This window comes from Bidens hawaiensis, unplaced genomic scaffold (assembly GCF_021521415.1).
Source record: "Bidens hawaiensis isolate Kalapana, Puna unplaced genomic scaffold, B.hawaiensis_p1.1 tig00031487_1, whole genome shotgun sequence".
NCBI lineage: Eukaryota > Viridiplantae > Streptophyta > Magnoliopsida > Asterales > Asteraceae > Bidens > Bidens hawaiensis.
This window is the reverse complement of record NW_027505214.1, coordinates 1-57,575: the sequence shown is the minus strand read 5'-3', so window position 1 is coordinate 57,575 and position 57,575 is coordinate 1. Positions and strand designations below refer to the sequence as shown.

Sequence of the window (57,575 nt, the reverse complement as noted above, 5' to 3'; positions counted from 1 at the left end):
GGGCCTATAGGCAACTATGGGAGGGTCCCTCAAATTTTGGAGGGCCTACTCCCAACCACGGGGAGCGTCCCTCTAATGTTGGAGGGGCAACACTAGATTGGCAAGCCGTTATCGACCTTCATTTGAAAATCAGGGATCATCAAACATTGAATTAGGTACCCAGTCAAATGTTAACAACAATTGGGTATCCTCATTGTTTGACTACACTCCTTCTAGTAATATGATTCCTGCAATATACGCAAACTAGCTGGGACCTTTCCAGAATTACGATTATACCGGTCCTAGTGTACAACAACCACGTTACCAACATTTAACTCCCATTCAAATGAGCTTGGACCTACATTTGAGTCAACCCGAAGGCTCCAATCCACCAATTGATAATGAACCCGAAGATGCAGAACCAAGACGTGTACAACTAACAAGACATCCAAGACCAGCTGGGACCTTTCCAAAATAATTCGGTGGCTGTCTAATCCATGAACATCATTTACACCATGAACACCATTTAAACCATGAACACCATTAACACCAATTTGCACAAACCCATTACCGCCATTAATTTATTGAGGAAGGTTAGCCAAATACAATTCCCAGTATGCAATCGCGTTACTTGCATGCATGATATCAACACGGCATAAAACTATCTTCTCTCTATTTACGTCCATACGCGCCCTAAAGCCTTCAATCAACGCCTCCGCCAGCAAAATTCTCTGTTCTTGAAGATTCGCCATATATGTGACACCCGGTAATTTCCCAATCCCATAAACCAAGTAATCAACCTAATTATTAGGTGATTGTAAATTTTATGCGCGCCATGTTATGATCAGCGCGGGCATAGGTTATATACGCCATGCGCTGATGCGATGCGCGCCATGTTATGATCAGCGCGGGCATAGGTTATATGCGCCATGCGCTGATGCGATGCGCGCCATGTTATGATCAGCGCGGGCATAGGTTATATGCGCCATGCGCTGATGCGATGCGCGCCATGTTAGGATCAGCGCGGGTATATGTTATGTGCGCCACGCGCACAGGTTTTGTTGTGTTTTCATGACAACTTAATTTTATGTCGTTTGTCTAATGGGTTGCATACCTCTTCAATGATCAATAAGTAAAACTATGTTCAAACAATATCCTAATTTCCTAATTAAGACCCAAATCATTTATGCGCGCGCGGAAAAAGGGAACTAACCTCCCCGCATGGCGGGAACATTGAGAGCTAGTTTGTGTGAAGCTCCAAGATGGAATTGACTTCAACATAACTGATCACTATGTTGAAATACCAAGACCTCATGGAGAATCTACAAATGAAACTCAACGTCCCTGACTACGAGAAGGTTACGCATCTACCCGCATCAAACAAAAAGGAGTTATGTGCGACACCTGCGGGAAGAATCCTCGCGGGACACCTTAAAACTAAACCCTTTACGCATGAACGTCTGCACAGAAACCAACCACCTTCTCGCTTAAATCCAAAAGTTCACCCTGTTAATAAACTCTGAGAACGCTGGTTCCAGCAGAGCCAGATGGACTCGCAGGATTCCTTATAAGGACGCCTGCGCAGTGATACGCGCAGGATTCGTTACAAGGACGCTTGCGCGAAGACCAACTGGAGCCGCCGGACCCACAACGTTCAAAGAAATGGCCTTCACGCAGAAGGCTATACGCGCAAGGCTACACGCACAAAACACTTAGTCTATTCTTCAGATGTAAGGGGATTACCCCCGCCCAGAAAGAACCAGTTGCGTGTTTCAGAGATTTATTTTACCTTTTGACTGCACACTGACAACAGTACCAGGAAAAGTATACTGTAACACGAAATGTCAGCTGTCAGCCGCACCTACTCTCACCAACCACAGTCCTGCATGTACTGTCAAATCCATCAGAATCTTTATAACCATTCCCTAGGACCATCACCCCCATCCCTAAATAAATAATAATAATAAACCCCATACCTTGTCATCATTACACCCAATATAAATAAGATTTCAATCCCCTAAATCAAGGGATTGTGTTCCCTTGAATTTGCCTATAAATAAGTATCAATTCATGAATAAAAATATCACACAAACACACTTCAAACTCCTCTCTTAAACCTGTAATTCTGCACTAACCATCTCCCAAGCATCCGTTTCCAGTTCCATCGCTAGGTAAGCCGAAACTTTAGTCTTGAGATTTACTTTTCTGACCAACCCTTATATTCTTCGATTTCTTGATCTTAATATACATATTTCCTGTTATTTAAACATATTCTAGACTTCCAATTTCGAGGCTAACATCAGGAAACCCGAATCTCGTTTAATCTCCCTCTAAACCATCGCTTAACAAGAATCACAGGTGAGTCTCACAGCCCCTATTTTCACTGTTTTTAAACTGTTTTCGGGGCGAGGGACACGTGTTTAAATTATGTTTTATCATGGTATATTTACAAGCAATGCAAACGATTATCTGTTCATGGTGTTTATCTTGGTTTTCAATGTAAGTGCGCAAGTTTTAGACAGTGATCACTCGTCAGTGGAACTCTAAGGGTAGGGACTGCTGTGTTTGATCAACCCACTCGTAGGGGTCGCACCTCTTTGCATAGACGAGTGCCTAGTATGGTCATGGGGTAGTACTACTGGTAAAGCCCGCTCGTAGGGGTCGCACCTCTTTGCACGGACGAGCGCCTAGTTTTCCGAGCACAACGTCCGCGCGTAACCCGCGGGACGGTATTGTTTTAGCTCGTAGTGGCAGCGCCACTTTGCATGGACGAGCCCGGTTTTTCAGAAATGTCCGCGCGTAACCCGCGGTTATCAAGCATATGTTTTAACGATGTTATCAGAAATATGTTTCAATATGGTTTTATCAAGGATATGATGCAATACGATTTATCAAGTCACCAAAACTTGTGAACACACTCAGTTTATACTGATTCAAATGTTTTTACGTGTCTTTCAGGTGATAATTAGTAGCGCAAGGAGTCACACATAGAGCACTTCACGCAGAACATCTATAAAAATGGTTTTTGGAAGATTTTAGTTCTATCCCTTCCACACGCGTGGTTGTTCCCGCCGTGTAAGGGGATATGGCGCGGAAATCTTCGACGTTTTTCATATGTGGATGTTTTTATATGTAATTCTAAACAATGTAATGTATTTTGTACTAGACATTTGATGCGCAATGGAAAATTTATTTGAATGTTTGCAATGACCCGTGCTTGATTATCAATTCCCACTCGCGCGCGCCCGGCTGGTTCCGCCGTTTAGGGCCGGGTGTGACAGATTGGTATCAGAGCACTGGTTATAGCGAACTAGGAAAGAAGTTTTAACCTAGACTATAACCGTAGGGGAATCGCATGAAATAATTTGCAAAGAAAATATTTTCAAAAGAAAAACCACACACACACTTAGGAACACGGGTCACACAATGTCTAGTGAACACTAAGGATAAGAACATTATGTGCTCAGGGTACATGCGCTAAGTTTGATATATTTTCGTTCTCTTTTAAGAAAAACGAGAATGCCTCCAACCAGAGCCAAGGGAATTACCATGACACCCGAGGAACTCGCAGAAATAATCGCACAGGCGATCGCAACGCATGAGGCCAGCAAGGCCGAATCAAGTCAGAGTCGTTAAGAGACCGAAACCCCAGAACCCGAATCAGGAGCTTTGGACAAAGGATGCTCCTATAAGACATTTATGGCCTGTAAGCCTTGGCCATTCAAGGGCACAGAAGGGGCCATTGGGCTCTACAACTGGATCGACAAAATGGAGACGGTTCTCTCCATTAGCGGGTGTAGTGAAAATCAAAAGGTCCTTTACGCGACCTGCATGTTTCAAGAAGCGGCCTCGTCTTGGTGGAAGCTTCAAGTGAAAACATTGGGACGAGAAGTTGCTCTCCACAAGACCTGGGAGGAGCTGAAGGAAATGATGATGAAAAAGTTCTGCTCTCGCGCCGAAATTCAGAGTCTACAGCAGGAATTTTGGAACCACACCATGATAGGAACTGATATCGACGCCTACAACAACCGATTCAACGAACTTTGCCAGATGGTGCCGGATATGGCGAACACGGAGGAGAAAAAGATCGAGAGGTATATCTTTGGGTTACCCCATGTTATCAGAGTTCCGCTCAATGCCGCAGCGCCTCCAACCTTTGATGAGGCAGTGGCGCGGGCCATCACTCTTACAAGAGATACGGTCCGTGCGGGCATGTTGACCTCGCGCGGGAACGAGCAGCGAACCCCTGACCCCAAGAGAAAATGGAACTCTCACCACCGAGGGTCCAACTCCAAGCAACCACCATTCAAGAAACAGGAGAGCGTAAGGGCTTACGCGATACAAGCCTTGGAGCCACCACGAAGAGGGTACAATGGGCCTCGCCCATGGTGCAGCAGATGCAAGTATCACCACGAGGGTGAATGCGCAAGCATCGTATGCGCCAAATGTAGCAGACCAGGGCACAAGGCGATAAACTGCCAGAAGGAAGCTGGAGCAAACGACAACTGCTACGCATGCGGGAAGCCAGGACATTTCAGTCGGGATTGCCCGCAAAAGAGAAACCAAGCTCGCGGGAGAGCCTTTGTGATCAGCGCGGGCGAAGCAAAAGAAGAACCGAATGTGGTAACCGGTACGTTTCTACTTAACGACCATTTTGCATCTGTCTTATTTGATACTGGCGCTGACCTAAGTTTCATATCCACTGAGTTTAAAAACTCCCTACGCCTAGCAACCAGTAGGCTAGACACGCCTTATACTATATAACTAGCCAATGGTAGGCAGATACGCGCGAACGAGAGGACTGAGCAATGTGTATTGGTCATGGGAGGTTACGGATTCAATATTAACTTATTGCCAATAGACTTGGGAAGCTTTGACATTGTGGTAGGCATGGATTGGTTAGTCGAGAACCACGCGGAAGTTATTTGCCATGAGAAGCAGGTTCAAATCCCACTGTTGAGCAGAGAAACCTTAGTAATTCAAGGGGAAAGAAGTGGAGTTGCGACAAAACTCATTTCGTGTCTAAAGGCGCGCAAGTGCCTGAGGAAAGGATGCTACGCCTTCCTGGCGCACGTAGTAGAGAAGAAAGGAGATGAGCGAAAGATTGAAGACTTACCAGTGGTGCGCAAATTCCCGGAAGTTTTCCCTGAAGATTTGCCTGGATTACCGCCACCGCGACAAGTCGAGTTTCGAATCGACTTGGTTCCAGGAGCTGCACCAGTAGCTCGAGCACCCTATCGACTAGCTCCATCCTAGATGCAAGAGCTATCCAATCAGTTGCAGGAACTATTGGATAAGGGTTTCATACGCCCAAGCTTTTCACCCTGGGGAGCTCCAGTACTATTTGTAAAGAAGAAGGATGGTTCATTTAGAATGTGTATTGACTACAGGGAACTGAACAAGCTGACAGTCAAGAATCGGTACCCCTTACCGAGGATTGACGACTTATTTGATCAGTTGCAGGGATCCAGTTATTACTCGAAGATAGATCTACGGTCAGGTTACCACCAACTTAGGGTCCATGAGGAAGACGTGCCGAAGACAGCCTTCCGAACTAGATACGGCCATTATGAGTTCTTAGTGATGCCTTTCGGGCTAACTAATGCGCCGGCGGCATTCATGGATCTGATGAACCGTGTGTGCAAACCATACTTGGATAAGTTCGTGATTGTATTTATAGATGATATTCTGATTTACTCCCGAACCAGAGCTGAGCATGAACAACATCTGAGATTAATTTTGGAAATGCTGAAGAAAGAAAAGTTGTATGCAAAGTTTTCTAAATGTGAGTTTTGGATTAGAGAGGTTCACTTTCTCGGTCACGTTGTAAACGAGAAAGGAATACACGTCGATCCTTCCAAGGTCAAAGCCATCGAGAATTGGGAAGCGCCAAAAACGCCAACTGAGGTGAGGCAATTCCTAGGACTAGCTGGCTACTATCGACGTTTCATTGAGAACTTCTCCAAGATAGCTTTACCTCTGACTGCGCTAACTCAGAAAGATAAGAAGTTTGATTGGGGCGAAAACCAGGAAGCAGCGTTTCAAATGTTAAAGCAAAAGTTATGTAGTGCGCCAATTTTGTCGCTACCCGAGGGGACGGACGACATGGTCGTCTACTGCGACGCTTCACATCAAGGACTCGGATGTGTCCTTATGCAGAGAAACAAAGTCATAGCGTACGCCTCTCGTCAACTCAAGGCCAATGAAAGGAATTATACAACGCGTGATCTGGAACTTGGAGCAGTTGTTTTCGCGCTAAATTTGGCGCCATTATCTTTATGGTACAAAGTGTTTGATTTTTACGGATCACAAGAGCCTTCAACATATATTTGATCAAAAGGATTTAAACATGAGGCAACGAAGATGGGTAGAATTATTGAATGATTATGATTGCGAAATAAAGTATCATCCTGGAAAGGCGAATGTGGTAGCAGACGCTTTAAGTAGGAAAGAGCAAGCAAAGACGCTACGAGTTAAGGCTCTAAGATTGACCATTCGCGCAGACCTCACTACCCGCATCCGAGAAGCTCAACAAGAAGCCTTGAAATCAGAGTTTGTCAAGAACGAATCCCTTGGGGGTATGATTAAGAGTTTGGAGCTCAAAGAGAACGATTCTCGATATTTTGCTAATCGCATATGGGTCCCTCTCAAGGGAGGATTGCGCAAGCAAGTGTTAAGCAAAGCTCACAAAACGCGGTATTCCGTACATCCTGGCGCAGACAAGATGTACCAAGATGTTAAAGCGCTGTATTGGTGGCCCAATCTTAAGGGCGACATCGCGACGTATGTCAGTAAGTGCCTGACGTGTTCGAAGGTAAAGGCTGAATACCAGAAACCGTCGGGGTTGCTTCAACAGCCAGAAATTCCCATGTGGAAGTGGGAACAAATCTCCATGGACTTCATTACCAAACTGCCAAGGACACCTGGGGGTTACAACACGATTTGGGTTATTGTAGACCGGCTAACTAAGTCAGCACACTTCCTGCCGATCAAGGAAACCGATAAGATGGAAAAGTTAGCCCGATTGTATATTCGAGAAGTAGTTTCAAAACACGGAGTTCCGGTATCCATCATTTCTGATAGAGATAGTCGTTTCACCTCAAGATTTTGGAGATCGATACAAGGGGCTTTAGGTACTCGTCTTGACATGAGTACGGCTTATCATCCCCAAACGGATGGACAAAGCGAGCGAACCATTCAGACATTAGAAGATATGTTGCGCGCGTGCGCAATCGATTTCGGGGGTAGCTGGGATACTCATCTCCCATTGGTTGAATTTTCATACAATAACAGTTATCACACAAGCCTCAAGGCTGCGCCATTTGAAGCCTTGTATGGACGCAAGTGTAGGTCCCCACTGTGTTGGGCTGAAGTGGGTGACAAGCAAATGACTGGTCCAGAATTGATCCAAGAAACGACGGACAAAATTTTCCAGATACGGGATCGCCTTAAGGCAGCGCGCGACAGACAGAAAAGCTATGCAGATGTGAGAAGAAAACCGTTGGAATTTCAAGTAGGGGATAGAGTACTTTTGAAAGTCTCTCCATGGAAGGGAGTCCCCCGTTTCGGCAAGCGAGGAAAGTTAAATCCGCGATACATCGGACCATTTGAGATCCTGGAAAGGATCGGTCCAGTTGCTTATAAACTCCATTTACCCGCTGAACTTAGTGGAGTTCACGACACGTTTCATGTGTCCAACCTCAAGAAGTGCTTATCTGATGAAACGTTAATTTTACCATTGAACGAGGTTCATATCGACAAACAGCTACACTTCGTGGAAGAGCCTATAGCAGTAACCGATTGGAAAGAACAAAAGTTGCGAAGAAGCCGAATCAAGTTAGTAAAGGTTCAATGGAACTCAAAGCGTGGACCTGAATTCACTTGGGAAAGAGAAGACCAAATGCGCAAAAAGTACCCATACCTCTTCCAAAGAATAGTTCCTACCAGCGACACCTCCTAATTTCGGGACGAAATTCTCCTAACAGGGGGAGAATGTGACACCCGGTAATTTCCCAATCCCATAAACCAAGTAATCAACCTAATTATTAGGTGATTGTGAATTTTCTGCGCGCCATGTTATGATCAGCGCGGGCATAGGTTATATGCGCCATGCGCTGATGCGATGCGCGCCATGTTATGATCAGCGCGGGCATAGGTTATATGCGCCATGCGCTGATGCGATGCGCGCCATGTTATGATCAGCGCGGGCATAGGTTATATGCGCCATGCGCTGATGCGATGCGCGCCATGTTAGGATCAGCGCGGGTATATGTTATGTGCGCCATGCGCACAGGTTTTGTTGTGTTTTCATGACAACTTAATTTTATGTCGTTTGTCTAATGGGTTGCATACCTCTTCAATGATCAATAAGTAAAACTATGTTCAAACAATATCCTAATTTCCTAATTAAGACCCAAATCATTTATGCGCGCGCGGAAAAAGGGAACTAACCTCCCCGCATGGCGGGAACATTGAGAGCTAGTTTGTGTGAAGCTCCAAGATGGAATTGACTTCAACATAACTGATCACTATGTTGAAATACCAAGACCTCATGGAGAATCTACAAATGAAACTCAACGTCCCTGACTACGAGAAGGTTACGCATCTACCCGCATCAAACAAAAAGGAGTTATGTGCGACACCTGCGGGAAGAATCCTCGCGGGACACCTTAAAACTAAACCCTTTACGCATGAACGTCTGCACAGAAACCAACCACCTTCTCGCTTAAATCCAAAAGTTCACCCTGTTAATAAACTCTGAGAACGCTGGTTCCAGCAGAGCCAGATGGACTCGCAGGATTCCTTATAAGGACGCCTGCGCAGTGATACGCGCAGGATTCGTTACAAGGACGCTTGCGCGAAGACCAACTGGAGCCGCCGGACCCACAACGTTCAAAGAAATGGCCTTCACGCAGAAGGCTATACGCGCAAGGCTACACGCACAAAACACTTAGTCTATTCTTCAGATGTAAGGGGATTACCCCCGCCCAGAAAGAACCAGTTGCGTGTTTCAGAGATTTATTTTACCTTTTGACTGCACACTGACAACAGTACTAGGAAAAGTATACTGTAACACGAAATGTCAGCTGTCAGCCGCACCTACTCTCACCAACCACAGTCCTGCATGTACTGTCAAATCCATCAGAATCTTTATAACCATTCCCTAGGACCATCACCCCCATCCCTAAATAAATAATAATAATAAACCCCATACCTTGTCATCATTACACCCAATATAAATAAGATTTCAATCCCCTAAATCAAGGGATTGTGTTCCCTTGAATTTGCCTATAAATAAGTATCAATTCATGAATAAAAATATCACACAAACACACTTCAAACTCCTCTCTTAAACCTGTAATTCTGCACTAACCATCTCCCAAGCATCCGTTTCCAGTTCCATCGCTAGGTAAGCCGAAACTTTAGTCTTGAGATTTACTTTTCTGACCAACCCTTATATTCTTCGATTTCTTGATCTTAATATACATATTTCCTGTTATTTAAACATATTCTAGACTTCCAATTTCGAGGCTAACATCAGGAAACCCGAATCTCGTTTAATCTCCCTCTAAACCATCGCTTAACAAGAATCACAGGTGAGTCTCACAGCCCCTATTTTCACTGTTTTTAAACTGTTTTCGGGGCGAGGGACACGTGTTTTAATTATGTTTTATCATGGTATATTTACAAGCAATGCAAACGATTATCTGTTCATGGTGTTTATCTTGGTTTTCAATGTAAGTGCGCAAGTTTTAGACAGTGATCACTCGTCAGTGGAACTCTAAGGGTAGGGACTGCTGTGTTTGATCAACTCACTCGTAGGGGTCGCACCTCTTTGCATAGACGAGTGCCTAGTATGGTCATGGGGTAGTACTACTGGTAAAGCCCGCTCGTAGGGGTCGCACCTCTTTGCACGGACGAGCGCCTAGTTTTCCGAGCACAACGTCCGTGCGTAACCCGCGGGACGGTATTGTTTTAGCTCGTAGTGGCAGCGCCACTTTGCATGGACGAGCCCGGTTTTTCAGAAATGTCCGCGCGTAACCCGCGGGACGGTTTTATCAAGCATATGTTTTAACGATGTTATCAGAAATATGTTTCAATATGGTTTTATCAAGGATATGATGCAATACGATTTATCAAGTCACCAAAACTTGTGAACTCACTCAGTTTATACTGATTCAAATGTTTTTACGTGTCTTTCAGGTGATAATTAGTAGCGCAAGGAGTCACACATAGAGCACTTCACGCAGAACATCTATAAAAATGGTTTTTGGAAGATTTTAGTTCTATCCCTTCCACACGCGTGGTTGTTCCCGCCGTGTAAGGGGATATGGCGCGGAAATCTTCGACGTTTTTCATATGTGGATGTTTTTATATGTAATTCTAAACAATGTAATGTATTTTGTACTAGACATTTCATGCGCAATGGAAAATTTATTTGAATGTTTGCAATGACCCGTGCTTGATTATCAATTCCCACTCGCGCGCGCCCGGCTGTTTCCGCCATTTAGGGCCGGGTGTGACAATATATAATCTTGGAGTGAATTTCGGATGTAACAGTAGTTCAATGTGCGTGTAATGTATTATCTTAGTGATTTAACAAGAGGGTTTGACAGTACGGATTAGGGTTTTCAGGTGATATTGATGAACTTGAACCTTCAAAACATGCATGCAGATAAAGAAAACTCAATGGCGAAGAGGCGAAAACAAAGACAGAGAATAATAAGGGAAGAATTAAAGGTTTGTTATGCAAAATATTGATGGCTGTTTGATTTGGTTGCAGATGAATGTGATCAAGAAGAAGAAGATGCAACGAACTTACAAAATTCACTTTATTATTATAGTCTTTTGGGGGAATTATAGAAAGTGAACCTTTGAAACAAACATTTACGATTTTACCCCTGACTATGTGTAGTGGAGGATTACAAAATTAAAGGATTTTCGACACGTGACGCCACATTATCAGAGTGGCGATTTTTATTTCAGGGTGTAGTGGTGTTCAAGCCATTTTTCGTCCCCTTTTTAATTTTTTATTATTATTTTCAAACATATAACGACGACAAAGGTATGCCCCCCTCCCCCCACCACTCATCGCCCAAAAATCACTGAGGGCGGTGTTAGTGTCGAAATCAGCCAAAAAAACACCTTTTATTGCCCTATTACGTATAGCCAAAAACAAGGGGTCTTCTAACCTTTTTAAACTTTATACAACAAAATATGATTACATAGATAAATTGTACTATTATTCAATAATAATGTAACTATTGAATAGAATAGAATAGAATGATGATACAGGAACATAGGGTTAGAAACATTTAGTCATTTACTCCTTTTATTATTATTATTATTAAAAACTGTTTAGTTTATCAAATCCCGAATCTTTTGATTATAAACTGTTCGGTTTTTAACTTATAAATTAGTAATTTCAAGGTTACAAATTATAAGTTTGAATGTTAAATTTACCTAATAAATTTATTATTTTCCGTCCTGTGTTACACGGACCACTATCCTATTGGTAATAATATTATTCCAATCCGTCTCTTAACTTTTGAAAATAATTTAAAAAAAGTTAAAAAGTAGAGGGTGCCTATATGCACCACATATAAACATGTAATCCAATATTCCAATTCACCCTCACTCAAAATTCAAATTCACAAATTCAACCGTTGAACTCAATTAGGGTTTATACAATAATAATAATAATACTCTCTCGATCTGCTTCCACGATCTCGTTCAATTAACCGTTAATTACAGTTCTTCAGCTCAAATTCAACACATTTTAAGGTTTAATTTCACGAAATCATGAGGCGCCATGGCTGGCAACGTCCGCTTCATCCTCTACAGGTAGTGTTTTGATATTAATATTAATATTAATGTTAATGTTAATGTTAATGTTAATGTTAATGTTAATTTAAGAGATTAAGCTGATTGTGTTTACAGGTGGTTGGAATGTCGATCTACGGTTTTCTGGTTGCGGCTTTTTATAGCTTCGTAGGGTTGTTTGTTGGCTCGAGAACTGCGGTGATTGTTGTTAACTCGGTGTTCTCGTTTACGGTATGAGTATTCATGGGTAATTGATTGTGTTATGTGGTGTGCACCTGTGGATGGTTAGGTTTAGGTCGGTTTTGGGCAAACGAGCCGAGCTGCACATGAGCTCGGATCGATAAAGACTAGAATCAAGCCGAGCTTTTTTGAGCTTCTTTTAGTTATCGAGCCCGAGCTTGAGTAGTTGAGCCTTGTATGGGAAGCTTGTTTAGGGTCGTTGAGCCTTAATGAGCATTGTGTATTTTTAAGTTTACTTTTACCTGTTTTAGACTTCTATGTATTAATTTCACGCTGAACAGCCGAGCTTGAGCAGAGCTTTACGATATGAGTATTGATGGTTAATTGGTTGTGTTATGTGGTGTGCGTGGTTTGGATTGGGTCGGTTTTGGCTAAAACTATGGTGCTCGTGAGCTACTTGAGCTCGGATCAATAAAATGATCAAATCAAGCAGAGCTTTTTCGAACTTGAGCCGAGCTGAAAAATAAGCTCGTTTAGATATCGAGTTCGAGCTCGAGCTCGAGGCTTGTATGGGAAGCTCGTTTAGGGTCGTTGAGTCTTAATGAGCATTGTGTGTTTTTAAGTTTACTTTTACCTGTTTTGGACTTCTATGTATGAATTTCACACTGCACAGCCGAGCTTGAGCTGAGCTTTGGCTTGTTTAAGGTGCTACATGAGCTTGAGCCAAGCATAGGATCTTTTAAGGTTTTGTTGAAAGTATATAACAATAATTATAAATGTGTATACGAGCCGGGCCTGAGCTTGAAAAACAACTCTTGAGCCGAGCTGAAGCTTTAAAAAAATAGCTGGAAACGAGCTGAGCTCGGGCTCTCGTAAGTCAAAACGAGCCGAGCTCAAGCCTAGTGGGCTTGGCTTGGTTCGTTTACACCCCTAGCTAAAACCGAACATAAAACCAAAACTTCAGTTTTTGAATTTTTGAAAATCATTCTATTTAGATTTTTTTGGTTAGGGTACTAATAAATTTGGGCTTTATACATATTTATTAAATTCTTATAAATTATTAAAAAAAAGCAAATTTATAAGTTCGATTCTGTCATTTTTACATGCAAAACTAAAACCGAGCTGTACGTTTAGTTTTACAAAAACATAAAAACAAACCGTCTGTTTTTGTTTCAGTTCTTTTTTTTTTGGTTTCATGCTGCACACCCCTATTAATCACCATGATTCTAACTTCTAAGAGATGTGATTGTTTGTCTTCCAAGTATGATCACTAAAACGTTGTTTTTGAGTTTCAGGCCCTAGCAGTTATGTTTCTGTTTGTAAGGTGCACTGCAATTGATCCAACTGATAAAACATACTCCAAAAGGAAGAAGAAGTCTAAAAACATGTCAAATCAGATTAATTATGGTTTTCTTTTGGGTCACATTATTATGAGGTTTTTCACAAAGATTGAACGCAAGATACTTAGGAAGTTTATAAGGCGAAAGTACCTTGATCCTTTGAGTACCACAGCTCAAATGGAACCTCTGCTTCCATTTCCACTTGTAGTCAAGGATGACTCGGTTTCACCTGGCCCTTTTCAGGATGACATTTCATTTTGCCTCCTTTGCGATTCTCAGGTTAACCTCTTGCCAAATTTCCAAGTCTTAAGTAGGATTGTTAAATGGGTTGTGTTCGTTGGTTGGCAGGTCAAATCTGACACGAAACCCAAACACAACATGAACCAGAAAATCGTGTCAGTGCATGACAGTGACGACACGAGTTTTCGCGGGTTGACAAGAACACAACCCGTATTACCTGAAATTCTATTTAATTTTTTTTTTGCATAGTAGTAATTACAATTTACAAACAATACAAATGTATATAAAACAATTAACTTTAAACTATAAAATTAATGCTATTTTTTCTTTCTTCTAAACTCAGACATAAACTGTCTGATTAGTTGATGTAATTACAAATGACACATCTTAATAAATAAGTATATATTAAACGGGTTACACTGGCCAATTTGATACCTTACAGGTCGACCGAACACGACCCATTTAGCTAAATGTGTTCACGGGTTTGACCCAAAACTGACCCAAATATGTTTGTTTTCACAGGTTAAAAAGCATAGTAAGCACTGCAGGACTTGCAATCGGTGTGTGGAAGGGTTTGATCACCACTGCAGGGCAAGTAAATTTTGGCATATATATATTTTAATTTTCTTCATTTCAAAATCCTGTGTGTCTAACATACCGCGGCAACGGTTTCTGGTTTCAGTGGTTAAATAATTGTGTTGGGAAAAAGAACTATAGGACCTTCATTCTTCTCCTAATCTCTGTGTTATTAATGGTTAGTAATTTGCTACTTTTACTATTTCTGTTTTTTTGGTGACTAATTATTGTGTTGACTGGTCAACTTTTACAACCAGCTTATTATGGAAGGAGGGACTGCAATTGCCATTTTTGTTAGGTGCTTTACAGATGCACATGGATTAAACAGGGATCTTACAACAAGACTCCATTTTCATTTTCCAAGAGGAATTCTTGCAGCTATATGTGTAAGTCTTTCTTAGTTTCTTGGCCAAAAAGCATAAAATATAAATAATATTTATGAGAATTCTGTTTATCACTGCTTGATTGTGATATGTGATACGCATGTAATAGGTTTTGCTAGTTTTACTGACGGCTTATGGTTCAGCGGCTTTAGGACAACTTTTCTTCTTTCATGTTGTTCTCATCCGCAAGGTATGTATACTATTAGTTGTGGTATATGCCTTCAGATCTAAGGGGTGTGTGGAAAGTGATCATGTGACATGGAATAAATTTTGGGGTGCAAACAAGCTGCGTTGAGGTGGAGTTTTACTAGGCTTGAGCTCGTTTAATTTACTAGAGCTCGAGCTTGAGCTTGGCTCGTTTCGTGTCCTGTTTGTAAAGCTCAAGCTTGGCTCGTGAGTAGCCTTTTAAGCTCGGGCTCGACTCGTTTATTTTATATTATTTAATCTAGATACATTTAAATTATTTTTATATAAATTTCTAATTATTTAGTTATTTTTATTGTTATTTTTTACATAATAATAATAATAATAATAATAATAATAATAATAATAATAATTTTGCAAATATATATTTAATATCTTATATAAAAATGATATAGATAATAGGCTCACTAGCCGGATTGAACTCGATAGGTGAAGCCCGAGCTCAAGCTCGTTTAAGCTTGTTTCGATTCGAGCTTTTGGCTAGTTGATTTCAATTAGCTAATGAGCGGCTTGGCTTGTTTACATCCCTAGGAATAACTAGAATAAGTTATGAGCTGTGCTTATGTTGATAATTAGATGATCTATTGTTTAAGGATCAGCTACATTATACCCAAAAACTAGAAAACTACACAATATACAATACTAAGCATTGCCCTATGAGTAATTGTTTTACACTTCCAACAATTAATAATCAAATATGATGGATGATATTTTAGGGAATGAGAACTTATGATTACATAATGGCAATGAAAGATGAAAATGAGTTGTTGGTACAAGAAATGTCAGACGAAGATGATTCAGATTTTTCGTCAGACGAGAGCGTAGAGTTGGATTCCCCTGAAAAAACAAGATTCAGAATATGTAGAGACAGAAGCCCAGAGGTATGAAGTATTAAGACAAAAACTTTATATTTTTATTATTTTTATCAGTTCATCACATTTTTTTTTTTATTTGCTTTAACCTGCACTGTTTTAAAAATGTTTTTTATTTGTTTTTACATTAGCATGCATAACCTTACAGGCCAATTTTTCGAAAAGATAAAAATAAAAAAATTTCATGTAAAATCAAAATTAAAACTTGGATCTATCAAACTTCTTTTAAGGGATTTTGACCATTGTGTAAAACTGATGATGTGGCACGTCAAGTTCACACAATTGAAGAAGTCAACATCAGTAAAACTTGCATACTATTTAGTGATAATCGTCCTCGTTTTGCATGTGAGACACAAATCACAACAGTAATAACCGGATGTCAATGATATTTTCAGAGCCAACAAGTGCTTTCGGTTCGGATCGATAAAGAACCACAATCAGCTAAAAAGGCCGAGGGAAAAGGTTTTCGTGCTAGCATAAATCCATGGAAACTTATAAAAATGAGCCGCGAAAAGGCTCAGTTAGCTGCTGATAAATCCCGCGAAAGGTTCATGAGACAACAAACAGTTAATGAAATCAATGATACAATCAAACCACTACCACTCGAGACAAAAATCGGGCCATCATTAACGACATCAAACATAGATAACAACAACAATGGTGTTGGTGTTACTCCACTTGTAACACGCAGGCTTTCGAGTCCTAGAAGACGGTTATCTGTTTCTCCATCACCAAAACAAATGTACAAGAGTAACTTTGATCTCAAGTTGACTGAGGTTTCTAAGGAACTTGAGACGTATATTTCGAGGCAGGTTTTGTGTTCGGTTATGAAAACGGGCGAAAACGAGTCGTCCTCGTCTCCAAGATAGTTGGTTTTATGTTCTCAATCTTTGAGAAAGATGTGTATTTGGGTGTTATGTATGTTGATTCTAATGTGGTTATTCATTCATACATATAAAAGTGTATTTAATATTTATTAATGTCATTATTTGTTCACACATGTAAGGGGCTGTTTGGTAAGTATTGAATGACTAAAAGGTCTAAATAATTAAGAGTCTGAATGATTAAGAGTCTCTGACCCCAGAACCCATAAGTGTTGTTTGGTTGAACATCTGAATGACTGTGTAGAATGACTATTCTACCCCTCTAAATTATTTTGTTCACAATGAACTACCAAGAATGAACTACGACGATACTTTGTTTTTTTCATTAAAACCCAACATATATATATATTTATATATATAAACACACACGTAAAAATGAAAACATGTACACAAGTTTCATATACAAAAATTCATAGTGCCAAAATATAAATGTCTAAAAATGAAAATAATATGCAATATCTAAACCCACGTCTTCATTCTTGCAGCCCAAACAGTGTCTTGTCTTCATACTTGCAGTATAAACCGACGTCTTCACCCAAACCGTAGAAATTACCTAACAAAATACAGTCACATTAATAAGATAAGGCTTAAAAAACATATACAAATGTAACTATGTACGGTTGACATACCTCTTCTTTTTTTTTCTCTATTTAGTTGATGTATAATAATTACAAAGTATATCTCCAATTTTGAGATAAGATTTACAAATATTATGATAATTCTAAACAATATTTAACATATAATATAACTCTATTATAAACCAATCATCTAGCTTCACCACAACACACCACATTTCATACAACACATGTTCTTGAGAGTGAAATATGTAAGCACCCATACTGCACACGTGACGTCTTTAAGTCAGCACTTTTTTTCAAGTTTCACGGTACCACCACGTATCTTCTAATTTGCAAAGATAAAGTAGATAGAAAACTCTCTAAACCAATAAGTAATGTTTTGTTTCATTGATTAATGCCCATGCATGTGTCTATATACTATTTTTTATTCATTTATGAAAAATGATTTGATTTCTAACTTATTTAAACCAGTTATATATAGACATCACTAGCATCCAAACAATAATAGTACAAATACAAATTAAAGTCAACTCAATCGTTGACCATTTATAACATGTGTTATTGATGTTGCCTTGTGTTAACACCGCGAACAGATAAACCGTGCAAAAACTTGGTAAATCCAAGAAAATTGAGCTTTCCATCACTGCTTCGTATCCGGTCCTTTAGTATTGAGTGACCCGAATCACCCACGTTCATTTCCTACACATGTTATCAGGTTTGCAACCCGTCTCCCACATTTTAAACTTATCAGTCGCAATAAGGGCTTTACAACAAAAAGCAGCCGTTGCTTTCTCCCGCATGCAATAATAAAAATTCAGTATTCCCAAAATGTCCTTTGTTTTATAAATGTTATCAATTAATCTTGTTTCAAGCTTACTTTTCCATGTGCCAAACGGTCCATAAATGTTATGAAACCGTCCAATTCGGCACTCGATTCCAAAATCTTTCGTGTAATGCTTGCACAATTCCTCGGTTGCTAGTTTCTCCAAACCGTAAGCATGTTGTGGCTAAAATACAATTTCAAAATAATAAAACAATTACAATTAGGTGCAAACAACCGTCCTCGAGATCAGCCTGCCATAAGCTTAATAAACTAGACCAAGCTTCACCTATCGAGCTCGAGTTGGCTTGCAGGCCTAATCAAGCCGATTATTTACATATGGGTGAGCTAAAATGGTAACGGGTCAAGTGGTTTCATAAAATCTCCTACGTCATTTTATATAATTATATAGGTGGCAATCATGGCCCATTCTTCAAAGAATGGGTTGATTTGGACAAACAAATTTGTATATGGGCTCATTTGGGTCAACTCATATTAAACAACAGGGTCAACTTGGGTCTACTCAAACAAGACAACAGGTCAAAACGGGCCATTATTATAGAACTTGTTAACTTTAAAAAGAATATAGCAGGTGAACCTATTTTGATACATTTTCCAAAATGACTCATTTCAACCAGAGACCAAAAGTCAGAACCCGTATTGACCCGAAACAAATTGTTACTTTTTTAAGCGTCCCGTTTTACCCTAAATTCATTTTGTTCCTGTATTGACCAGCCTGTTTTGAGCATTCGACCGACCAGCCGGTTTTAACTTAAACTCAATTTGTTCCCGTATTGACCCAGACCATTTTGAGCATTTAACCGACCCGCCAGGGTTTCATAATCACCTTTGCGAACTGCAAAACTTCTTCCGCGACATGTTAAACCAATTCATCACGGAATGGTGTTTTCAGACCAGACCAGTTACAGGAACCTGAAAAACATTAATCCATACTAAAGTTATGATACTTCTATTCGTATAATGAGACTAACATACTTTATATACACTCATAATAATATTACCTTATTTCTCAGCATTTGTCTTTCGCCTTTCAGTCAATGGATGTCATGCCCAAAACATTTTTGCAGAAAAATATCACCATAAAATATGCCCACCTGCCACTATGAGAGCTAAAAGGTAAAAAGAATACATATGTAGGGGTGCAAACGAGCTGGGCTGCTCGCGAGCTACTCAAGCTCGGATCGATATAAGAATAATAAACAGATATATCATAAGCACGCTTATAATTATATGTTTAAGCATAAACATATATAAACATAAGATTATATATATGCTTATTCTTACCTTATAAGCATATATAAGATTATATATGTTTATGCTTATATATAAGCATAAGCATAATGCTTATATATATGTTTATGCTTATGTTTATATACACTTATGCTTAAGAATATATAATCTTATATATGCTTATGAAACACTCGAGAAAGTAAGGATGACTCATGAAAGGTGGCATCAGTACAAGTAAAGTATCGGTGAAGGGTTGGGCTATAGCACCGATACCCCTTTTGAACCCGTGAGTAACCAAGAAAGACACAACGAATAGCTCGGAGATCAAGTTTAGTGACTCTCGAACGATGATCATGAACATAGGCCACACAACCAAAAACTCTAGGTGTGAGAGGAAATGGAGTGCCGTTGAAAATTAGTATAGAAAACGGTGTTTTACCATGAAGGACGGGTTTGGGCATGCGGTTAATCAGATATGTGGCAGTGAGAACGACATGAAGCGATAAGGAACACTGGATTGGAACATAATTGTGCGAGCGACATCCAATAGGTGACAATGTTTGCTTTCGGACACACCATTTTGTTGGGATGTATACGCTTTTAAGTATGAAGATGTTGTGGGTATTTAAGTATGAAGAAAAGTCGGTGGAAAAATATTTTTTGGCATTATCAGATTGTAAAGTTTTAATCGTGGTGTTAAACTGGTTTTGAACATAAGCATTAAATTCACAAAAGGTTGAAAACACCTCACTACGAGATTTCAACAAATAAACCCAAGTAGCACGAGCATAGTCATCAATAAAGGTAACCCAACGTAGATTTTGTATGCCAAGGACCCCATACATCTGAATGCAAAAGTTCAAAACAAAAACTAACTCGATTAGACACTCTAGAGGGTAGGGACGCCTGGTGTGTTTACCAAGTTGACACGACTCACAATGAAAATTAAAAGACGAAAGTGGTAAATCTGGTCTTGTTTGCCTCAGAACCGTTGTAGAGGGATGACCTAACCGACAGTGGTCGTCCTTGACTCTTGAATCACAAGCATTCGTTGTAAGACGTGACGGGAAGGTCAAACGGTAGAGGCCTCCTGATTCAAAACCTATGCCAATCAGACAGTTCGTTCCTAGTTTTTGAAATATACAGTGAGTATGTAAAATTTAGCGGAGCAAATGTTTTGTTTAGTAAGTTTGCTTACAGAACAAAGGCTATCATGAAATTTAGGAACAAAGAGAATAGAGGAGAGGCTTAAGTTGGACGAATCGTTAATGGATCCAACTCCAAACCCCAAGTACAGGGCAGAAATAAACATCAACTGGCTGGTGGGGAGCTTTGGAAAGAATACCCGGTTCCAGTCAAGTGATGAGTAGCTCCAGAATTAATAATCCAAGATGAAGCAAGACTAAGAAACGCACCAGAATCGGTCGCATTGGCATGTGGAGTAAGGGTAGACGTTTGAGAGTCTAGAATACGCTGGAGACGACAGTAGTCCTCTTCACTAAACGTGTAGGCAGGAGTGGCGATCGGATCTGAATCCTCACCAGTGGTAACCAAGCGAGCTTTGGGTCGAGGATGTGGCTGGCTTCCAAGAGGACGGTTCGGGCAATCCCATTTCATGCGACTTGATATAAACATAAGCATAAGCATAAGCATAAAAATATATAAGCATAAGAATATATAAACATAAGCATAAGCATAAAAATATATAAGCATAAGCATATATAAACATAAGCATAAGCATAAAAATATATAAACATAAGCATAAACATATATAAACATAAGCATAGACATATATAAACATAAGAATAAGCATAAAAATATATAAGCATAAGCATATATAAACATAAGCTAAGCATAAGCATAAGAATATATAAACATAAGCATAAGCATAAACATTAAAAATATATAAGCATAAGCATAAGAATATATAAGCATAAGCATAAGAATATATATGAGCATAAACATAAGCATAAGCATATATAAACATAAGCATAAGCATATATAAACATAAGCATAAGCATAAAAATATATAAGCATAAGCATATATAAACATAATCATAAGCATAAGCAAAAAAATATATAAACATAAGCATAAGCAAAAGAATATATAAGCATAAGCATACATAAACATAAGCATAAGCATAAGAATATATAAGCATATATAAGCATAAGCATAAGAATATATAAGCATAAGCATACATAAACATAAGCATAAGCATAAGAATATATAAGCATAAGCATAAGCATAAGCATATATAAACATAAGCATAAGCATAAGCATAAGAATAAGAATATATAAGCATAAGTATAAGAATATATAAGCATAAGCATATATAAACATAAGCATAAGCATAAGAATATATAAGCATAAGCATATATAAACATAAGCATAAGCATAAGAATATATAAGCATAAGCATACATAAACATAAGCATAAGCATAAGAATATATAAGCATAAGCATAAGCATAAGCATATATAAACATAAGCATAAGCATAAGCATAAGAATAAGAATATATAAGCATAAGTATAAGAATATATAAGCATAAGCATATATAAACATAAGCATAAGCATAAGAATATATAAGCATAAGCATATATAAACATAAGCATAAGCATATATAAGCATAAGCATATATAAACATAAGCATAAGAATATATAAGCAAGCATATATAAACATAAGCATAAGCATAAGAATATATAAGCATAAGCATATATAAACATAAGCATAAGAATATATAAGCATAAGCATATATAAACATAAGCATAAGCATAAGAATATATAAGCATAAGCATATATAAACATAAGCATAAGCATAAGAATATATAAGCATAAGCATATATAAACATAAGCATAAGCATAAGCATAAGAATATATAAGCATAAGCATATATAAACATAAGCATAAGCATAAGAATATATAAGCATAGGCATATATAAACATAAGCATATATATAATCTTATGCTTATGCTTATATATAAGCATAAACATAAGAATATATACGCTAACGGGCCGAGAATATGTAAAAGAAGCATAAGCATAATAATACATAAGCATATATAAACATAAGTATTAAGATTAGATATATGCTTATTTTTATGCTTATGCTTATATAAGCATAAGATTATGCTTATGCTTATGCTTATGCTTATGCTTATATAAGTATATTAATACATAAGCATAAGCATAAGATTATATTTATGCTTATGCTTATGCTTATATAAGCATAAGATTATGTTTATGCTTATAATTATATATATGCTTATGCTTATATAAGCATAAGCATAAGCATAAGCATAAGCATAATAATACATAAGCATAAGCATAAGCATATATAAACATAAGCAAAAACATATATAAACATAGTAACATAAGCATAAGCATATATAAACATAAGCATAAACATATAAAAACATAGTAACATAAGCATAAGAATAAATAAGCATAAGCATATATAAACATAAGCATAAGCATATATAAACATAAACATAAGCATAAACATATATAAACATAGTAACATAAGCATAAGAATAAATAAGCATAAGCATATATAAACATAAGCATAAGAATATATAAGCATAAGCATATATAAACATAAGCATAAGCATAAGAATATATAAACATAAGCATATATAAATATAAGCATAAGCATAAGAATATATAAACATAAACATAAGCACAAGAATATATAAGCATAAGCATATATAAACATAAACATAAGCATATATAAACATAAGTATAAGCATAAGAATATATAAGCATAAGCATATATAAACATAATCATAAGCATAAGCATATATAAACATAAGCATATAAACATAAGCAAAAGCATATATAAACATAAACATAAGCATATATAAACATAAGTATAAGCATATATAAACATAAGCATAAGCATAAGCATAAAAATATATAAGCATAAGCATAAGAAAATATAAGCATAAGCATATATAAACATAAGCACAAGCATAAGAATATATAAGCATAAGGATAAGAATCTATAAGCATAAGCATATATAAACATAAGCATAAGCATATATAAACATAAGCATAAGCATAAAAATATATAAGCATAAGCATATATAAACATTAACATAAGAATATATAATCATAAGCATATATAAACATAAGTTTAAGCATAAGATTATATTGGCATAAGCATATATAAACATAAGCATAAGCATAAAAATATATAATCATAAGCATTTATAAACATAAGCATAAGCATAAGCATAAGCATAAGCATAAGCATAAGCATAAGCATAAGCATAAGCATAAGCATAAGCATAAGCAAATATAAACATAAGCATAAGCATAAAAATATATAAGCATAAGCATATATAAACATAAGCATAAGCATAAAAATACATAAGCATAAGAATATATAAGCATAAGTATATATAAACATAAGCATATTTATAATCTTACTTTATTAGAAATAGTAAATAATGTACATAAAATAGAAAGTTAAAGCAAAAGTGTTCAGGGTCAACCTAGCTAGACATTAGATTTTACCAGTTTGACCTGTTACCCAACCCGATGAATCTACCACCACTAATGGTGACAAATGAACATGACAAATATTGAACATCTTACCAAGTGGTTTTGACACTGTCAAGCAGCTTTGAAATTTCATCCCATCCTGTAAGAAATACCAGTATTGCCCCTTACCCCTGGACCTTCGTGACGACATATATACTCAATAGTTGCTTCTACATGTATAAAAGTTTTACACTTATGCTTTTTTTCTTCCCATCCTGTTCAACGAAACTGAACTTAATGTTTTTTCTTCAGTATTAAGTTTTACACTTATGCCTGAAGAAGACGATATTTTAATAACAAACTACATAAAAACATAAGGGTACCTTTAATAGGTGAATCATCTTCAGATTCAGAGCTCTCGGATTCTACTACTTTCCTTGGAGATCTAAAACGTTTATTTGCCTCACGGTCTGGTTTTATGACAGGAGAGTCTTGAAGGTCCATGGAAATATTCTACATATAAAAATATTAAAGTGAATATAAATTATGATAAGCTGATAAAAAGACACTAGTTGTAGGATATAGCTTAGTTTACCTTTGTGAAAAATTTGTTACTGTTTGAGTTGCAGTTTGGTTTTGCTCTAAACAAGTTGTCAACCAGGCTATCAACATTCGCCAGCGGGCTACCAACATTCGCCATTGGGCTACCAACATTCGCCAGTGGGCTACCAACATTCGCCAACGGGCTATCAACATTCGCCATTGGGCTACCAACATTCGCCAACAGGCTACCAATATTCGCCAGTGTCTACCGAAACTCCTATTCCCACTCATATGATCCTATCACACAAATTTTAGATCTATTCAGCATAATTGTATATACACAACAGAACACACATATACAAACTGAAATTAGGGGCAAAAAGCAAAGAGGATAATATCCAACTATAAGTGATCATTGACGAACATATAACATTGAATGCATGATCTAAAAGACGATTAAACAAATTCCAGTCTGTTGATGTTAGGAGATAAACAGAAATCATAAGCAAACCCTAAACCTATATCAAAATAATGAGACGTAAAGAAGAATTTGATATGATTAAAGGTACCAGCAGATGCTTACATCATCTAAACGTCGTCGTCCCATCTCCATCGTTCTTACTTCAGCTTGATTCCGCAGATCTAGAATTAAGAAGAAAAAATCAACAAGCTACTCGTGAACAACAATTTTCAAATATTAACATACAAACGATTAACGAACAAAACTATAACATCTAGCAAATCCTGCTTCCAGTAACAATCATAGTGCAAAATTAGGGTTCTCGTGAACTAGCAACACATCATGATCTAATTGAACATCCTAGGGTTCATAATCGCAGGGCAAACAAACTTATTATGCACGAATCTAACCAGAACTATAACATTAATGATAACAGATTACGAATCAACTCGTAACAATTAAAAACAACTAACTAGGGTTCCAGATCGCAGTGCAAACAAACTTATTATGCACAAATCTAACCAGAACTATAACATTAATGATAACAGATTACGAATCAACTCGTAACAATTAAAAACAACTAACTAGGGTTCCAGATCGCAGTGCAAACAAACTTATTATGCTCGAATCGAACCAGAACTAAAACATTAACAATAACAGCTTACAAATCAACTCAGAACGATTATAATCAACTAATTAAGGTTCCAAATCGCAGTGCAGACAAACTTATTATGCACGAATCTAACCAGAACTATAACATTAATAATAACAGCTTACGAATCAACTCATAACGATTAGAATCAACTAATTAGGGCTCCAAATAAGCTCACCTGATTAATTACGATCCGTATTTGAATCAGTTGATACGATAGCTTGAGTTATTCAACAAACTGATAATAATTCAACAATTGGACGAGTTAGGGTTCTGAATCAAGCTTAATAACAATGAATCGAACCGGAATTATAACAATAATAATAATAATAATAGTTTACGAGTTAACTCAGAACGATTAGAATCAGCTAATTAGGGCTCCGAATAAGCTTACCTGCTTAATTACGATCCGTATTTGAATCCGTCGAACCGGTAGCTTGATTGATTATTTTCAGAGCGGAACTTCTCAAATTCAACAAGGAAAACTCGACTTTTAAGATCTAGAGCTGCCCTGAATACAACAAAATAGATTGATGGAATGTCAAATAACAAAAACACCAAAAACCGAAATACATATACTCATAATAATATAACAGATTAATGAATTATCAATTAACGGATTACATTACAGATCATAAGCAGAGTTTATATTTCATATCACAGCGTGTTTGACAGCAAATATGTTTTTTTATTATATGCTGTGATTTGTTCACCTTCATTTCATGTATATAATGTGCATCCAATTCATGTACTTCTAAGCAAAAACTTTCGCCTAAGTTTGATTTTGGTTATTAAGTATTAACCAAACCGAAAACTGACAAACTAATCAAATAAACTGAACCGATAAGTTAATCCGGTTTAAGCTAATAAACTAACTGAATCATACACATCCCTACATCAAACAATATATAGAGATATGACAGTTAAGTTACTCTTCTTACTATAATAAGATGCTCAACTGAGAAACCTGCAAACCTAATGAATAAATAAACCAACTGACTGACTAATTGAGTACTAACAGCTTCCGATTGCAAATGACCTAATTGATTAATTAATGTTTAAACTTCAAACTATAGCTATATTCAAAGATCCTATAGCAGACAGACACCAAATCAACAACTGAAGGTAAGCATATGCATAAATAATACTACCTTGAGAGGATGTAAACCAGCTTTAAGCTCGTTCGGATGAAGAATCGTACTCGTTATCACTTTCCACTCTCTTCTCCGTTGACGATTAGTTTCGTGAAAACCCTAGCTCGCCTGATTTTGGGGCTAATTGAAAGAGAGAGATGAAATAATAATTAGAGTCGGAGTCAACTGGTTCATGTATCACCAAACTGAACTTATTAGGGCTCGAATTAGGGAGGATTGAGATCATCGTTTGCAGAGTTAGGGCTTCAATTCCTCGATTTCTCTCCGTCTGAACGGATACTTGCGTTTGGATGATGGAAATGGATGATGATAGAGAAAGTGATCGGAACACCGGTGGGATCATACGGACAGGAGGAGAAATTACGGATATGAATAAAAATTCGTGTTCGTGTCTATTGTAAACTGAAGTGAGCGGACACTAACAGACCAACAAACATAAATGACTCTAACGACCAAATAAACACGAGAAGGACCGATCTTGAAAAGCGTTAATGTCCTAACATTTTGTTAATTATAGACAGTGATGAATGTGTACTTAAGGGAGGGTGAAACCACTCTATTAGTTAACCATAAGGTGCACAAAACAACCGGAACCAGACCTGACCCGACCCGACCCGCGGGTACGGACTAGGCTTTGGGTTTCCCCCGGAACCGGTTCTGCCAATACCCGATCAAAACCCGAAAAAAACCCAATGGAACCGCTCAAATACCCGACTATATCCGTAATCGGTTCCTATCCTCGCCCAGTTTCGACTTTTGTTAACCATGTCCTGTTCGAGTTCATAAGAATACCCGGTTTGTGCACCTCTAGTTAACCATAAGAATCAAGAAGTGTCTTAAATGTGAATTAGTTAACATGAGCCTATTACAAAAACCGAACCATAAAATTATGTTTTTAGAAAATGGCTTAGCCAAACCATCCCTGTTTGTCGGTTATTTTTGCTATTAGGCTAACCTTTACGAATTACTACATTTATGCGTTTGTCGTAAGACAATTAATTCTTAAAATATTTTTATCTTATAAAACAAAAGTTTATAAAAAATCGTTAACAAAGTACAAAAAGAAAATTAGTATTCACCTTTATACATATGCTATATATTAATATCCATCACCACTTAACACTAGATTTGATAATGCGTGACTATGTAACCTCAAATGAATCAACAATATTTTAACTCCGACTGCGCATTGGTCGGTTTAAGGCTCTCAAACCGACACACGCACGCCCTCAACCGAATCAACATCTATATTTAATCATCACCACGTATTCTACAATTAATTAAATAAGATTGTAAGAGAGTAATATACTAGCTCTGTAACTTTAGTTTCATAACATGAGCTCTATGAAATCATCTTTGGAAGTTGATGAACTCAAAGATATATGATACACATTATGGTTTCGCCTTTGAAGACTCAAAAATAATATTTGCAAATTCCACGTCATACTTTGGCCTCAGAGCTGACAGATGATGGTGGGGGAACCGACCCGTTTGAACCATCTTTGCGGGTTTTAGCAGGATCTTTCACCATCACGGGTTTAAACTGAGATAAGAATAGATATATCAGATAACAATCATCCAATGCAAAATATAAAATTTACTTATAACTTATTACTGGTTTTAGCAACCAATCTCATTTTTAACTTATTTTACATGTAAATTAACACTAGAAATAAAGATGCCACATCAGCAGCTTTTGAAAAATCAGCAAAAATAACATTTTCCTTTTATAATATCAAACAAATATAATTATATATGGAAGAAGTGATACCGAACCTGGTATATAGAGTATATAACATTTCTTCTTATTTGTGCCATCATTTCAATAAAAAGATTGTATCCTTCAAGTTTGTACTCGATAAGCGGGTCCCGTTGTGCATATCCACGTAAGCCTACAGCTTGTTGAACAAATTTAAGTGCTTGCAAGTGTTCTTTCCATAACCGATCTATGTTGCTCAATATTAAGAATCTTTCCGCTTCTTTCATTAATCCCGGTGCTTCTCTATCCACAATATCCTATAAATAGTATAGCTTACTTAAGTAAATGATAATGTAATTCATAAAGTCAACCTACTGACTTTCTTTTTTATAATCAAGTAGGGGTGCAAACGAGCCGAGCCCGAGTCGTTTAACTTTCACAGAGCTCGTTTAAATCTCTATTTCTAAAGCTTAAGCTCGGCTCAGGCTTGGCTCGTTTACTATTTCTTAATTAATTTTTATATATTTATAATTATTATCATATAGTTTTTTTCCAATTATAATTTTGTATATAACATACTATATACTATTTAGTTATTTTTCATAACATTGTATAGATTAATTAATAATTATTAAAGATATATAAATACATATTGTAAAATTTTATATTAATGAAAGGCTCGTTTAGGCTCGCGAATCGGCTCAAGCTCGATAAGTAAAGCTCGGGCTGGCTTATTAAACGAGCTCACTTTTAGGCTCGAGCTGGGGCTCGGGCTCGTTTAAGCCCGGCTCGATCGAGTTTTTTCACGAGCCGATCTCAAGTAGCTCGCGAGCAGCTCGGCTCGTTTGCACCCGCATATGCAAGAGTAATAATTACCCTTTTCTGTAAATATGCTTCACGTCCACGAAGACGAAGATAATTCCTCAGCTCTTCATAAGTCGAAGAATTGGTCGCAAGTAAATCTGGAGTCAAATCAGTCAACAGATAGCAGTACCTGCAGTCAAATAAGTTATTATAATTAGTAATTTTACATAAAGAGGTAAAAATAATTAACAGATATTGAAATATGAACTTACTGCTGGAGTTTGGCAATAAGCTTTTCAAAATCCCAGTTTTCTTTAGGAGTATCAGGACCAATATTTGCCTGTTAAAATTCCAAAATAAATAAATAAATAAATAAAAATCAAAAGTAGCAATATATTAAAAACCTCTAATATGTCATCCATTGTGAGTTCAGCATACTCAATAATTAGAGACTGGAGATCTTCAGATTCTAAAGCTCTTCTTCTCTCTGTATAAACACGGTCTCTTTGACTGTTCAAACCTCATCATATTCAAATAACTGTTTTCGGATGTCAAAAAAGTAATTTTCCACTTTTCTTTGGGCTTCATCGAGTGCTTTTGTCAACATTTTTGATTCAATCGGTAGATCCTCAACTCTAAAAGCTCTCATCATGCCCTAACAGTTTTAATGTTCACTAAGATCTAAATGATATATAATTAGAAACAAAAATATAAGACAGAGTTTAAACCTGAATCCGATCACCACCAAATATTCTAAAGATGTTATCTTCAAGACTGAGAAAGAAACGGATACTTCCGGGATCCCCTTGCCTCCCACTTCGCCCGCGCAGCTGTATACATTTGGAAGTACAAATATTATTCACACATGTAAGTGCATATGTATGTAAATAAAACCAAGAACTATGCTACACTATGCTATGTTGCATAGCATAGCATAGCTAGATACATATATGTAAATTATCACGTGAGAACCTTAATATGGTGAGAACAAATACTAAATGCACCATAAAACGCATAAAATGCACAAATATAGCAAAAACACAATGGCGTTTCTATTAATATGGCACAACTTACAAAAATGGCACTGTGTTGTTTTTAGCCATATGTGTGCCTTTTATGTCGTTTATACTGGTTCTCAATCTTTCAACATATTTAAGGTTCTTGAGTGATCGACTCTGCGTGTATAATGCTAAATCACATTAAAAGATAAAAACTTCACCTGATTGTCAATTCGTCGTGACTCATGGCGTTCTGTACCAACAACATGAAGTTCTCCAGCAGCTACAACCTTCTTTTTTTCTTCCTCTGTGTAGGCTTTATATTCTTTTGCGATCTCTAAAAATGATTGGCGCAATTTAGCAATTACTTCATCTTGCGTGGGACCCTACAAAATACTACACAACATTAGTTGTTTTACGAAATTTGCAATAAACTTTATCAAGTCATCTATAATATATTTTCATCATCTGTTTAAACAGGTGTCACCTTTTCACAAGCATAAGAGAGTCGCTCTTCGGCATCCAGCTCAGGTAAAGCTCTTCGACCCCATGAGCTGGCAGCTGACTGTACAGCTTCCTCAACAACCTTGCTGGTTTTTTCAGATAGTGCACATGGGAACAAGCTTTCACTCACCTGCAAAACATGAACATGTAAGAGATGACATGAACTATTGGTAGATCCAAACTGAGACGGATCGGACTGGGTTGACCCGCAAATATATATACAATTGTTAACTATGATTATAAAAGGCAGTGTTGTTACAATGATAATACAAATCTTTTAAATATAAACATATTGAAATTGCCTCTTCCACGGTATTTATACAAAAAGGTAGGGATAAGCAAAAAGCCAATTAACCCAGCTGAAACTGTAAAAACCGACTAAAAAATAACCTGAATAAATGGTTAACAAATAGTTTTGATCGAAAGTTTCAGGCCCATATTTATTCTTTTGCATAAATTTGGATCATTTTTTTTCCAGCCCAAACATCTCAAGCCAAAAAGCTGTATGTAAAATCGAAACCAAGCGGTTTCTTAAATTAGAAAACCGAAATGCCAGTTTTCTAAAACCGAAACTTCAGTTTTGATTCGGTCTGAACCCAAAACCAACCCCTACAAAGAGGCGTAGACAAACCTTCCATGTCTTCTTTGGGGGAGCTTTCTTCACGGAAACAAAAACTCCCTCAGTTGACTTAACAACACTGCAGCATTAATATGATTTTAAGTGCTGATACATAATGAATAGAAACATGATAACAAACAAACATAATATGCAATAATAATACCTTGGCATGAGCAACTCTCGTAACTTCAACCTAGCCATAAATTCTGCATTACCACCAAGAATGATATCTGTTCCTCGACCAGCCATATTAGTAGCAATAGTGACTGCCCCTAGCCGACCACTTTGTGCCACAATCTCAGCTTCTCGCTCCACATTTTCTGGTTTTGCATTTAAAACCTTCATAATGAATAATTTAAGTCAGAATGTGAGTGAAACTACTTGTGAAGGAAAAAACTGAGGTTATTTTGATGGCAAACTGAGGTTATTTTAAAACCTTCATAATGAATAATTAAGTCTGTGTTTTGCTGTAACCATCAACTTTCAAAACGTTTGATAAAAAATCAAACTTTTTTAAGAAAATTGATTTAAGGTAATCCAAAACGCTAATCTATCAGTAGCTTTGATCATGTTGACTTTTTCTCCTGACATGGCACTTTAAAAACCGCTTACCTTAGTAGAAGATTATCATAAATGAAACTTTTTAAGAGAACTGTTTTGTGAGTGCAAATAAAGTGTGTTGCCAAAAAAGAAATTAAACCAAAGTTCATTAGCTTTTGTGCAATTTTCCCTAATCTTTGTGCTCAGTCGTTGGGGAAAATATATATATGGAAAAAAAAAGGAAGTATAACCTCATGAGTGATTCCAGCTTCGCGAAGTTGTGTTGATAATAAATCACTCTGCTCAACGCTAGTTGTGCCAACAAGCACGGGCCGGCCCGTTTTGTTCATTCTAGAAATTTCTACAACAACCGCCTGCCATTTTCCATTGGTTGCTCGAAACACCACATCTGACTCATCCTGTGTTTGGCCATATTATTTCTTTATTAGTTATTTATATTAACAAAAACCAAAGAGAACATGTGGAATATTACAAATTAATGCACCTTTCTTATCATAGGCTTGTTTGTTGGGACAATTGTAACTTTGAGTTTGTAAATACTCTCAAATTCTGAACTCTCGGTTGCAGTTGTGCCAGTCATGCCACAAAGTTTTGGAAACTGTAAAAGTTACAAAGGTAAGTTCATATAGAGGCGGTAATTTCAACACATTAACTTAAGTGGTTCTTAAGCCAGTCAAATTAAATATTTCTACAAAGAATGGTTCAAATTTCAAAAGCACCCGAAGTGTATTTTAACGCATACGAACGCAGCATTACAGCTACATAAATCATTAAAGATTCTGATAATGATGTTGTCCTGGTATTGATATTTAAGGTAAATCCCAAGCAACGTACTCTTCATAAATGGTTCAATGTGGTAGTTATACTTTTTTATGTCCTAACCTGGTAATTAAAGTCAGTTTTATCAAAAGTTCTTTTTGCCCGTATTTGGTAAACTAATAACATAATTACCATATTAGCCTAAACAAGCTTGGGACGTAAAAAACTGTTACCAAAGTTTTTGAAAAGTACTTTGCTATTCTATAACATTTTACGGATATTGAATGTATGTATTAGACTAGACGTAATTATCATATCTAGAAGTCATTCAAATGTAGTATTATTCTCTCAATATATGAAGACCCTATTTAATACACAATACTATTCTTGGTTTATCTGCATGAACTTTTAAGATTTTTCTTCTCTTAACCTGAACCAATTTTAATCCGTTACATAACCAATGATCCGTCTAATAATAAATTCTCAACCCTTTAATGATAAGCCGATTAACAGAACCTGAAGAAAGAAGTTTTGGTAACTGATTGAGGCCAGCGTTACAGTCTCATTTTGAATGGGCAATCTTTCTTTAGCTTCCACTGCTTGATGAAGCCCATCACTCCAACGCCTACCCTGTGATAAAAGCAACCAGATTTTAAATTTTCATTAAACTTACATTTATTCCATATTAGATATCCCATGAAAATTGCAAATGATGGCAACAAAAAACCAAGAAGGTTAATTACAAAATTAGCTGCCAATTGCCACTTTTGTCCAAAACTAATATATAACTATAAATGGAAAATATAATTTGTTTGGTGTAACAAGTATATATATAATATTTAACTAGTAGTAACAAGAATTATTATATGTATATTAGAAAAACAACCAAAGAATTGTAAAGTTATTAAATTACCTGCATAACTCGACCACTAAACTCATCCACTATGAGAACCTCTTTTCCACGAATAATATAATTCACGTCTCTAAGAAATAACTCTGAAGAGGTATGTACCCGCCTCAACACCGAGCAAGGCGGGTCAACCCACAAGATATAGACAAGAGGCTTGAAATCAAGACATTACGAAGGCACAAAGCCAAAACCTATGCGCATGGCGCATATCACATATGCTCATGCATATCACATATGCTCATGCATCACATGCTCAGGCATCATATGCCCAGGCACCACACATGCTCAGGCATCATATGCCCAGGCATCACCTATGCTCACGCATCACATATGCTCACGCATATCACATATGCGCGTGGCGCATCAGCGCGCGGCGCATATCACATGCTCGTGCATATCACATCTGCGCATGAAACATCTGCGCGTGAGAATAAAGAGAAGACCTCGCGCATCCTCAGGATTGGCGCATATCACACATGCACATAATCAACCTCGTCCTTATCCAAATCAGGATTAGGGCAACCTTGATTGTGCACGTCAGACAACCTTCCAGAAGGTATCTTTTTAAGGAATAAGAATATGCTGATGTTGACAACTGCCAATGAAAGGTGGACAACTCAGCATAATTCATGGGCTACCACGTGATTACAACCAATGAAAAAGCACCAGGTGTCCCCAAGGACACGTGGCGCAGAGCAATTGGAGGAGGCCAACAAAACCCTAATTGGGTCTGAGCCCAATCAGTGGAAACCCTAGCACTATAAATACAGCATCAACTCCACAAGGAAAGATCATCCAATATCATCCAATATCATCCAATATCATCAGATAACACACTGGATAACATCCAATTACAGAGTATTCAGCTATTAAGCAATACACTCTAAATTCCTTACTCTCACATATTATTATCTTCTCCCACAAATACTTATTCTCACACCGGAGGGTTACCCCAAAGAGGACCCCTCTGTCCCTTTCTGAGGGGTAAGTTTACGGTGCTGTTCATTTTGTAGGTGGAAGAACCCAGATCCAAGAGAAACCATCGGTGAAATAGCATAATCACACCCGAGGAAAGTAGATCGTCTACCAGTGAGTCGATCCACGTTTCTTCAAACTCCTTAGCTTTTATAGCATTTAAGATAAATGAAGCCCATTGTTCTCTAGGATCATATAAATCTTTTACTTCAAGAATTTCTTCAGCATCTGCATACCCCTGTTCTGTAAGTAAAACATTCTTCTGCTTCTCGTCAACCTGCAATTAAATTATGATTGATTTGATGTCAAATTCAGTAAAACAAAAAAAGTATTTGTAACCATCTTTCCTTACTGTGTAATGTATATCTCGTTCAAAAGCAGCAGCTAATTTAGCAGCTTTATAGTATTGTTCACTTGGTTTTTCAGCAGGTCCTGATATAATAAGAGGAGTTCTTGCTTCGTCTATAAGAATAGAATCGACCTCATCGATCACACAGTAATTGAAACCCCTTATAACAAGCTCATCAACACTCTGTAGACCAAGTAGAATTATTTTAAACTATAAGTAAAAAAAATGGGTGATATAAAATATTTGATTTGTTTCTGCATAAACATAAAAATTACTTTCCATGGCAAGATTGTCTCTCAGATAATCAAAACCAAGCTCACTATTGGTGACATATGTGATATCACACAAGTAATTCTGCCTCCTTTCTTCACTTGTCATGTTTTCTGTCCAAATAAATCTGTTAGGGCAATAATAACTTACCTAAATACAAGCGTTAACGTACAATAAACGACAAGAATTTAAGAAAATAATAGGCATACGCTGGATTAGGCCAACCGTGAGTCCAAGAAAACGAGCAACTTGACCAACCCATTCACAATCTCTCCTTGCAAGATAATCATTAACTGTAACAATGTGGACTCCTTTACCAGTTAATGCATTTAAATAAGCTGGTAAAATGGCCACAAGAGTCTTTCCCTCTCCTGTCCTCATTTCAGCTATTTCTCCTTTATGAAGTACCATACCACCTATATCATCACAAAAACAATATGAAATCGTTAACACTCGCATAATTAACAATTGTTACTGCAGCAATAGATATAGCCTATTTGTATGTAGCTAACATCAAACATTCTCACTCCACCCAAAGGTGAACTTACTACCATTACATCACATTACACTTAATAATAAACATAAGCAGCCTTTTATACTGGATAAAAACAAGTAGTTTTAGATGGTGATGTTTGGTTTGCAGAAATCTAATTTTAGAACACATATCCTAATTTCCAAATTCCCAATATCAAAAAATTAAACCCATAAAACTCAAATTTTCATTTCTCAATTCATGTTTAATAGATGAACTTAAAGCATTTATTTACCTATTAGTTGAACATCAAACGGACGAAGACCTAGAACTCTTTTTGAAGCTTCTCTCACTATAGCAAACGCTTCCTGCAAGTTATACAGATTAGTAAGCCATGGAGCTAGATAAGGGTGAGCAATAACCGAACTGTTAACCAAAACCGAACTGAAAACCAAACCAAAAATTGGTTATCGTATTTTAAACCCAACCGAACCATTTATATTTTCATATATTTTTAGCTTTTATACCTTCATTTCATAAATTTCTTGTTTATACCTCCATTTCATGTATTTCTAAGCAAAACTTAGCCCAAGTTCGGTTTCGGTTATTAACCGAAGCTAACTGAACCAAAACCCGACAAACTACCTGAATAAACCGAACCGGTTAACCGAAACTGATTGACTAAAAAACTAGATTAACCAATGACTTCAGTTTCATTTTCGGTTGAGGCTAAATAGGGAGCTGACCACATCCCTAAAGCTAGGGTAAGCAAATAATCTAATTAACCGGACCATAACCGAACAAACAATTAACCAATTGTTCAGTTAAGCCATAACCGAAAACACTTGTAACTAACTCCTTACAGGCAACAGAGAATCCAAAATTTTAGCCCAAGTTCGGTTTTGGTTATTAACTGAAATTAACTGAACCGGACCGAAAACCAACAAACTAGCCAAATAAACAAAAACCAATTGATTAAAAAACCAGATTAACCAATAACTTCAATTTCAGTTTCAGTTTCGGTTGAGGACTTAGGCTAATAACCGAGCCAAGCACACTCCTAGAGCTAGGGTAAGCAAATAACCTAATTAACCGAACCATAACCGAAATAACCGAACAAACAATTAAGCTATTGTTCATTTAAGCCATAACCGAACAACAGAAAACACTCGTAATTAACTAACCAACTAACTAACTGCTTACAGGCAACAGAGAGTCCAACAATGAACTGAACAAACAATTAACCGATTGTTCAGTTAAGCCATAACCGAATAACTGAAAACACTCGTAACTGACAACTAACTGCTTACAGGCAACAGAGAGTCCAACAATTAACCGATTGTTCAGTTAAGCAATAACTGAAATAACCAAACAAACAATTAAGCTATTGTTCAGTTAAGCCATAACCGAATAACCAAAAACACTCGTAACTAACTAACTAACTGCTTACAGGCAACAGAGAATCCAATAATGAACCGAACAAACAATTAACCAATTGTTCAGTTAATCCATAACCGAATAACCAAAAACACTCGTAAGTCGTAACTAACTAACTAACTAACTGCTTACAGGCAACACAGAGTCCAACAATTAACCAATTGTTCAGTTAAGCCATAACTTCATAACCGAAAAACTCATAACTAACTAACTAACTAACCAACTAACTGCTTACCTGCAACAAAGAGTCCAACGCCTGCTGCGCTTGCCTCGCTCGTAACTTCAATCCATCCGTCCGTTCTCTCAAAACCGAATCCGAAACTGAACTCAGCTCCGCCTCAAGCGAATTAATAAGCTGAACCGTAGCCGCGTATTGCTGTCGAGTCGCCTCACCGGTATCTGTTCCACCTTTAAATATTCCACCGAGCAGACCTCCTAACGCCGCTGACGTCACGGTTCTCGTCTTCCGGCTTCTAATAACACGATGAGTACAATCCGTACGATAGAGTGTATGCTTGTTAATAATACATTCTGTTGATAGTAATAATAAGTTTGGAGTGAAATTAGGGTTGAGGAATTGGTGGTGTTTGGATGTGAGGATTGGAAAGGATGAGGCGGAGAAGTAGGTGTTGACGTGTGATTGAGATGCGATAGCCATTGAAGTGATTGAGAATTGATATTATTATTATTATTATTATTATTATTATAGTTTAATTGTGATTGTGTTCGCCATTGAAGAACACCTGCAACTGGTAGATTATTTGTGGGGGGAGAAAATGAAAGAAGTTAATTAATACGATTCGGATAAGGTGTTAATTAATAGGAAGAAGATAATTTATTTATTTTTTCAAATGCAACTTTCTTGTGTGTTATGTTAGACGTCGCAATCCTCAAATTAAGAGAGCTTAGCTGTCTTATTTTGATCTGGTTATGTTGTTTTAAAGTCAGAGTTTGATTTGGGTGTTGATCTGAAAATTATATCGTCGGCTGCCAGTTGACAGTCGTGACATCATAATAGCAAAACTCTTTGGCGTAAACAATGTGTGACGAAAGTCTGTAGGTGCGCCGGGTATTTTCAGGAACCGGGTAGGAATCGATTTCGGGTATGGTCAACAAAAGTCAAAACCGGATTCGGGTAGGAACCGGTTTCTGTATAGTCGGGTATTTTACCGGTTCTACCGGGTTTTTTCCGGGTTTCGAGTATGGTAGGGTCGGGTTTTGACCGGCTATTTCTGGTTCCAGATCGGGTCCGGAACCGGGTATTTTGTGCACCTCTAACCTAGGTGGACTCGGTGAGGATCGAACTTGTAGTACATATCAATTATATGTTTTACTAAATTATTTTAAGGAGTTATCGTATCAGAAGCTGTTTTATAATTGTGATTGTGTTTTACTCTTTGGATATGTATAGAATTTTTTTTACTGGTTGGTCGTTAGATTGAATAAAAAAATTGTGATGAAAAATATGTTTAAAAAATAGTCGGATAGTGAATAGAACGTCTAAAATACCTAAAATAACTTTTATTTTGACTCATTATAATACCTAAAATAACTTCTGAGCACGCCTACGAAGGAAATAGAACGATTGTATAAGTTTCAAGGTAAAGACCCCGGCCAAGGGTTGGTCGTCCTTAGTTAAGAGAGAATTTATGTGATGGAGAACCATAACAAGGGTGACGTAATCGCATCTTTATCATGGTTTCATCAGACTTCTATTATACAAAAGCATACTGTGTGCTATATAATATATTATTCGATTATATTATTCGATCATACTATGTATCATATCATTCAATTCCGGTCTCTTAACTTGAAATAAAATAGATAAGTTTTAACTTTCAAACGATTACAATAAAGTTGCATGTAAACTGGTAACAAGTTACGCCGCAACCCTCTTTTGGATAACAAAACCAAAACTACCAAAAACACAGCTTTGAGTTTTAGGAGCCAAACAATTACTTGAAATGAAATACACATAATTGTGTTATTTTATGATTAAAAACAGATTGTGCACATGTTAGATCAAAACTAGTGTTACAACCCAAACTGTATTAAGCTTGGATGGGCTCTTTAATGTTTGGGCTCTTTAATGTTTTTACAATCTAGCAACATAACCAAACATGTCCGATCGTTCTCGGACTACAGAATAATCATTCTCGACATAAATCAAACCCAAGCCTCCCCTTGCTACAACATAAACGACTCACTCTGCTTAATCTCAAAACACACAAAAAAAAATAATAGAATTGTATGATCGACAACCTATCGTTGAGATTTCATCAATCTTCGTCTTCTTCGGGGATTTGAAATTCAAGGTCTAGCTTTCTCTTTAAATGAGTTCTGTCAGCACTGCATGGCAAAAATGTAAAATAGATGGAAAGTGAATAATCATATTCATGACAAACAAGATACTTGCATATATAATTACTAAAATAACCTACAAATATTCTTGTTAATAATATAACTTTTTGTGGGATCGAGCAACAGCTGTTCATAAATGTTTGATCAGGTTCGATTTGCAGTTAAAATTAAAATGGCTGTAAATTGCAATGCGCATGTATGCCAAATTTACTTCTTCATACTTTCATAGGTAATAAATATATTACACGGAAACAAAATATGTTTTCGAAACTTGTCCACGAGTTTTCTTACATTGTGTCATTATAAAAGGTTGCTTTAGATAAGTAATCGGTAGTCAAACAGTTCCATTATAATTATTCAACTTAAACATGGCATTTGATGATAACTTCCTATGTCCCATTGAAAAATGCAACATTGCATATTAGTTAAATGTTTAAATTTCCCTCAAAAAGAATAAAATGAAAGAAACTCGTGGGCCAAGATAGGAAGTTATCGATTCACAATAATTAATAATGAAGAAAGATAATAGCTTCAATCCAATAGGAATGAAAGTTAATTTAACTTAGAATCCATATCATAGATTTAAAATTTTTCTTAAAATTTATTTGTCCATAATTGTGCAAAGAAGATTAAAAAGTCAATCCTAATTATTAATTGCTTTTAACTAATAAGGAATGAAAGTTAACTTAACCAAGATTTAATATCAACTCAAATCCAGCATAACAAACAATAACTCTTAATCCCTATTTATAGAAAAACTAAATAACAGATATAAATCACATAACCCGATCTCAAAGGGTGAATGAAGTCAACTTTTCACTTAAGCTTGCAGGTTGCAAAAATTAAACTTAATAACGTAGATTATATGTACCTGTTAATCGTTGGTCTAGCTGGCGGCCTTGCTTCAAAAACAGAAAAATCTAGTGACATCGGTGCGGGCCCACTTCTTTCATTACCAATACCATGATCATCAACTTTTTCAGGTTGTGAGACCACTCGTTTTGACTTTCTTGTGGGCGATAACACGGTTGGACCAAAATCTGAAGGCTTTGAATCTACAGACTCCCGTTTTGGTGGTGGTCTTGGAAGCAAAGCCGGTTCAGTAGGTGGCGGTCCAGATGTAAAGTACCTACCACAAAATCAATTTTACGTGTTTAGTCCCTCAAGTTTACAATACTTAAACTAACAATCTAAACTAGCAATCTAAACAGTTACCTGTGCTCTAATGCCTGTTGTGCTGAGATTCTGGCCTTTGGACCGTATGCAAACATCTTGGATAACAAATCCAATGCATCATCGTTAGCCATTGGAAACAATGTTCTAAGTGGCTGTCCGGGAACGTACTGGTACTCAACATAATCAGGGAGATAAATCATATCTGACCATTGAGATGCTTTCGGAGTCCCAAATGCAGCAAATATTTTCCCCAATTGATCGATGTCACTGCTACCCTGTGTTTTTATAACAGAAAACAAGCCATATAAAACTTATTAAAATTGATGCGATGATGTCACAGATGGTTATTATATTATAATCATCCATGTTCTGTAAAAGATAAGAGAGTCGCAAGGGTTTTACTGCAAGTGCGTTAATTTATAGATGATCTCATATATATCCTTCTAAAAAGTTCAAAACTTCATGCATATCCTTCTAAACTACGTAATAAAATTCTTACCTTTTTAAAACACTAAAAAAATTTCATACATATGATATTAGTAGTTTCTATTGTTTTGAAAGAGTAAATATGATATAATGAAATTTACAAGAACATATACATGAAATTTTGAAACTTTTAGAAATATATATATGAAATTAAGTATCTATATTAAAAAATGATTTAAGTTAAGTGAAGGTATAACACAGACAACATGAACTTACCTGCAGAAAAGGGCGGCGCAAAAGAAGCTCCGCAAAAATACAAGCTGCAGCCCAAACATCAACCCCGGGACCATACTGTTTTGCACCAAATAATAGCTCAGGTGCTCTATACCATCGAGCAAAAACCTAATCACATCAAATGAGGACAAATGATGGTCAAATCAAAATTAGTGCATTCATGGATGTTTAAATTACAAAAATATAAATCAAATCTGCTTTTAATTAATGGGTCAGGCTAGGCTTGATCTGACCAATCCCTTTAAAACAGAAACTAACAAGCTAAAAAACTATAAATTCACACCAGCCCGTTTATACCCTCATTTAACCCGTCAACCCATTTGACCCATTTAAATAACCAGGTTACACAGGTTACATGTATCTGGGTTAAGGTTCAACTTTCCACACAATCAAGTAAACTGGTTGGTGTTCAGGTTGGTTATATGAACTCACGAACCTGACCGGCTGACCCGGGACAAGTTATGTGGTTATGCAAATTGTGAATACAACACTATGCCAAACACTGAAACATATTATTTAAAAAGAAAAGATTTTACTTAATTGCAAGAAAGCAGATGTTACAAGAAACTACCCTCAGAGTCGATCAAACTATTATATAGGACGTTACTGGAACAGTCTGTTGAATCAAATGTATCTGGGTTAAGGTTCAACTTTCCACACAATCAAGTAAACTGGTTGGTGTTCAGGTTGGTTATATGAACCCACGAACCTGACCGGCTGACCCAGGACAAGTTATGTGGTTATGCAAATTGTGAATACAACACTATGCCAAACACTGAAACATATTATTTAAAAAGAAAAGATTTTACTTAATTGCAAGAAAGCAGATGTTACAAGAAACTACCCTCAGAGTCGATCAAACTATTATATAGGACGTTATTGGAACAGTCTGTTGAATCAAATGTTTTCCTTTGATTGTCAATTAGTGATTCAAACAATTTGATATGTTCATATGCTTCACCTTCAGTAATAAAAATGTTTAAATTCAACAGGCTATGTTTAATAAATCAAATCAATTTCTCTCTATTCAACTAATTCGATTCGATATTTCACATGATTGAAAGTGAATCTTCAAAGAATAAAATATAGAAAAGAAATGGGAAACAACACGTGCCAGTAACTTCTTTTCCAAAAAAAGTGAACTAAAAAGTAAAAACAAGCTACCCAGCATATGAAATACAATACATGGCTATAATCTAACAAACATTATTGGAATTATGGTAAAACAAAAACTATCTATTTAATGTATGAAGTAGAAATTTAATTGAATTGCCATATATCGTCTATAAATAACACTAGCTTATAAATCAAGAGATACAGTCATCAATCCAAAAATAATATGTTTCACTTCAGGCAACATTAGTATTAAACTGATTTACCAGATGCTAAACATGCTATCATAAATTGTCAAAAAGAAGCTTATAACATCCAGCAACTATAAACTGAATGAAAAGATTACCTGGTGAGTAAACCTTCTGTCAGGACTACCAAATATGCGTGCCAAACCAAAATCTGCAAGTTTTAGTTGTCCACGAGGTCCAATCAAAAGATTATTTGGTTTCATATCCCTGCCAAGAAAATTTTCAAACAATTAAGAAAACACATAAATAATGTATGCAGCGAAAAGAAGCAAATTATATTTGTAACATCATGCCACATTAAAACACTGTTAGGAGCATTTGGTTTAAGGAACTCTGCATGTCCAATATTTGTATATCATATTAAATTTTATAATATCTTACATACACTTCCAAAATACTAAAACTTATCATGTTTATCCGTTCCATAGTAAATAAAATAAAATCACTTACACCACTTTATTTCATTGAATAAACGAATAGAAAACTGCCCGCCAAGATGATAATAGGAACTGTTATAAGTGATTTTATATCATTTACTATGAAAAGATATGTATGATACTTTTCGTGCTTCGACAGGGTAATTAGTATATTATATTTGGACGTATATATATGAAATTAATCCTAGTTTTACAGATGAAATCAAGTACAATGGTTACAGATGTTAATATTTTTGAAGTGTATTTTCAGGTTTTTCCATCTGTGATGGTTGTTTTGGTTAGATAAACTAAATTTACACCCACAAAAAAGATAAAGTTTGGGTCCCATATTATTACCTATGCAAAACCCATTTCTTGTGACAGACAGCAAGTCCTTTTAATGTCATTTGCAGGTATGACTTTATATCAGTGGGCGAAAGAACAATGTTTCTATCCCGAATAACAGCTTCAAGATCAGTCTCCATAAACTCAAATACAAGGTGCAAATTCCCTTTATGAGGAAAAGCATCAATCAGCTCTATTATACTTGGATCTTTAATCTCTTTCAGTAACTTTATTTCTCTAAGAGCAGTAAAATTCACCCCTTCCTTCTGCTTCCCAAGCCGAATTTTCTTTATTGCAACCGTTTGTCCTGTCTGTTCCAGAAGCCAATAGTAAATATAATACCACATATGTATCATTTTAACAAAATTTTAGCCTCAAAAATATGTTTATAGACAAACAATCTGAATATCAAACACCCACTGTATCAGTTAAGTGATACGCAGAAACCAGAAATAGCATTAGTACAACAATATATATAGCATTATACATGTATCATGGGTCACCAAACATCACCACTGTATGAACAAAGATTAAAAAGAGTATATAAACACAACATAATACATCATTGAAGTTACTTTACGCTTCATAATGAGCTTACATTCAACGGCTTATTGTGTTTCTCAAAAAAAAACATTTTCGACTGTTGGGATGAGAAAAGTGCTTATGTTTATACTTATTTAGGGGTTAAATAAGCTATTTGCTATCGCAATTTTATATTGCTTAAACAGATTCTTCTCCACAAATACAAACTAACAAGTTTACCCTAGTCGTAAAATAGCCTATTCATAATAATATGCCTATAAGCATAATCTGTTAAGTTAACAAATCCCAAACACGAAGAATCAAAACAGACCATGAGACTCAGTAGTCACAAGAACACATACATAGCCACAGAGGCACATGCAAGTCATAGCGATAAGCTAGGGATGAGCATTTTCTACTTAATTCCGTACCAAACCTGAAACAACCAAACACAACCACTACCAGTACTCGTTTTTCATGTTTTCAGTATCCCTAGCATTCGGTTTCAGTATTTTCCAGTATTTTCAAAATATGAACCTGAAAAATCGTTACGTATTCAATACAAGCTTTCACTTGTTTCGGTATATTAGTTCAGTACCTATCTCATCCCTACGCTAAGCCGAGTACCGATAATAACAGCATACAATGCAGTGTAACCATACCATAGTATCAATCGCATTGAACACGACACCATAATAGCAACAGACAAATCATAGCAATAAGCTAAGGATGAACTTATTTACCGAATACCAGTACCGTACCGAACCAGCAACGACCAAACACAACGGTAATCGTTTTTCATGTTTTCACTATCCCTGCCATTCAATTACGGTATTCCACTATTTAAAACAGTACCAGTACCTAACTCGGTACGAGCTTTCACTCGTTTCCAGTATCGGTATTTTTAGTCACCGCACCGATCTCACGCCTACGATAAGCTGATTATAACAGTTAACAATGCAGTGTAACCATACCTTAGTATCAATCGCCTTGAACACGACACCGTAAGTACCTTCGCCGAGCACCTCTCGCTTTAAATACCGATCCGCAACCTTCTTCGTCAACAACTGATCTAAATCCGTCATCTCGTTTCCTCAATTCCAATCAATTAGTAGTCACAGTAAACCGTATTCTCCGTTATTACACTCCAAAACCCTAGCAATTGACGAAAACCCTAAATTAAGAAGACCTAATTGCTAATTTGAGTGCGAGTATGAACTAAGAGTTGAATTATGAAGATTATATACCTTTTTCAAGCGTCAATTGTGACGTAATCCATGGCTTAATTCACCTGAGAGTGACGGAGATTTAGCTTATAATAATTACTGCTCGTACGGAGAGAGTGAAGGCAGGAGAAAGAGAAAGGTTTGCACAGGGGTTAGTGAGCTCCTCGGTTTGTTATTATCATTATTATTATTATTAGAGTAAAAAGTAACATCCTTTTTGTTTGACAAATAATACGAATTTAGTCCAAAATGTTTACTTTTTGCATATGACCTTCCATGTTTCCTAGTTATTGTCAATTACATCCAAATCACTAACCCCGTTAAATTTAATCATTAAATCAGGGTAGACATGTATTTTCACTATTTCTTTATTATAATACTTATTTCGGTGAACTGTGATTTTCGTCCCTCTGGTTTGTCCAAATCTGCAGTTTTAGTCTGATGGCGGGTTAATTTGTATATGTTTTAGTTCGTTTATTGTTTAGTTTTAACTGTTTATTCTAGAACTCTCAATACGTCATACGTGTATTACTGGATTTCAGGTCACAGATATTTAAGTGCTCAATATGGACCTGCTGTAGCATGGAATGAAGACCCGAGATATGCAGCACGCGAAACGAGAAGTTTAATGATAATTGCTGGTGAGGAGACCCATCGCGATACGTGATGGGCTCCCTTATCGCTATGGGGGTTAAAAATAACTTTGACTTTCTGGTCCATCGCGTATGAAGACCCCATCGCGTATCGCGATGGGTGGTGCAGACGGGTTTTTTTGTTTATAACTTTTTTTTTCATCAACAAGAAACCCTAACTCCGTTTTTACAACCAAGAGGCGATTTCCAACAGTCCTATAGGCGATTTCTACCATCCTAGCTCGTGTGAAGATCCTACATATGAATTCTATCATCCATGTCGAAGATTCAATGATGTCTAGACTCGGCTAATCTCCTAGAATCGCACCCGGGATGTATAGTTTGTAACTCTTTACAGTTTTTCTCTTGTGATTAAGAATACTTATGTTTTGATTATTGATGATTGATATATGATTATTGATGTTTAGTATTTCTGTGTGTTCGGTCGGTTTAGGTTTACGTTGGTTTGAACGATCTGTTACCAGTTGCTAGATAATTAGTCATATAACTGTTTGGTTAGATTGAATACGATAAAACGTACAATTACCCTTAACTAAGTCACACTGGCAAGGACTGTTTGATAACCAGTTCCGTGTGTAAAGTAATTGTTGACGTCTAAGGTTTTGTCTGGTTGACCAGTTTTTAGTTAATCGTTAATAATAAATATGTTAGGTTGCATGAGATACTGTTTGATTGCTTACTTGAATTCCCGGGTGTGATTTGCTTTGTTAACTGTTTACAACTCGCTTGTTCGTTTGTTGCTTAGTTTTCTTAATTTAAACTATTGCTTGTGTGATCAGCACTAAAACCATTTACTTCATAATATTAAACCTGTTACACGAATTGCAATGACCACATACTCCTTGTGATACGATACCCTACTTGCTCTATATATTTAGAATAATTAGGTTTTTGATTGACTCAAACGACGGTCATCATAGTCTAATAGTTTCAAATTTTCAATTTTCTTCCATATGGTTTCATTTCACTTGCAATTAAACCCGAATTCCCTAATCTCGTTAAGTCTGGTCGTTTAACCAATCAGTGTGCCCTTCACGTGATGGGCGGTTTTGTTTCTTCTTTTCTCCTTTTTCCCCAAATACACCCATCCCCTCACGTGAGGGGGCTTGCGAATTAGGATTGAGATTTATTTGGGGAGAAAAACAACAAAACTGGTCGTCATGTGAGAGGCACGCAAATGGGTTAATGACTAGACTTAACGAGGTTAATATATTTGGGTTTAATTGCAAGTGAAATGAAACTACAAGGACGGAAATTGCAAACTTGAAACTATTGGACTAAAACCGCATATTTGGACAAACCACAAGGACGAAAACCGCAGTTCACTGAAATAAGTATTATAATAAATAAATAGTGAAAAGACATGTCTACCCCTAACTTAACGATTAAATTTAACGGGGTTAGTGATTTGGATGCAATTGGCAAGAACTTGAAAACATGGAGGGTCCATATGCAAAAAAATAAACTTTTTGGACTAAATTCATATTATTTTCTAAACCACAAGGACGAAAATGGCACTTATTAACCGAAACCCGACTTTAGAAAACCCGAACTAATTCGAGCCTAATAAAACACTAACCTGAACCCGAACAAACGTGAAGATTGAAGGCGTTTATGTTTTTAATCTTTTTCATTGTACTTATTTTTAATTTTACTTGTTTACGAATCGTGTGTTTCGGTTATGTTGATTTATTATTTTGTTATTTACTTTTACAAGTGAAGATAATTATGTTGTTTAAATTTGTATTATTTTACTTTTTTCAAACCCGAAAATCTGACCCGGTAAACCCAAAATTTTCCACCCGAATAACACCCCATGTGTTTGGACTTTGGACATGGGTTTTTGGTACCGTAGGGAGTCATGTGTTTGACCATCGGATTTTAAAAGTTGTAAATCTATTTTAAATGTTAGTGAGAGGGTGGTGGACATGACCACCCGGTCTTGAACTTGCTCGCTTCGTCTTTGGCATATGATCAACCTTGTTGCATCTAAACCGTTGTCTACGATGGCATGAGTTATATGTAATCAACATTTGAAGGATGCAATGGCATGGGAAATGCTTACGCTCCTTCCAACGGCACCTAGGAACTTGTTCCACGTCCCTCTTGTCCTAGAGTTGTTGGTTTCCACTGGACCCACAGATCCACTGCCATAAGTCTGACAATAAGGTTTACCGTGAGAGAAACAAGAGTCGCATAGTTGCTCAAGGATTTACTCAACAACTCGGATTAAATTTTGGTGAACTTTAGTCTCATTGTCTAACCCACCGCCCTTCGTATGGCTCTCAACGTTGTTGTTTTCAGACATTGGAGTATTCATCAGCTTGATATCAATTACATTTTTCTAAATGATGACTTGGTCAAGCTTTGTGTATATGAAGTAAGCACATGTTATGTTGACTTCCGGCATCCGAAGCATGTTTATCGCCCTAGCAAGACTCTCTATGGCCTCAAGCAAGCACCACATGTATAATATTTTCAATTTGATGTCTGCATTACTTCATTGATTTTCGTTTCAACAACTTCGACACTTCTCTCTTCACATATCGGCATTGTAATGATGTCCTTTACCGTTTGTTATTTGTGAGGTGACATTATTCCTGCTTCGTTTTTCCACTGCACTTTTGTTACTCGTATCATTTCTTGGTATTTCGCGAATGTGCTATGGCTGACCTAAGCATGTTACCATTCTTTTGGGGGCGTTGTTGCTTTTTTAAAGCGTCTAGTATGTTATTATCCCATATTTCTTTACTCAAGACATCTTTGATCGTGCCGACGTGATATCATGCAACCCTTGCACCACCCCTGCTTATACGAAGGCCAAACTTTCACTTATATGAAGGCCAAACTTTCCTCATTCTAATACATTGATATCTAATCCGACAACATACCATAATCTTGTTGGTGCCCTCCAATATCTTAAGACGACTCACACTCACATTGTGTTTGTCGCTTATTAATAAATAAAAAATGTTAACGAGCTTAGCTCGAGCTTTAAATGAGCCGAGATCAAACTTAATTTTTTAGCTCAATAAAGTGATAAATTAAATGAGGTGAGCTCAAGCCATGAGACTGAGCCACATAACCACCACCCATGGTCTAACTAACACATTTAGATATTATTAACTCTATTTGTACTCTTATTAACCACATTATTAACCCAAAACCTGTTTTAACCCGAAACACATTCCAACCCTAAACTCGTCCCGACCCAAACTCGTGTTGAGCCCAGACTTGTCCCGACCTGAAACTTGTTCCTATTCAAAAATCACTATGACATGAAACCGTATCGGGGCGAAACCTATTCCAACCCGAAACCCGTCTCATTTCGACACGAACTCACACCGAAACCTTTTCCGATTTAACCCAAAACCTATTCCTACCCAAACCTGTGTCAGCACGAAACCCGTTTTGACACAAACTCATTTTATCCCGAAAACCCATCTAAACCGAAAATAAACAATTCGTTTGGAAGTCAAGGGAATCTCGATTTCTGATCAACATAAGATATTAATATTCAATCGAAATTAGTTTCATATTTTCTTTCATAATCTTTAATAACACGAAAAATTCTACAAATTCCATGAAACAAACGCGCTCTCGTAGCATAAAATCGTTACATCAGTTACAAATAAAATGAAAAAAAAGGCTCCCAAAGTATTATTATTGTCATGTGACTCTTCGTTTGAAAGTAGAGGGAATATCGATCTCTAATCAACATAAGATATTAAGATTCAATCAAAACTAGTTTCACATTTTCTTTCATAATCTTTAACAACACGAAAAATGTCCATAAATTCAATGAAACGAACGCGCTCTCGTAACACTAAATCGTTACATCAGTCACAAACAAAATGAAAACAAAAGGCTCCCAAAGTATTATTATTGTCATGTGACTCGTTGTTTGAAAGTAGAGGGAATATCGATCTCTAATCAATATATGATATTAAGATTCAATCAAAATTAGTTTCACATTTTCTTTCATAATCTTTCATAACACTAAAAATTTCCACAAATTCCATGAAACAAACGCGCTCCGGTAACATAAAATCGTTACATTAGTTACAAAAAAGGCACCCCAGTATTACTATTGTCATGTGACTCTGCTATCCGCAATCACACCTGCAATCAATCAAACCCAAACCCTAGAAACAACACCACACCAAAAATGGGTGAACAACAAGAAGAAGATAATAACAATAACAACCACCAGCATAGTCATCATCTTCATATTCAGAAGAAGCCAAAGCTATCATTCATCACAAACTCTCAAATCCACGAACAATTCTCACACCACCAACCAGACACTGCACGTATCAACAACGGCAGCTTCGGCAGCTGTCCAGCTACAATAATAACCGCTCAAAAGCAATGGCAGCTAAACTTTTTAAAACAACCTGACGATTTCTTCTTCAACAAGTTACCGTCACAGATATTAAAGTCCCGTACCCTAATTAAAGACCTAATTAACGCAGAAGACGTTTCCGAGGTCTCGATTGTCGATAACGCCACTACGGCCGCTGCGATTGTGTTGCAGCATGTAGGTTGGGCGTTTGCGGAAGGCCGGTTCGAGAAAGGCGATGCGGTGGTGATGCTGCATTGCGCGTTCCAGGCGGTGAAGAAGTCTATTGAAGCGTATGTGACGCGTGCGGGTGGTTCGGTTATTGTTGTGCATTTGCCGTTTCCAATCGCCTCGGATGAGGAGATTGTTGGTGAGTTTAGGTTAGGCTTAGCTAAGGGGAAATTGAATGGTAGGAAAGTTAGGTTAGCGATTATTGATCATATTACGTCGATGCCGAGTGTGATTATTCCGGTTAAGGAGTTGGTTAAGATTTGTAGAGAGGAAGGTGTGGGGCAGGTGTTTGTGGATGCGGCGCACGCGGTTGGGAGTATTCCGGTTGATGTGAAGGAGATCGGTGCGGATTTTTATGTGAGTAATTTGCATAAGTGGTTCTTTTGTCCTCCGTCCGTGGCAGTGCTTTATTGTAAAAAGTCGTTGGCTTCGGACTTGCATCATCTGGTTGTGTCGCATGAGTACGGGAACGGGTTAGCGATAGAGAGCGCGTGGATTGGTACACGTGACTACAGCTCGCAGTTGCTGGTTCCTGAAGTGATTGAGTTTGTGAACCGGTTTGAAGGTGGGATTAACGGGATTATGACGAGGAATCATGACGCGGTGATTGAGATGGCGACGATGCTTGTGAAGGCGTGGGGGACGATTCTTGGTGCGCCTCCGGAGATGTGTCCTAGTATGGCTATGGTCGGGTTGCCTTCGCGTATAGGGGTTTTGAGCGACGATGATGCTAAGAATTTGAGGAATTATCTTAGGGATCGGTTTAAGATTGAAGTTCCTATACATTATCAGCCTTTGAAAGACGCGGAGGTCGGCCCAAGGGACGGGTGTTCTGGTTTTATAACGGGGTATGCTAGGATTTCTCACCAGGTGTACAACACGGTTGATGATTATATTAAGTTCAGAGACGCGGTTAACCAGCTTTTGCAGGAAGAGTTTAATTGCAGCATGCTGGTTTCAAGAGAATAATGATGACGATAATAATAATAAAATCAGTATGTTATCCTTTCTTTTTCTTGTTATTTCATTTCGGTAGAAAGAACAAAAGGCATAAAGTTTGTGATATGTTGTGTAGAGTATGTGCTTTGCACCGAGTTGTTTTTGTGAGGATGCAAGTGTTTTGTACAACAACGATGTTCTTTACGTAATGGTAATCTCAAAGGCCCGGTCTTTTTCAGTTAATAAACGTCAGTACTCCATTTGTTAACTTGGATACCAGACTATGTTAGATATATAGGATTAGGAGATGTTTGACACTTAGGATGTAAACGAGCCGAACTCGAGCTTGACGAGGCTCTAGCTTGAGCTCGGATCGTTTCAAGCTATTATTCGAAAGCTCGGGTTTGGCTTGTGAGTTGTTTTTTCAAGCTCGGCTCGGCTGGTTTATTATCTACTAATAAGTTTATACACATTTTTAATTTTTTTTATATATTTTGAGAAAAATCATAAACGAGCCTAAGCTCGGCTCGAGCTCGTGTAGTACCTTAAACAAGCCAAAGCTCGGCCCGAGCTCGGCTGTGTAGTATGAAATTGATACATAGAAGTCCAAAAGAGGTAAAACTTTATACACAAGGCTCGATGAGCCTAAACGAGCTTTTTATACAAGGCTCGAGCTCGGGATTGATTTCATAAAATGGCAGCTTAACTTTCTCAAACATAGAAGTTTCAAGCTCGGCTCGTTTGAAGCTATTATACTAAAGCTCGGGTTTGGCTCGTGAGTTGTTTTTTCAAGCTCGACTCGGATGGTTTATTATCTACTAATAATTTCATATACATTTTTAATTATTTTTATATCTTTTGAGAAAAATCATAAACGAGCCTAAGCTCGGCTCGAGCTCGTGTAGTACCTTAAACAAGCCAAAGTTCGGCACGAGCTCGGCTGTGTTGTATGAAACTGTTACATAGAATTCCAAAAGAGGTAAAACTTAAATATACACAAGGCTCAACGAGCCTAAACGAGCTTTTCATACAAGGCTCGAGCTCGGGATCGATAACTAAACAAGCTTTATTTGAGGCTTGGGCTCAGCTTGCTTTAAGCTTTTTTATCTATTCGAGCTCGAGTAGCTGCTTGCTTGCACCCCTGTTGACATTGCATCTGGAGGTGATTATATGATATTTGAATAATTTAGGACAAGATTAGCGGCTGTAGCGATATGAGTAACAGGTTGAGCGCGCTTATTGCATTTCTCTTTCTCTCTCTTGTCATTTCTTGTGTTTGTATACATAAATTTGGTTACGTATTGAGCGCCCTTTATATCTATTAGACGTGCATAATAATTTGTTAAAGTCGGAACACAAATAAATATGGTTCGGCTTTGACGGTTTGCTGGTTGGAACTTGGAACCTGGAACCAGTCGTGTAAAACGGACTGATCCTTTAACTAGTATTATATTCGTTTTTTATTATAGGAATATGAAGTCATGTATATGTATTATATTCATGAATTTTGTATGTTAATACATGTATTCATTTGCCACTGATATTCTTTGATAAATATACAGTTTTGCAGTGAGAACATTTTTTTATTCGCATCCTTATTTTCATATTACAGAAACAAAATAAAACCGTGGAGCTAATCGAATGAGCTCATGTGAAGTGCAAGTAATGATGCATAGACTCTGTCCTCAATTTCGATAACTCTTTATGCGTTCCTTTCTCAACGATTACTCCATTCTTGACAACGGCAATATAATCAACACCCTTTATGTTTGACAACGGTTAACCATGACCATATCTAGCGGGTCTTGAACCACTCTTTTTGACTCGACATACAGTGCGTTTGTAGCCTCATCTAGTAGTTAGGACTCTTGACTCGGAAGCGGCTATTATTTTATCCTCGGTGGCATCACCATCCTTTCCATAAGCGATATAGGTCCGATTAGTATTTAGCGTCATTAAACAAGATGTGTTCTTGACTAGCCAGACCCATCTGCGACGTGAGCCACTTGACTTGAATTTTTCGCAACTCAATTCTATCCAACGTGATACTATCCGAATATGGACTGTAAACTCTCTTTATGATTACAACAATTCAACAGTGTTACAATAACATTTATAAATATTAGAAACATAAAGATTTTAGAAGACTACGCGTCAATAGTATATTTGGACCATTTTTAACTTGTTACTCATGTAAACTTTTAGCTATAATATTTTGATTTGAACCGTTTAAAGTAAAAAACACAACCCAAAACGACTATTTAACTATTTAATAAGTAAATGAATCAAAACTGATGACGATATTTGATCGCATGCGTGATATTTGTCAGTGACATATTATGACTTCTTTTTCATTAATCCTTTATTGTTTTAAAAAATAAACACACATCATATATATAAATAAATTTATTTCCCATTGATATTTTTCACAAGTTTACAAATTTTCTAGCAATTAAAAACCTCTTTTCATTCAAATACATATTTTCATATTACAAAATAAAAAAAAAAAATTGTGGAGATGTGTAACCTACTATTTTATAAGAAACAATAATAAGAAAAAAAAAATGGTAGTTAATTTGAAGAGCTCATATGAAGTGCAACTAATGATGCATAGAATCCATCCTTAATATTGATTAATTTTTCGTGTTTTCCTTTCTCAACGATTACTCCATTCTTGACGACTGCAATAACATCAGCGCCCTTAATGGTTGACAACCGATGAGCCACTACCACTGTGGTCCGGTTAACCATGATCCTATCCAACGCGTCTTGTACCACTCTTTCTGACTCAGCATCTAGTGCACTTGTAGCCTCGTCTAGTAATAATATCTTGGGACTTTTAACTATCGCTCTAGCGATAGCTACTCTTTGTTTTTGTCCACCCGACATTTGCACCCCTCGCTCCCCTACCATTGTATCGTAACCCTGCAGTTCACATATTATTCATTACTACTAAAATTTTTATATATATCTTAAACGGGTTAAATCAGAGTATTATAGCTAAAACTGTACACGTTAAACGGGTTGAAAGTGGCCCGGATATATTATTAATACATATAATAAAGTCTTCAAAACTTGTTTTATTTTCAAATTTTTCAAACTGTTACTGCAATCATAAAATTGCATTAGTTCTAATAAGGAATTTTAAAAAGCGGATATTTACGTGTTTCAGCCCGAATTCAAGAAAGATTATTACTTTATAAATTATAATCATTATATTAATATTCATATTATTATTTATTTCAACAATATTGATTTTGTAAGGCATAAAAACATATTGTTTACTATCAAGAAATTTTAAAAATGGACAAAAAGTGTTCATGACAAAAATGGCCCGTCGTGCCTCAAACGGGCCGGATCTATTAAAAGTAATGATTTTGTTATGATTAAAAAACAATAGTGATTTTTAACTCAAGGTGAAGCGGGCCATTTTTAACACCGGTTGAGGCACGACGGGTTAAAAAATCAATATTGACCACCCGGTGTTAAAAATGGCCCGTTTCACCTTGATTTAAAAAATCACTATTGTTTTTTAATCATAACAAAAGCATTACTTTTAATAGATCCGGCTCGTTTCAGCCAGTACCAAATTTGACCACCCGTTTTGACCCGTTAATGTGAAATAGACAAACCTGGTGTAAGGCACTAATGAACTTGTGGGCATTGGCTAACTCGGAAGCAGATATTATTTCAGCCTCGGTTGCATCACTGTCCTTTCCATATGCGATATTGGCCCGAATGGTGTCATTAAACAAGACGGGTTCTTGACTTACGAGACCCATCTGCGACCTGAGCCACTTGAGTTGGAATTTATGCAACTCGGTTCCATCCAATGTGATACTACCGGAATCCGGATTATAAAACCTTTGTAACAGTTGAATAACCGTTGACTTCCCGCTTCCACTCTCACCAACCAACGCCACTGTCTTCCCACTACGAATCGTTAAACATAAATCACAAAATATCTCTACATCGGGTCGGGTTGGATATTTAAAACTAACGTGACGAAGCTCGATTTCCCCTTTGACCGTTTCCAAAGTCAAACCCGATTCATCACTCGGGTCAATCTCTGACTTCCGGTCAAGAATTGCAAAAATGGAGATTGCTGAGCATTTAGCTTTAGTTGAGTCGGGTGCAAACGAGCTCGACTGAGACACTGCTAACGCTGCCATTGTTAAAGCAAAGAAAACTCTAAAAACATCTGTGAAGTTGGTTATTCCCGCTTCAACAAACCGGGACCCCGCGTAAAAACTGGCTGCATACATACAAAACAGTAAAAAGAACGAAACCCCAAACCCGATCCCGCTAATCAAACCTTGTTTGATCCCGGTTTTCTTCGGGCCCTCGCATTTGTTTCTATAAAGCTGCATAACTTTCTCTTCTGCACAAAAAGACGCCACTGTCCTTATACTCCCGACAGCATCATTCGCCACCTGGCTCGCTTCCTCGTACATCAACTTAGCATCAGCACTAAACCCTTTCATGAATTGCATTTGCACATACCCGTTAGCACTCATTAACGGTATTAAAGCAAGTATTATTAAAGCTAACTGCCAGCAAGCTGTGAAAGCTATAACTAAACCCGCGATTGCAGACGACGAGTCTTGAACAATTTGAGCAAGTGCATCACCAACCAACCCGCGAACACTGGCTGCATCAGCTGACAACCGTGCACCGATCGCACCGCTAGAGTTTTCGGGCTTATCGAACCAGCCGACCTCCATTCTGATAACTTTCTCAAAGCATAATGATCTGATTCTTTTTATAAGTTTAGACCCCGCAATCGCAAATAAATAAGATCTTCCGGGATAAGCGAGAAACGATATAACTCCCAGTATTACAAACATCAAAGCCCAGAACTTCGAGTCTTTTCTCATTTCGTGTGGCGGCTTGTAAAATGTTTTGATCATGTTTGAAAGCAGGATGCTGAAAACCGGGAATATTGCCCCATTAATAATAGCAGCTATTGAACCGATCACGATTACTGGTATTTCTGGTTTGTTGAGGTAAACAAGGCGGCGAAGTGGGACTTTCGGCTGTTGTTTTTTCGAGGTTTCATCTGCTTCAATGTCCATGGATTCGGGCTGCACGACACCGAGCTGTGGTGGCAGACTGTATGACATGGACATTGAGTGACGCCGGCTGCTGGTTGACCCTCGGCTCAATGACCGTTGGTAGGATATGTTTTTACTTGAATGACTTCTGAGTTCTTTACCAGTTTCCGAGTTATCTTGATCTTCTGAGTTATGATGATGTGACTCATTATGAACTTCTTGTAGCTTTATAAGTTGTGAGTATGTTCCTTCGGGATCTTGAAGTAGCTCTGTATGTGATCCTGAACAATGTTTAAATAATAATTTAGTACTTTCACAGTTTCACATTGTGAAATTCAAACAAAATAACTATATAAAAATGTACCTTTCTCTACCATTTTTCCGCGATGAATAACTGCAATCATGTCAGCGTTTCTAACCGTGCTTAAACGATGTGCAACGATGACAGTTGTTCTGTTCACCATTATCCTATCCAATGCCTCCTGCACAACTCTCTCGGATTCTGCATCAAGCGCGCTTGTTGCTTCATCTAAAAGAAGGATTCTAGGATCTTAAGAATCGCTCTGGCGATAGCAATTCTTTGTTTTTGTCCACCTGATAATTGTGTTCCATGCTCACCAACCATGGTGTCTAGTCCCTAAAAGTTCATAAAAGAATCCAAATTTTAGGGGTGTTCTTGGTTCGGTTCGAAACCGCGAAACCGCCCAAACCGGCCATCGGTTTGGTTTCGCGGTTGGTTTTCTTTCTTAGCTCTCGGTCGGTTGGTTTGAAAATTTCCAAACTGTAGTGAACGGTTTGGTTTACGATTTGAACCGAAACCAACCGCATAAAACCAGACCGGACCACATGATTTATTTATATGTATTTTTTTAATATTTCATAATATATATATGTGTGTATAAATTTATAACTAGACATATATAGTATTTTGTAATATATATATATATATATATATATAATAGGGTTCAAATAAAAAGAAAGAGTTCCTAAGAATGATAAGAACCAATAGATTTTTGACAAGTGGCATTACAACATATGGTTAAAGAACAATTTTAAGAAACTATGTCGGTTATAGTGGTGAAAGAAGTAATTTTAGGAAACTATGACGGTTTTTAGTAATTTTAAATCTCAACCATTGATTGATATGATCCAATGGCTATGATTTATTCTTAGTATTCCTAGGAAACTACTTATTTTTAGGATAACCCTCCCCTATATATATATGTGTGTGTGTGTGTGTGTGTGTGTGTGTGTGTGTGCATGAACACTACTAAATATGTATGATAGTAAACAAAAAAAGGTGGGCTAAGCCCAAATCGAAAATGCAAGAAACTTTAATTGGCCTTTTTCTTAAATGAGATTTTAAAAAAGTAAAAATCAGTTTGTTAAATTATATAAATTATTACGAGTTGTACAATATTAACATATCATGGATTATTTTGGCCATTT

The 57,575-nt window shown here is 37.0% G+C and overlaps 2 protein-coding genes and 3 pseudogenes across 3 annotated transcripts; 2 read left to right on the top strand and 3 right to left on the bottom strand.

Moving 5' to 3' along the window:
* The first annotated feature begins 11,513 nt into the window (after positions 1-11,513).
* Positions 11,514-16,559, top strand: LOC143611542 (protein S-acyltransferase 18-like). The gene is made up of 9 exons (XM_077085742.1): positions 11,514-11,823; positions 11,920-12,033; positions 13,278-13,601; positions 14,085-14,153; positions 14,245-14,316; positions 14,396-14,524; positions 14,631-14,711; positions 15,442-15,606; positions 15,993-16,559. Exons 1-9 carry the CDS (start codon positions 11,782-11,784, stop codon positions 16,464-16,466), a joined length of 1,470 nt encoding a protein of 489 aa, XP_076941857.1. The 5' UTR covers positions 11,514-11,781; the 3' UTR covers positions 16,467-16,559.
* A 10,968-nt stretch (positions 16,560-27,527) lies between these two features.
* On the bottom strand, positions 27,528-37,544 carry LOC143611557 (protein translocase subunit SECA1, chloroplastic-like; annotated as a pseudogene).
* A 1,321-nt stretch (positions 37,545-38,865) lies between these two features.
* Positions 38,866-45,034, bottom strand: LOC143611552 (cyclin-dependent kinase D-3-like). Its single transcript, XM_077085752.1, has 8 exons — positions 44,907-45,034; positions 44,656-44,817; positions 43,172-43,470; positions 42,497-42,605; positions 41,020-41,145; positions 40,357-40,592; positions 40,013-40,270; positions 38,866-39,129 (listed from the first exon to the last, which is right to left on the bottom strand). The coding sequence occupies exons 2-8, from the start codon at positions 44,764-44,766 to the stop codon at positions 39,060-39,062; spliced, it is 1,209 nt and encodes a 402-aa protein (XP_076941867.1). The 5' UTR covers positions 44,767-44,817; positions 44,907-45,034; the 3' UTR covers positions 38,866-39,059.
* A 4,694-nt stretch (positions 45,035-49,728) lies between these two features.
* On the top strand, positions 49,729-51,389 carry LOC143611541 (L-cysteine desulfhydrase pseudogene; annotated as a pseudogene).
* Positions 51,390-53,588: 2,199 nt separating this feature from the next.
* LOC143611548 (ABC transporter B family member 21 pseudogene) lies at positions 53,589-56,763 on the bottom strand (annotated as a pseudogene). Its single transcript, XR_013149788.1, has 3 exons — positions 56,491-56,763; positions 54,705-56,407; positions 53,589-53,997 (listed from the first exon to the last, which is right to left on the bottom strand). The product of XR_013149788.1 is annotated as an ABC transporter B family member 21 pseudogene (transcript).
* Positions 56,764-57,575: the final 812 nt, after the last annotated feature.

Coding starts and splice junctions, on each gene's coding strand:
- LOC143611552 (XM_077085752.1), bottom strand. CDS start 44,766: ATGACGGATTTAGATCAGTTGTTGACGAAGAAGGTTGCGGATCGGTAT. Junction 43,471..44,655: donor TCAAGGCGATTGATACTAAG/GTATGGTTACAC, acceptor CTTCTGGAACAG/ACAGGACAAACGGTTGCAAT. Junction 41,146..42,496: donor ACAGAAGGTTTACTCACCAG/GTAATCTTTTCA, acceptor TGATGTGATTAG/GTTTTTGCTCGATGGTATAG.
- LOC143611542 (XM_077085742.1), top strand. CDS start 11,782: ATGAGGCGCCATGGCTGGCAACGTCCGCTTCATCCTCTACAG. Junction 11,824..11,919: donor GTCCGCTTCATCCTCTACAG/GTAGTGTTTTGA, acceptor TTGTGTTTACAG/GTGGTTGGAATGTCGATCTA. Junction 12,034..13,277: donor ACTCGGTGTTCTCGTTTACG/GTATGAGTATTC, acceptor TTTGAGTTTCAG/GCCCTAGCAGTTATGTTTCT.